Here is a 54,366-nt window from a genome sequence, read left to right as displayed (position 1 = left end):
TTATAAACACCCTGTTGACCCTCATCTTTGTTCATAGCAACAGGTCCAGTCCTCACCATATAAGGTCAGATATATTCAAGTTGTTGAGTTGCTATGGTAAAACAGTTAATACAGTCCAGTCCTTAATGATGTGGTAAGAGTGGTAAAGGATGCCATAGCAGATAATAAGTGGGACTAGACCTCCTTCATAAACAACTATCCCCCATAGACAGCCCACCCAACAGTTATCTGCATCTCTCTGTTATCTCCAGTCTTTGAACATAAGCCTGACACTATCACTCCATCAGCACCCTGCCCTCTTGCTCATAATTATTTCCCATCCTGACGCCTGCTGTTATCCTTTCTGTCTTCAGCTCTATTGGCTAAAAAACATTAAAAGTCTTTCTTTCTTTCTTTCTTTCTTACAGCCCTCGAATTAATAAATAAATAAATTACTAATTAATTACTCCAATTACTTAATTAATTATATTCTGCATTAGAATAATAAATTGAAGTAACGGGAACAAAATGAACAGGAAAAATAGGAGCAACTGAACATGTAAAAAAACCACACACATCACAGTTCTAGCATTTTCTGCTCCCTGAATATGTATTATCCCATTCCAATAATATGACAACACAACAAACTACAGCCTCAAGTATGACCGGAGTTGAAACAATATCTCTTAGACACAGTCTCAGTTACACAATGGGTGTGATAAGCTTAATAAAAGCAGGATTTTATGCATGAATTACTGGATTTGATGAGAATGTATCTGATCAGTGAAGGTATCCAATACCAATGTAAGAAGCAGAGTGACATTTATATAGTGTGGGGAGAGAGTCATGGAGATAGATGCTCACATAAGGGGCTGTGGTGGCCTAATGTTTAGAGGTCACCAGCTTAATGTAACTGGAAGATATAAAGGAAGAAGATAGAAGATATAAAGGAAGAAGTCACCTTTTAGGTTATTATAATTAATAACAGAGGAAAGTACCTACCAAATTACTGTACTTCCATTCTTAAAACAGCTATAATCACTGTTTTTCATTAAAACAATGTTAGCAAGGGTGAACCTACAGAGAATGATTAGTGACTTTGCAGCTCGATTCTCATTATGGACTTTTAGTTCATTGTTTAGCTGTCCAGCTGTTTTTAGATAAAAAGCTCTATAACTCCCACTGTACATTACCTGCTTAGTAGCAAACAGCAAAGACACAGTTGGTTGTAGACTAGCTGGTGAACATAGTGGAGCATTAAGCTTACGAGACAGATATTTCCCTCAGGAGTTGGCAGAGATTCAGATTGCCATTTAACAGTGGGAAAAGGACAATCTAATAATTTCAATACATTTATGATTATAATTTATGTATTAAAACAGCTTAGCTATTCATTTTAATAATAGTAAATACATTGTGTATTGTTAGCAATTTCTCACTTTTAAATGTTGCATACTTGCATACTAAGGCCTAAACATTTTTGAAATAACAGTTGTTACACTGAATAAATATTGACTGTATTATTTTTTAAGACCACCAGACATTTTTAAGTTGTACTTATGCATGGTCTTAGGTAGTTTAAATTGTTGCAGAGTAAGAACAAATTCAGGTAAGAACATATTGATGAATCCCGGATTTGTACTAAAAACATTCATACACATTGCACTGTTTGTGAATGAGGCCCAATACCACTGAACATTTTATTGATACGTTCAGTATCAACATTTTTACAACTTGCCAAATAAATAAATTAACAATATTTTCTCATTATGTTGATCGAAAACACAAGACAATAATCTTCAACATCAGTTGCCGATATTTAGGTCAGCATACAATTGATTATTTAGTCATTTAACTATTACCAGTCCAAATCCCTCCATGACATGTTTAAAGGTAAATCACAACAAAAGTTATCTCAAGGCACTTTTCATATAGAGCAGGTCTAGAACATACTCTCCATACTTAATTAAAAGAGAGCCAATATTTCCCCACCGGCAAGAAAAAACTCCCCAGTTGGGTTGAGAGAAAAAGAGGGAAGGAGAGAGGAGCAAGAAAGAGAGTGTGTGAGAGAGAGAGACACACACATAGAGAAGCACAGTAACAACAACAACAACAACAACAACAACAACAACAAAAATAATAAAAATAGAAAATAACATATAAAATAATAATAATTTGAGTCCCATCTTAGAGTTAGAAGTATTCTGCAAAAAATATTAATGTCATCTGTCGATGGTGATACACCTGTGATGAACAGTTGCCTCCCGAACTGGTTGTTTGTCCCTCTCTCTCTCCTCTCTCAGGTAATCCACTTGGCTCACATAAATCAAGCAGGCAGTTTTTGCCATTGGGGTGGCTGTGGCTCAGGAGGTAGAGCAAGTCATCCACTAATCAGAAGATCAGCAGTTGGATTCCCAGCTCCTCCAGTCCACATGTCAAAGTGTCCTTGGGCTAGATACTGAACCCCAATTTGCTCCCAATGGTAATGCCAGCACCATGCGTGGCAGCTTGCTGTCATTGGTGTGTGAGTGTGTGTGAACAGGTAAATGTGGAATGTATTGCAAAGTGCTTTTAGTGTTCAGAAGACTAGGTGCTATACAAGTACAGTCCATTTACCATTTACCATTAAGCAGCACTTCTGGTGGCCTTCCATGGAGTGTGAGGTTGGGAAATATGTGGCAGCCTGTCCAGTCTGGGTCCGAAACAAGACTCAGTGGATCCATCCTGCTGGTTTTCTGCACCCTCTCTCTGTACCCCATCACCACTGCCAACTTGACCAACCTGTGTCATCAGGAGCCTTGCCTAGAGAAGGGGGTGGGGTGGTAACCACACATAAATACCTTAAAATCTTTGTACATTGTGGTTTGCTGTGAAAAAATGCATTCAGAAGAAACTTCTTTTGAAAAGAACTATATGATTTAAAAACTAATCATTTATACCATCAGTTGTACACATGATAGATACTGTACACTGTCTGCTACATGTAACTAGTTATACTAATCATGATCTTGGCCATTTCAAATAAATTACTTATTTTGTACCAATATTTTCTAATGTAAAGTTACAGTACATCCAGATTAGTTTCAGTGCTTTAAAGGATAGATTCACATTTATTCAAATCTGTCTTCAGTAAGTATTCATGCAGTAACAGTAAGTACATTTAAAGCATAATTGGTGGCTGGAATTGTTCACTGACTAAAGAGACTCATTCCTAGTGCTATTTCAGTTGCAGGGATTGAGGATGCAAAAAAAGCAAATTGTGTACTAAAAAGGCTTCATATTAACTTCAGCAGCATTTTAGTATTCATTTATATACTGAATCTGTCCTCCATCACTTACACTGAAGGAACAGTCACAGTGACCAATACATACGTCAATGCTGCATGTTGATAATGTTCTAAAATCAGATTTGAAAATGTCCTTTAATGACAGGGAGTTTGTCATGCCGTGTCTGGCAAAAGATCTGTTATTGTACCGGTACAGAATACTACAGCATGTACAGAATCTGTACATTATGACTGTTCTCATTATCAGATATGAGTGGCATTATGAATAATCATTAACACACATGCATACTGAGATTTGACAATAATTACATAGATATGTCTTAACCAAATCCATTTTATGTTAGAAGTCAACAAACACAACAGATATTTAGTATGGGCACTTTCCTGACCTCTAGAACTCTATTTAGAGCCATTAAGGAAATCTGCATCTCTTTATCTCTTGTTTTCTCATTAACCCCCTTCCTCTGCTTGTGGTCTCTGGGTGTTTGTTGTTAGTTTCCTGTCACAGAGGAAGTGCCTCACCCTGCTGCCTGGCTCCCTATTGGCCCCTGCGTTGTTGAACAGTGATTTTTGGGGGGTGGCCGAGTGACGAGGAGGGGGGAGAACAGGAGGATAGATAGAGGGAGTGGGACATGGATAGAGAGACAAGAGCAGACGACGGGACTGAAGGAAGAAGGCAGGGAGATGAATGCAGAGAAATACAGTTGAATGAGAACTGGAGAAAGCAGACTTTACACTGCCAGAGAGGAAATAAATAACATTGCAGGAGGTAAGCATGCACACAACATGGACAGAAAACTGAAGTAACACTCTAGGAAACTTTAATGTGCTGGACTTGCATGTGTTTCATATTTTCCTTTATTTACCATTGTGTGTTTTATGTAAATTGCTCACAAATACGTCATTTTGCCAAAAAACATAATTTGAGTTGCAAGAATTTTCTAGAATCTAGAATTTGTTATGGATGTAGTTCATTAATCTGTCTTATTCTGCTTTATTTCAAGGCACTGATAATGTTTTTTTACTAGTATTGACAAAATATGATATTATGTTTCAAGACCCAATAATAGTAAATATTTTTTGCAGTGTAATCTTGGTGTGCTGCCACTCCTCCTTGATGCCTTTCTTGGTCTGGTCACTCCCAATCCTTGTACCAGTGTCTTGATACCACAGAGACGCTGGACAGGTTTGGGGGGGCTGTGCCAAGGACTGCGGTGTTATGTGCTTGATCATCACGTGTGGATTTTGTTTTTATATCTATATTATCCAGTTCAAGTGCTATATAAATAAAGCTGTATTATAGTTTTGGAGTGGAAGTTGTTAAATCTCCACTTGAACGTGTAATTTAGCAAATACTGACATTAACCTCATATACAAATAAAGAAGGAGAAAACTCTGCAGAGTCACTGTCCCTGTTTCATGGTTGATGTAGGCCTATCTCTTATTATCACGTCATAATGGTACTGTGTGAAAACTGCAAAAAATAATTGAACTATTGCAGTTGATGCTGTCTGTATCAGTTTTGGGTTTAGATTGGGAATATTCTGTCAGAAGTATGTAGCCCTTTCAAAATATGAAATGTTGAAAAAATGTTTCAATAGTGATAAAAACAAGTATGTAAGTAACATGAACTGTCAGAAAGAATGTTGTATGTTAAGGTTTTCCTTCTTTGTGTTTTCTACAAACTCAAAATAGTCTATTCATGTTGGACCTCATCGTTCATATGAACACATTTAAAGGATAAGGGATATTCTACGGAAACGTATTGCTGCCACGCCAGAAAAGTAAATATGCTTCATAATCCCGTTATAACGTGAAACTAATCTCGTTATAATGTGAAACTTATGAAAGTCAGAGGTGGACTGCCTGTATACCTACTGCCACACTTTCTCCGTATACCACGGCATAATGAAAAGGTCCGCTGCTGGTGTGTGGAGAGGGGCACATCATGCCCTCTATAATAATAATAATAATATTCCTTTAGCTATTAGAAGTGAGGCTGTATCTATGGTTAAAACATGCTGCGGCCATTTTACCCTTCCAATGAAGGCTAAGGTGATCTGTCTTAGCACACCAGGGTGGACATGTTTTTTATTCAGATCACTCTTAACAGCTATGTTGAAGAAGATGGTTTAAGATAGTTGTTACAGGAGGATACAGATTATTTCAGACCATCTATCACCTGCCAAAAAGTGTACCCCCCCCCCCCCCCCCCTCCAAAATGTACAAATGTTGCACCACCATCATGTGTTTTGTTTTGTATGCATTTCAGAACATCTCTGTAATTTCATTTGTAATTTTGGACAACTTTCCTCTCTCTAAACTGAAGTTACAGGGGGATACAGATTATTTCAGATATATTTCAGTAAGTGTTCTATAGAAAGATGCTCAAATATATATGTAAAAATATACTTCAAAAATAAAATATCCGTAGAGTATAACATAATAAAATACAACTTTACAAAAAGAATTCTCAACCTGCCACAAAGCTTATGTCTGCAGGGATGCTTCTTTAGTGGTGCAGGCAAGGTTAATGAAGGCCTCCTGTACTGGTGGGCTTTGGACACACATGTCATGAAACCACCGCAAACAAATGTCACACTGAATCTGGAAAATATAGAATTCAGGTTTTAAATAATGTGTTTTCAGTATGAACCTGCACACTGTCGTTAATGTTTAGTTCATAATATTTTTTTAATATACAGTATTTTATTGGATATATTAAAATATAACCAAAGTTCTACAATACAATTCTAAATAACAACTTAATTCATTTAATATTTCTAAATTGCAGTGTAATTTATTCAGTACTCATGCTCTTCTTCTCCACAGAAGTGGCATGTGTCTCTCAGGTCCTGTTTAAAAAAAGAAGAGAAAAGAGCACACCTCAATAGTCATACTATTTCATTAACTTTAGAAAATGTATGATACTTATGAACTGTAATTTTCTTTACAGGAAATGTAAGGCAAAATGTTTGGATTACCAACATTTGATGGAATATTATTTACCAGTCTCAAGGAGGAGAGTATTCATGTATATTGTCAGGTCTCCTTTTCAATAGCTGTTCTGAAAACTGAAAAAAACATTTTAAGATGATTACCCAAAACTGTACCTGTTAGTAGCAAAGTGTCTATACTATATATCACCTTACGGAGGCATACATCTGTTGTCAGTGAATAGTTTCAGACATACAAAAACATATTTTTTATGTTTTGGTTAACATTATTAAAACAATAGTTTTATTTTTTGTTAAACTACTGTGACAAAGAGAGCACTTCTCTGGAAAGTAAACATACCTTCAAGGCAAAGACTGTCCCTTTGCTTGGGATGTGGGACAGTGTGGCATGTCCACCTAGACATGTTGCAGCCCTTTCTCCACATGAATGCCCTGGAAGAAGACAATAATAATATTGAAATATCGTAGTGATGTTTATCACACACAAAATTGAATTTAATGTTTGTAGAGCTCAATGTCACCAGGATGTACGATTTTTAATGTATATGAAATTAATTAATCACAAACTGAAATGTGGATAATGTTTAAACAACTATCCTAACCTTGTTATTTCCAGGCATCTATGTATGGCTTTTTGCGACTCCCCCAATGGATCAAGGAAAAAGGACTTTCTGTCTTGCGGGTGTATGACCTTGATATTTATTTCCATGAAAAAGAATAATATATGTTTTGAATCACTTTATTATGAAACATATGCACTACATTTGTGTTCTGATTTTGATATTATGTTTTATTTGTAAGATCAATTTCTACCGCAACTGTCCAGTGGTGATGCTCATTTATAATTCCCACAATGGGTTTAATCTAAAATTGAATAAAATGTTAGTGGGATGTCCAAAAAACAGGAACTGAAAAAGGAAAGTTTATTCAAAATATGAATTCCTACTAAAAAAGTTACTTAAAAAATATTTGAAAAGGGTATTTACAATATTTAAAGCATTACATATTCCTTATATCTTACAAATTGGTAATTCAAGTGAATTCATAATAACAATATCGACCTTGAGTCTTGGTGACTTTTTCTTCCACATGGCAGTAATGGAAAATAAATCAATAAAGGCTGTTCTGCTGATGGTGGTCACGTACCAGGACTGCCAGGTATGCATTTATTGTCTGTGAAAAGATTTTACAGACAGACAGACAGACAGACAGACAGACAGACAGACAGGCAGGCAGGCAGGCAGGCAGGCAGACAGACAGACAGACAGACAGACAGACAGACAGACAGACAGACAGACAGACAGACAGACCATAAACCAACCATGTAGTGCTCTGGGACCTGTGCTGGTTATTGAGCCTTGCGGCCAAACATCAAAAAGTATGGGGAGTATTTGGTGGTCATCTGTTTCTTGGTTCTCAGACCAAACATAACAGCATCCAAATTTAGTGTAATCTTATTTAAAACATAATATTAAAAAAAGGTTATTTGATAATGTAATATCTAACATATTAAAAACATGTACACATTCTACCTAGAACAGAATTACTTACGTCATTGACAGATTCTTTCCCCTGGTCTGGATCTGTTTTGGGGCTTCAAACTGATGCACACATTTCACAATACATCTGGTGACTTCACTGGCTTCCTTAGATTTCAAAGGGTAAGCCTGTGGCCATTTGGTGAAATAATCTATCATCACACAGATGTACTAATGCCCGTCCTTTGTTTGGTTCAGTTTGAGATGAGATCCATCCCGACCAATTCAAATGGGTGTGAAACCTGAGATAGCAAAAGATTTTCATATTAAAATGGTTTTGTTCCAGAAACAGCTTCATTTATGCAACCTTATTTGCAAAAACAAAATTAACAATTTACTAAATATATTGTGATACATGCATTCATGTCTCCTCCAGACTGGACTACTGTAATGCACTCCTCATCGGGATCTCTGGCAAGCGCATCCAGAGACTGCAGTACACCCAGAACAGCGCCGCCAGGATCCTGATGAGGGTGTGCAAATATGATCACATCACCCCTATCCTGAAATCTCTTCACTGGCTCCCTGTCCCACTCAGAATTGAGTACAAGGTCTCCCTCCTCATCCACCAGTGCATTCACGGACATGCCCCCCTATACCTCAAGGAATTCCTCACCCCCCAGACCTCCTCACGCACTCTCAGTTCTGCAACCATAAACACCCTCCAAGCTCCCAGAACCAAGCTCCGCACCATGGGTGATCGAGTCTTTTCCTCTGCAGCTCAGAGGTTGTGGAAGATGCTTTTAAAGTGACTCTTACCTTTCTTGCATTTCACACAGCACTTTGAAAAAACTTGAACAGCAACAATCCCTCCTCCCTCCTATGTCCCACCCCCGCACTCCCTTGAAAATGTGTAAAAATGTAACAAAGGTAAGGGTAGCTTTAAACGAGACCTTTTTACAACATTTTGCTAAATGTCTTTTATAGGTTCTCCTTTTAACCTTTTATTAATATTTTTATTTTCTGCTCTGTAGCACTTTGAGATTGCTGAAATGTTAAGTGCAATACAAATATTATTATTATGTGAATAATAATAATAAATAATAATAATAATACATTTGTATTATTATTATGATTATTTATTATTATTATTCACATCATCTTTTCTACAACTTTTTTCTAAGCACACATTTTCTGTAAATAATGTTCTTTTTGCAAAGTCTAATGTGTGTGTGTGTGTGTGCGTGTGTGTGTGTGTGCGTGTGTGTATGTACACAAAAAATACACTTACCTCTATGGGAATGTATTCAGTCTGACTTTTTATAGATGCCCCACTGGCCTGACACGCTGAGCACTGGGAAACCAGTGACATGTTATGTAAACATGGAAACTTGTGAATAACACATGTATCATAGAATAATTACAGACAGTTTGCATATGGTGCTGACTTACCCATTTATTGATGTCTACTGACATCCCTGGCCAGTAAAATCTCCTAGAGATTGCATCCCTAGTTTTGGTCTGGCCACAGTGTGCCCCAGAAGGGCTGGCATCAGTGGCGGCTGGTCAATGCGGGGCGCTGGGGCTGCTCTCTCATTGGCCTGCGTCACGTTTTCCCAATTTTATTGGCAGCGAATTGTTGTTGTTTTATGTTTTTTAATCTACTGTGATTGGACAGTTCCGGCTGTCATTCACGCCCTCCCGTCAGCTGCTGTCACCCAAACTCCTGCTGACGGTAGTTTCAGGAGATGACGTTAAAGTGGAGCCGCGGAAATTAAAGAAGATGATTTTGTAATTTCTCTACAAAAACATAATTTCACAAGACTTTCACTAGAAGAGAGAAAGAGGATAAAACAGCAGCAGGTGATGGAGGAGCTGAGAGTATCTCCTGCTGCTGTTATGATAAACGGAGCTAGCTAGCTGGATGCAGTGTGAGTTATTCCTTTTATTGCTTAATCTGTTTGCTGTTTCAAAGTGTCAGCACCGAAACGTTTTGGACAACGACAGGGGAACGAGACCTAAAACATCTCTCTGAAAAAAATCAAACAGAAAGCTGCAGCCATCGAGACAATAGCATGAAGCTAAGTTGTTTTTAGCAGACTTAGCATTGCTGAGCTCTTTCTGCAGCTGTTTCACCACATCTGGCCACATGTGGACCTCCGCTATGCCAAGCTCCAGAAGAGGAACATAGATTCAATCAGTGGCTGCATCCAGCAGCTCCAACAGGACATACTAAAGATCAGGTAGTAGCTGCATTGCTGTTATTAATATTGTAAAGTGTTAAAAAAAGACTTTATAAAAGACATAACTATGAAGTGTAAAAAACTAAAATGCATAAATGCAGGATAAGAAATGATGGAAGTAATTTTGACTATTACAGTTGATTTGGGGTACATTTCATTATTATAATAAGTTAAATAAGTTATGCTTAATCACAGCAGTGTATAGTGCTTAATGCGCCATCTATTGTCATGTTTAGGTATTGCAACAACTAACAGATTACAGTAAAATCAGGATTGAAGACACAATAACTAAAATATAGGTGGTGTCTCTTTTTAAGCATATTACCTTATTGGTAACTCTGCTTTAACTGCTGGTATCTTTAGGTGATGTGAGTGAATTTTATCATCATGTCTAATTATAATTTTTTATTCCTCTCTCTGTGGGTCTGAGATACCATACTGGGACAAACCAGGGATCATTATAGTGTTGTGTTATTTTTAGATTGGTTTTCCTTTCTTTTATTTTTTTGCTGCGGTATGAAGTGGTGCTACGGCTTGTTTGAAATGGCATCAAACTGCGCCCCTCCAAACATTTTTGTCACCAGCCGCCACTGGCTGGCATGAAAATCAATGAAGATTTTACTGGCCTCATTAAACCCACAGACCACTTTTATGTTTTATGGTCTTAGTCGTCTCTTTGTATCACTAGTAATATAACTCTCCTCCTAGGTAGAAACAAAGAGAAATATTTGTTTGTTATAATCATCATAATGGTACATGTCTACACATGGAGCAGCTTCTAAACCATACTGTTGAGGTTTCATTTGAAAGAGACCCAACATTCCACATGAGCAGCACTGGGAAGAAAAAACTCCCTTTTAACAGGAAGAAAGCTCAGATAGAAGCAGGCTCACAGTGGGCGGACACACCCGGTCGAGGCAGACTCCTCCTTTCCCGGGCTGTTACTAGCCACGCAAACACGCAAACACGCACACACGCACACAGGCGGAAACCATGACAGCTGTAAGACCGACAGCACAGCACACACAGACGGAGGTAGGCTACCAAGACATGTTTCGCTGAGATTTCCGTCGTCTGTCTTGCATTTATATCACGTAACAGTGTATTGAGATGTTTTAGTGACATTAATATAGTCCATATGACTCCGTGAACGTTTAAAAGTTAAGTAGTACTACATGAGTCACTCTGTGTAGCCTTCATTTTAAATAGAAGTTGCCTAAAGTCATTATTTCGTGTACAGTATTTCATTGAAAAAGAAATCCGTTGTAGTGGTGGGATTACTGTTCAGTGTCAGTAGTAACACTGCCACACTGTAACTTAATCTCTTCATCTAACAGTGTTGACAGTGTGAGTTTCATACACTCAGTATTGACCTGAGCTTAAATAATTAGATACGCATTAATTACTCAGCAGCAACAATCGGTTCTGCCGAATAATGCACAGCAGTGTCTCTTATAACCACAGTTTGGTAGATATCAAATGATTTTATCATCATATAGTCTATTTTATTTTATTTGCTCAACTTTACAAGCAAGCAACACATTCATATTTTCTCATTTAAAACCTAATTTAGCACAACTATCTGAAATCCCATGCTTAAAAACACCAACGAGTTCTCTCTAAGAACAATTGAAAGATCAGTTAAAGCCTTGTAAATTTCAGAGCAACCGCATCATACTAAGCTACTGGCTGTAATAAAACACACACACACAGATCTTTCATCATCATTGATGAACCTGAAACAGAACTGTTACAAAAAGATTTATATCATTTTATACTTTGCCTTAATAATCCTTACAGAGTCTGATAGTTTTCCCTTCAGCTGTGCATGTTACCATGAGGTGCATGCAACATTGGCCAGTGTTCTCTTCTTCTTACCTAGAATTGCACCTGGAGAGAGCTTACAGAACAACTATCAGACCTTTGAATGATTTCCTTGGCGAATTACGCTTAGACCAGGAGACCAGGATATAATTATTAGTCTACTGTGATATATGGTCTACTCTATAGACTGTGGGTCCCCGACCTTCTTTTTCTCTTTTAAAATGTTCTTCACCCCTCACTGGTTCAGAAATGATCTCTCCATGTTCCCCCTCTCAGCCAGGACATAATACAAAAAGAGAGTGGGCATGCATAACAAGTCTATGTTTCTTGGCTGCTTAATTGAACACACAGATAGTCTTTCTGCAATGTTGTATAGGCCTTGGCTTACTTCCTAAACAACATATTATATTTTTTCTTCAAGTCAGACTATTGCCACCCAGTTACTGCTGTTACAGTACATTACAATCAAGCACACCTATTTGTATTGCTTACTGATTTGGGTTCATATTTATGATTTAGATAATACATTAAGATATATATATTTTTAAACTCATATTTTTTTGTTTACATTAAACTGATATATTATGAATAAATGGAACACAGGACATGTGACTTGTTCTATTCTTAATCTCTAAACTGCAGCTAAACTAATGATGGTGCAACATCCCCATTGCACTTCATGCCTTTTGCAGATGGCTCTCACTCAAATAACAGCACAAAAACATTTTTGTAAACTCCATTTTTGTCTTTCTGTATGTTAGTGATGTCAGAGTCTACGGGCCGTTGTTCCTCTGTCTCCTCCAACTCTTCCATCTCTCTGGTGGAGATCAAAGCTGACACTCATCTAGTTCTCCAAGCTTTCCTCCATCGAACCCTTTCCATCCCTCCGAAAAAGAGGCCTGGCAATGTAGGAGGTGCTTACAGGGATCACAACAAGTACAGGTAATGGAACTTACTGCTCTGAGCTTCTGCTGTTGTGTTCTTTTGTGTTTGTTCTTTTTTGTGTCACTTTTTTCAACAACACACTCATTTCCACTTACCTCAGAGTGGGTTCTGGTTCTTTAAAGTATGTCTTGATCCACTTGTTCCATATTTTCATTTCTTTTAACCTATAAATGTGTGTATGCCACACAAACAGCAGATTATGGCTCAATATCCTTACTGATAAACTTAAATCCCAGTTATCAATAAAAGGGGGAAGGAGACAGCTTTGTCAACTTCTGTGCAGAGGACATGTTTAGATATATTTATAGATAGATATGTATTTATTGTCATTGCATATAAAACACAAGGACATTTCGTTTGTAGCACCAAAAAATCAGCATAAAAGGGGCATAAATAAAGGTTAAAGTAATAGATAATGCACAGATAAGTAACACAATAATAAATAAATAATACAAATAAAAGTAATAAGGATAACAATAATGTTCAGGTCATTTGCATTTGTCCATCTAACTCTAGCACTTGTACTGTTCATCAGGTGAGTGTATGTGTGTTTTTATGAGAGTAGTGTGTGTGTGTGTGTGTTTATGTTTGAGGAGAGAATCCACAGCTCTTGGTTCTCAGCCTGTTTATGCGTAAAGCAGGCATAGAATGTAATGATGTGACAGCTGAATACCAAATCATTTGGTCTCAAATGTCATGTAATTCCACTCGATCATAAAGTGAGATCCCAATGTCAGGATTTTTAAGCTTTGACTGGAACTCTTATGTGAATATATACATTTCCATCTATGTCATGTTTTCACACCCTGTGCAGTAGGGCTGGGCAATAAAAAAGTAACAATAATTACAATTACAAATATTTTCCTCAATAGAAATATAACAAATAAATAATAATAAAAAAACAACACTGGCACTCAGTGCATGATCTTGGTCTTCCTGGCTGAAATGCAGCTTTATGCAGATTTATGAGAATAACAAAATGAGAAGGAGGCAAAGTGCTCCACTGTGTTGTTATTAATGTTATGTCTCCAGCAGTGGAAAGCTGCCTCTCTGTTTCACTGTAAGCGCTGGGGAAAGGAAAGCCATTGCTATGGAAGACACTGAGTGAGTGCAGGGTTTTTTTTTAGTTTAAAAAAAAAACTTTAATTTATTTTTTACATAGACAAAGAACATGAGATCATCATGGGTGTTTTTATTATTTATCTCGGTAGCTACCTCCCCCCAGAATGACTGGATTTTCGGACAGGCCCAAAAAACATGAAAGTGATTAGCCATAGAGGTTCCACATTGTCTCCAACAGAAGCCTCGGCTCTGTGTGCCTGTTTGCAGTGCTGTTATCTCACTACATTCTTCCAGCCGAAACCTCTCATCGATCTTGAGTTTGCAGTGGTCGCATGTGTCTCACATATTTCCATCCAGATCTCTTCTGATATTTGTGTTTCTGACTCCCTCTCCCATTTTTGTTTAATGGATATCATAGAATGATTTTTAGAAGCTTGTATACTTCCATATATTCTTGAGACCAACTTTTTAATTGTCTTTTTTTTGGTATGCATCATGAAATATAGAAATCAAATTGTATTCCTTCTCCTCTTTGATTTGTAATTTTTTATTATAATAATTTCTGACTTGGAGGTATCTATGAACGTCCTGCTTTTCCAGTGCAAATGTGTCTGAAAGTGACTCATAACTCTGAAATGTTCTGTTTGAGATGAGGGAACAGAAAGCAGAGCTGGGGACTCGGACTCGAGTTGCACTTAAGTCTCACTAACTGTGACTTCAGACTCGACTTGGACTCGACCTCAAAAGACTTCAGACTTGACTTCGACTCGAGACTCGCGAACAACCTTTATTTCATGTTATTATTATTATTCTCATTATTTATCTGTCATTCATCTTTTTGTATGATCTCTGGCTCTGAGCTAGATGTAAACACCAACGTCATGCCACGCGCATGCGCCATGTGTGAAGCGCGCATCTTCAGTATCAGACATTGACAATGGCGAGTGCGATAAGTTCAGCAGGAGCCTCAGATCATTACGTTTGGATACAAAGCCTTCACACTCCCGTTTTTCCCTGGTTCTCCCATATATCGAACCCATCTCCCGCCGCCCTCCCGTCATTTCTCCCGTAATTGACAAGCCCCAAAATTTGTTTGTTAATAATAATAAGCAGCGCACAATAGCAAAGGTTTTATTTTGAAAGCTCAGACAGGAAACCACCGCAACTCCGTTATTTAGTGCCACTAACTTAGTGGCTCCGCTACTAATTATTAAAAAACACAACGTTGCATTAACTATGGTCATTTTATATATATATATATTTTATAATATCCCCACACATTCCCTGCTGTGTGTTGTGTTAAGCAGAAGATAAAAGGTGTGTTTGTACCACAGTGTTAAACTGCAGTGTTTCTGTGATGTTCATGTTTTGTTCATTTTGTTATATTTTACAACATTGTTAAAATAATTATTTTTTTGTTGAAGAAAATACAGTTATGGAATTGAAATAATTCTTAGTGTATGTTTCTTCACATCACATTGCAGTAGATTCTCTATAGTGAACCTACAATTGATACATTTTCATACTGTCCTATATCAAGGTCTAGGTCAAGGTAATAGCCGAAGGTAGATTTGGTAACAGTTTCAGGAGAGGACATCTCAACATACAAACAGATACATACATACAAACTTCAGTGACAGCAGACAGTTAAAACACCACAAAAACAGACATGGGCAGGTGCTCGCAAGGCTAACTGATCAGGATGAAGGATTGTACAGCTCTAAGGTCAGAATTTGAATTTGATTTAGTGTTTGCGAGAGACTTGAGACTTGACTCGGACTCTTGACCAGAGACTTGAGACTTGACTTGGACTTGACCCTCAAAGACTTGAGACTTGACTTGGACTTGTAAAAAATGACTTGTAAACAGCTCTGACAGAAAGACGTGATACCTCAACTAGCCCACTGTTTAAAGCCCCAGTATAATAAGGGTTTCAATTGTGCAGCATAATAATAATCCTGTAAGCATGGTAACGCTCTTCCTCCCTTCTCTTTTTTCAGCTGCAGTGTCTTGAACTTAACTCTAGGTCTTCTATTGTTACAAACGAACCTGGAGATCCAGGCATTCCACTCATCAAATTGTTTTTGGGGTACCTCTAGAGGCAATGACTGGAAAAGATAAAGAAACCGTGGCAACACATTCATTTTAATTATTTCTATTCTATTACTCATATCTAGTGGGAGGAGGGTCCATTTAGAGATGTCAGATTTGATCTCTTTATTAACGAGGCCGTATTGTTTTCAAAAAGTTTTGACATATCTTTAGTAAGGTTTATTCCTAAATATTTTATTTTGGGTGAGTCCCATTTAAAATTATATTTCCCCTTTGTATCTGGGTGGGGTGTATAATTGAATGTGAGGGTTTGTGTTTTTTGAATATTTAGCTTATATCCAGAATATGAATTATATTTTTTTAGCAGGGACATCAATTTAGGGATGCTTGAGTCTGGGTTTGTAATAAAAAATAGAACATCATCTGCAAACATACAAGACTTATGTTCTTCTCCTCTAATCATAATCCCCTTTATCTCAGAGTCCTCTCTAATTGCTTGAGCCAAAGGTTCAATAAATAATGTGAATAGGGTCGGGCTCAGGGGACAGCCCTGGCGTGTCCCTCTTTCTAAATAAATAGTTTGCGACAGGTGTCCATTGACCCTGATCCTGGCTGTTGGAGAGAAGTATAACGCTCTAATACATCTTTGAAGCCGAATCTTGCAAGTACCCTGTATGGATATTCCCAACCCACCGAGTCAAAAGCCTTTTCGGCGTCTAGTCTGACCAACATTGCACTGATGTTTTCTTATGTAATATGACTCATCACTTGTAGTGTTCTCCTTAAAGGGGCTAAATGCGATTTATTTCACTGCTAGACGTCGCAGCTCTGGCTTTCAAAACAAAGGTTCCAGAACAACACACACAGAGGGCGTGTGACGTAACTCTCTACTCCAACCAAAAATATTCCACTCCAAAGAAACATAGCAAAAATAAAATTCCTTTATTAATATAAAGCTGTATTTCGCATATAGCCCCTTTAAATTGTCCTGTGTCTGTCTATTTAATACAAAGCCTGTTTGATCTAAATCTACCAGCTCCGGGACAATGGATTCCAATCTCTTAGATAGGATTGAAGCAAATAATTTATAGTCTACATTTAAGACTGATATTAGTCTGTATGAGCTGCATTCCTTTTCATCTTTTCCTTCTTTTGGGATGATAGAGATAACTGCTTCCTTCCATGATTGGGGGGCTTCCCCTGTTCTCAGTGTATGATTAAAACAGTTAAGCAGAACAGGTGTTATCTGAAGCTTAAATGTTTTATACCACTCGGACGGATAGCCGTCCGAACCTGGAGCCTTATTAGCTTTCAATCTTGAAATGGCTTTATTCAGTTCTTCTGCTGTTATCTCAGCAATAATGTCTTTATTTTGTTGTTCTCCTGTAGATGGTAGGTCTAATGAACTTAGAAAAGTCTCTATTGTTGTAATATCTGCCATGGTCGGTTGGGTATATAGGTCATTATAATATAGTTCAAAAGCTCGTTGAATATCCTCTGAATCACTGCAAACCTTTTATGTCTTGGGGTTCCTGATCTTATGAATCGTATTCTTTCCCCGTTGTTTTCGTATCCTCCAGGAAAGCAGTTTCATCGCCCGAGGCCCCGTGTCATAATACCTACCTAATCGTTTTTCGATTTCCTCATCATATATACCATTTATATCTTGTTTAATTGTGTTTATTCTAGTTAATATCTGAGGATCTTTTTGTTCAACGTGTCTAATTTCTAATGACTTCATTTCCTCCTGTAGTTCAACAAGTCTTCTCGGTTTTTCCTTATTCCGAAAGGTCGTGAGGGCAATAATTTTACCTCGAACGACTGCCTTTGCTGCGTCCCATAAAGTGTTTGGAGACACCTCTCCATTATCATTATTTTGTAAATATGTTTCAAATTCCTGTTGAATCTGTTTCTGAACTGTTTTGTCATTTAAAATGCTCTTATTAAGTCTCCAGAGTGTATTTTTCCGTTGATTAGTTAGGTGCAGAGTTAGGTACACCCCGGAATGATCAGATTCGTCTCTAATCCCTATTTTACAGTCCCTGACTCTGTGCCAGTCTGATTTATATATAAATAAATAATCAATTTGTGAATATACAGAGTGACATGTGGAATAATAGGTGAACTGTTTAATCTCCTGGATGAGACTCTCTCCACACGTCAATCAGACCCAGGTCTGCAAGCATCCGCTGGACTAAAATGGCATTTGGTCTTTTCTTTTGGCGCTGATTAGATGTATCTAATTTAGGATGAAGTTGGACATTAAGATCACCACCATAAATTAGAATCCCCTGTGTTTCAAAGACTATCAATTGAAATAATTTCTTGAAAAACTTTTTTTTGCTCCCTGGGGGGCTAATTAAAGTTACTTCTTCATTATCTAATTTGCCCTTTACTAAAACAAATCTCCCTTCCTTGTCTTTCACTTCTGAAATAAATTCAAAATGTACTGCATTAGGGATCAGTATAGCCACTCCCCTCCTACGGCCTGATTTATGAGATGAGTAATAAGAGGACAGATGAGTCTCCTGCCAAATAACTACCTGGAGCTTTTCTCGTTTCATTTTAGCTATAATTTTACTCCTTTTAATCAGATTATGCAGCCCATTGACATTTAGCGTGACTATCTTATATTCCCGATGATGCATATATTCTTTTCAACCTGTGTACACCTGTGTAACATTACCTATGGTATCTCAATCAAGAACAATGAACAACAAAACAGAAAAAACAAAACCAAAGACTTCCAAGTCCGAAGTTCAAATAAAACTTCAAGTTCAGAGGAGATGCTCGCGTCCGTCGAGGGCCTCTCGTCGGTGTCAGAGAAGATACTAGTCTACACCGGCAACATTTCCCCATAACCGGTATAAAGTTCCATCTTATCAAGCTCAGTAAATAATAATATTAAGTCTCTTTGTAAATTGGCAGAGAATTAAGACACGAGTATAAGGATAAGAATAAGCACTTTTAGGACAGGGAATTAAGTTCCTTAGTAAACTGAAAATTAAATTGCTAAAGTGTCTTCTTTTGAGGTATAAAAATGCAACATAGGTAAGTTTGAGGAATTACTTAAACTCTCATAGTAAGTAGACAGAAATCAAAAACTCAAAAGCTGGATGGCTCCAGCCGGCAGCCACTCACCCCGCGATAGTGTGGAGATGTTTACCCTCGGGCGCTTTACTCGCCAGCAATCGATGCTCCCGGTGGAGCACGCTGAAAGCTCCATAGTCTCTCTCTTATCCCCCTGTGGTCCACTACCTGTCTGCGGCGATCTGCACCTGCCTTCTCCCACGTTGCCAGTCTCCGCTGCTTCAACGCTGCAGAGTCTGGCTCCTTAATGTTTTCCATAGGGAATCCTCTCTTCTTCAGGTCTTTAGCCGCCTCTGCCACGCTCTCATAGACCTGGGTGCCGCTATCAAAAAACACCTTCAACTTAGCTGGATGTGGCGTTTGGAAGCGGACTCCTTTGGCTTTGAGCTCTCTCAGTATCCCCACATATGCCTTTCTTTTATTCAGAATCTCGGGAGGGGAATCTTGGTCAAAATAAATCCTTTTCCCCTCGTAGCTGTATTCCGAGGTCCATGTCCACGATGGGCAGGCCGACTTCTGATTTTATTAACTTTGTTACAAACTCTGCTAGATTGGACCCCTCTGATTCCTCCGGTAGTCCGTATATACGGAGATTATTCCGACGTGAGCGTGCTTCTAGCTCGGGTGAGAGCCTCCTTCGCTGCCACGTCCCATTCTTCAATGTCGGATATGCGCTGTTCGGCCTTCATGTCGTTACGAAAGGAAAGTCGGAATTCACTCATTTCACTTTTAAGATCCGACCTGAGGTCACGAATCTCGTTATAGATGTCCTGCATGACGGGGCTAGCTACTGCCTCGCCAGCGTCGCCATTGTTCTCATTGCTTTCCTCCTCGCTGTATGTTTCTTCAACTATCTCACCTTTATCTTTACCTTTATATATTTTGTGTGTGTGTGTTCTTCAGTGGGGATAAATATAAAGCAGGGTTTTTAGGCTGCCATTCGCTTCAATGCCACCAGAAGTCTCCCGAGTGCAGGGTTTTTGATGTGTTATTTCTTTACTTCAGAGTTGGTTTAAATAATTTAATACTGCGGTCTGATTGCTGCTTCACTCCTCTAATGTTAGACATACTTCATGTTCATCATGCAAAGTTATTTCTTTTAGTCATTAAATCAAATCATACTGGAACCCCTGTTTTTTTTAAGATGAATTCTAAGATAATTCTAGTGTGTGAACACTGTAGAGTGTCCAAGTGCTGCTCTGCCCTCACAGTTGAGTTCACCCTTTTTCATTCTTTAACATCAAATGCCAGAATTTTCAACAAAGGCAGGCCTTTAAGTTTGATAGGCAAGTATTATCCTTTAAAACCCTTTGAAATGTTGCAGTCAGCCATCTTACAGTTGTGCTGCTGTATTACGCTGCAGCACACATACTGTTTAGATATTTTGTGGAGGAAAAAGGAATAAAAAAGGATTTTACTTAATTTTACTCAGGCATATTTTTGTGTTAAAAAAAGATTTCATCATTGTAATTGTTTTTAATGTTTTACCTCAGATTCCCTCTACTGTTTGGAAACACCTGTCTGATTTTTGAACTTTCACTCAGGAGTAATCAGCAAACAGCCTTTACACTTGATGATTCAGCATTTATCATGATAACTGATATGTGATTTTTAATTGTGATAATATTTTTGTCTGTATTGCCCAGACTTACAGTGCAGTATGCAATGTTCAGAGTACTCTCACAAATAGATGGTGAGGTATCTGGGTGAAATCTTCAAGGCTTATAGATTGCACTACGATGGTAGTCTTGTTTGGGACATGGCTTTTGTCCCCAATTGCACAAGCTGTCCCCAATGAACTGGTCCTATGTCTGAAATGTGTTCCCAAAAGTAGCAATACAATTTAAAATGTACATAAAAATAGTGCCAAATATACAATTCACCATGGCAACAGGTAGATACAAAGGCAGATCTTCCTCTTTCACTGCAGTTGAGCTAGAAATGTCAATGCATACACTTGTGGACTATGAACATGCATATCTTTTTAAGGTAAAATGGGAATGAGTTCAACAGCTTTGTATTTCATGATGCATATTAATGATTATTATTTTTTATTGTGGTTATACATTAAGAAAAGTAATTGTATATCAGAACTGAAGTTCCATCAAGATGGGACAAATGATCAGGGACAAATGTGTTGCACCCTGAATTCTAATTGTGTTGAATCATGGGATACCTATACTATACCAGCCATACTGTACTTTGATGCTTTCTTTTGCTAGCTCCAAGCCACAGCCAAATACAAAGGATGGTTGGGATCCTCAGACTGAAGATGTCACTAACACCACACGTGATCTTGTCAAAGACCGTAAATGCTCATTGGACAGGGACAACAAGCCAAAACTGTTGCACCTCAGAGACCAATCAGAAGTAAGCAACTGTTATTTTTATTAGGCACTAAAAGAATTATCTTTTCAGTGACATAGGAGCTGATGGTACAAATATATCTCAACACTTTATCCTGTCAGTGTATCATGTGTATCATCTAATTACACACACATTCATACTCGGCCATGCCAAGGTGCCTGCTCATCAAGAGGATCTAATGCATTCACACTGATGGCACAGCCTTTTGGAGCGGTTTGGGGTTAAGAATCTTTGCCCACGGACACTGCAGACTGGAGGAGTCGGAAATCAACGGCTGATCTACCGATTATGGACAACCTACTTCTTCTTCTGCTTCTTCTTCTTCTTCTTCTTCTTCTTCTTCTTCTTCTTCTTCTTCTTCTTCTTCTTCTTCTTCTTCTTCTTCTTCTTCTTCTTCTTCTTCTTCTTCTTCTTCTTCTTCTTCTTCTTCTTCTTCTTCTTCTTCTTCTCTCATTCTCATTCTTCTTTTTCTCATTCTTCTTCTCCTTCTCATTCTTCTTATTGTTATTATCATTAGCATTAGCATTAGCATTATTATAACCTGTATTTACCTTGTAATCTCACTGAGATCAAGAAAAAAAAAAGGAAGCATATCCAGATAAACAAAAGCTAATTACAGCATCAGACACATCAAAAATCATGACACTCTTAGTTTTGACCAAAAGAACCTGTTCACAAGGCAGGGCAGGTCATCTACTCATTTGAAGATCAGCAGTTCGATTCCTGGCTCCTCTCAAAATACTGAACCTCAAATGACTCCAGATGGCTGTGCCCGTGGTGTAAGGATGTGTGTGAATGGTTAGTCTCCTACTGATGACCCTGTGTGGTAGCTCCTGTCATCAGTGTATGAATGTCTGTGAATGGGTGAATGTGACATGTAGTGTGAAAGCGCTTTGAGTGGTTGAACAAGCAGAAATGGGCTATAGAAATACAGTCTATTTAAAACTTACCATTTTTACAGGATGATGTCAAATCCCCCTCCTCAACATCAGAAGACGATGACAGTGAGAAGAAGAAGCAGCAGAAGAAACTGAACAAAAAGAAAATTAAAAGAAAGATCTCCAAGTTCTTCAGGTTAAAGTTAGAGAAAGAGAAGGAGAAAGAGGGTGATGGATCTCATCCTCAGAGGCCTTGCTCATTGCCTATCACCACAGAACCAGAGCCTAAACCAACCATCATCTCTCCTAGTAAGTTCCTCCATTACACTATTAAACTACACAAACCAGAGTATTTTAAACCATTTTTCCAGTGTATCTTAAAACAATAGTGGGGCATCCAAAATGAATATGAAACAGGTTTTTCTTGCCATAATCATTCCTCCTGTTAATACTGCCCATTAAGAGATCCCTTCATAATGGTCTTTCAGTGTAATTGATGGGGGACAAAAATACAAAATATATTTAGAAGATTATCTTACAATAATGTGAAGCTCCATCCATTAGCAAGTTAGTCAAAAATGTAGATAACTTCCAAAGTTACAGCATTTTTTATACCAAATTCTTTTTTTTCTTCTTTTTTCTTTTTAACTATCCTTCCACTTTAACTCAGGAGTGGAAGAATAGTCAGACAGGAACACAAAAAGCTAGATAAATAGAAGATAGAACGTTCTATTGTCATTATATTTTACGTATAATGAGATTACAGGTGCCAACAAATGTTATACTAAAAATTCTGTACATTTGGTAGATATCACTGAAGATATGAAAAAAGTACTCCTGAAGCCTAGGAGTCCTCCTAAATGGCACCAAAAGTTCTATCTATCTATTAAAGTTTCCTCTTAAGCTGCTGAGAGGAGCTATTAGTAAGGACACGAGAGAACTCCTGAACCTTGATGCTGAGGATGACATCATGTTGTATGAATAAGCTCTATCACTGGCTACATCCAAGTTCTCTTAACCTGGAAATCATTCTGGTCTGCTCCCTTGAAGGCTGTTCCAAATAGCTTCTTTTGCTCTGAGGAGTGAGAATGGATCTGAGCAAGCAAACATTAGACCATTCTTCATGGAATCTTTCAACAGCCAACCCACCCCTTTTTGGGAAATCAGTTACTGATTGGACGCTGCTGTTGATCAGACTGCTCTGACACTAAATCACTTCTAGTTTAGACTGGAGTGCTCAAAATAATATGTGCATACAAAATACAATTTGTACCCATGCTTTGGTTAATTTGTATGCACAAGATATAATTTGTTCTCACATTTTAAGCATCATGTGCACAAGATAAGTGTATAAGTGAGAGCCAGCACAACAGACCAGCCTTTCTCCCCAGAGCATGAAGTGCAGTGTACCTGCTGCATTTAATTAAGTTTTAATATGTTTTCAGGTAAGAAAGTAAGTATGTAGATTTCCATGTCAGTGTTTTAAATAACACCTGTTTGTGAATCAGCTTAAATGTTTTCAGAGATGTGAGACCAGCTGTTCATCTCAGCTGTTAGCAGCTAGAGTCCTGCATCCAGGAGGAATATGATCTGATGAAATAATCTGTGATGCTCATTGGTGATTTACTGCTGGCTCTAATGTCTGTAGCATTTCCATATATGAGAACGATTTATACCTTGTGTGCACAAGTTAATCAAAACATGGAAACAAATTATATATTGTGTGCATGAATGAACTAAAAATGGGAATGAATTGTATTATGTGTGCACATTATAACATTTTCAGTACTTTTTCAGTACTAAAACGTGGCCTTGATTTCTTTTGCCCATGTCCATAGTGAGAGTGACTAAAACACAAGAAAAGATTAAAGTGAGGGAAACATGGATGGAATTAAGGGAATTGACATGTACCAACTATGTCCACAGTGATTGGTTGACAGGTCTGTGTCAATGCAGTTTAAAGAATCATTTCTTTAATACATCTATAGATGGTAAATGATTCTGAAAGACGACTGTTATACATCTGAAATGACAGCTGGTCTCTACTGGTGTTTGTATGGTCAAGTGTTTAGGTTGCTGGACAGCTAGGTTATGGGCATCTAGTGAGGTGAAAACCAGAATTGTATTTTTTTTTTTTTTTTTTTAATTTCAAAGAGATTCAAAGAGCTTCATGATTTTATGGGGGAATGATGAGTTATTATTGTTTACTATTATTGTTGTTGTGAAATTATTTGTCCTATGACATCACTTTTTTATATTTGATTATTTATGATAATAGGGAAATAGTCCTCAATGTGGGCCACACAAGAGAGGTGAATTGCAGTTATGATTGGTAATCATATTACCTATGATTCTGCAGGGGTATAAGGTATTTTAAGATTAAACAAGTTCACTTTAGTTACATGCATTATTTATTCCTAAACATTACAAACAAGTAATAAACACTATGCAATTTTACAAAGAAGACACATGAGGGAAAGGGAAACTGGTACACAAGGCTATGGCTTGTGAAAGATTCAAATGCATGATGCAGTTATCTATTGTGTAGTTGGTATGAAAGACCTGATATACAGATGGCAAACTGTTATGGCTCACGGAAGCAGTGAGCCATAACAAAGGAGAGCTTCTGGTTTAGGCACTCCTAGTCTTGATCCTTAACTCATGACTCTAGATATTGATGTTTCACTTCCTGTTCTTGTTGTTCTGAATCTCATACCAGAGTAGTAAAAGGCATTCCATATGTATGGCAGAAAGCAAGAAGACAAAGACAAAAACAAGAAAAACCAGTTAGCAACCTGGAGTCTTAGATAAGAGACTGTTTTAAAGTTTCGGTCTGCCCGCCGAGATGGTGGATTCTGGCCAATCCAAGGGGTTGTAGAATTCTCAGGGAGCATAGTCAGTTACTTCCTGTCCACAGACAGGCAAGTACAACTTCTGAATGGGGTAATTATTTTAATAAAAGTCTTTACAATATAGCAATTACATTATTTTGCATAAAGCTTTAGCATTCTGAAAATGAAACAAGCTGAAAAGTACTTAACAAGATGTTAGCCTTATCAAGGATGATGAAGATATGTTAATGGTACATTCCTTAGCTGAAAGTCAGTGGAGTAAAACGTGGTCTGGGACGCATCTAACCACATATATTTTGTAGTGTAAATGCTAATGCATCCTGATGTGTCCCAGGCCAGGACGTTACAGGAAAGTATGTCATCAGTGCAGGACATGGTGTTTGTTTTGGTAAATGGTTGAAAGAATGGAGAGGAGTAATCTAAACAGTTGGAATACCCTATACATGTATATTAAGTGATGTAGGCTGCAACCAAATCAGGACACAAGTGGTCAGCTTGAGACTGCTCCAAACGCATAATAAAGACAGGTGGAAACAGCAATGTATCTTGGCTGTCCACTTGTGATGGTATAACCTGAGACACATTTTATGGTCAGGTGTACACAGGGCTTATATATGAGATGTTCTGCAGCAAGTTCCCCTTGTTGTTGTTGATGTTGTTAACTGGTGGCACAATTTCAAAAAGGACTTCATTTGCAAACAGCAAATCAATCAATCAATCTTTTAATCAGTCATGTTCCTTACCAAAGAGGAAACTCTTAATGAGAACTTTTAGAGCCATTTACTACTGGTAAGATAAGAACCTTTGTGATTACAGTCCATGCTCGATGAAACCACTTGTCCTGTGTTGTCCTTTGAGAAAAAATCCAGAGACCAAAGACCAAAAATGTTTCATAATGGTCTCCTCGCTATCTAACTTGCAGACACGAACACATCTTGTCTGTTGAACAAGTCACCAAACAAATTAATCAGGAAAAAGTGCACTGCTAACTTCTGCCAGCTGTTGTCAAACAGTGATGGCTGAGACGAAATAGAGCATTTCCCCAAAGACCCTTTTTCCTCCTTAAAAATCCAATACAATTTCAGTTGGAATTGAAGCTAAAATGTTACTGATTATATTTGGTTTTCTTGTGTGTATATAAACATACTTATTGACATTAGAAAGTGGTTAAAGTAGAATGTTTAACACAGAATGACATCTGAGATACTTGTGTGTGTTGTGTTTGATACAGACCACCCTCCTGGGTTCTATAATGAGGTAGCAGAGAAGCTGGAAGAGATTGCTCAGAGGTCCACCAGTATAAAGAAAGTGAATCCCATCAGCCAGTCTTCCCCAGGTATACACACACACACACACACACACACACACACACACACACACACACACACACACACACCTATCCTTGTTAGCACATTACAATGACTTCATTAAACTGTGTTTAATGTTTTTTGTAAGATAATGTGGCAGTGTGTAGTATTAGTATTATATTGTCTTAGTGGTACTATACGACGGAGTAATTAGTGGTACTATACGACAGAGTAATTAGTGGTACTATACGACAGAGTAATTAGTGGTACTATACGACGGAGTAATTAGTGGTACTATACGACGGAGTAATTAGTGGTACTATACGACAGAGTAATTAGTGGTACTATACGACAGAGTAATTAGTGGTACTATACGACAGAGTAATTAGTGGTACTATACGACGGAGTAATTAGTGGTACTATACGACGGAGTAATTAGTGGTACTATACGACGGAGTAATTAGTGGTACTATACGACGGAGTAATTAGTGGTACTATACGACAGAGTAATTAGTGGTACTATACGACAGAGTAATTAGTGGTACTATACGACGGAGTAATTAGTGGTACTATACGACGGAGTAATTAGTGGTACTATACGACAGAGTAATTAGTGGTACTATACGACAGAGTAATTAGTGGTACTATACGACAGAGTAATTAGTGGTACTATACGACAGAGTAATTAGTGGTACTATACGACGGAGTAATTAGTGGTACTATACGACGGAGTAATTAGTGGTACTATACGACGGAGTAATTAGTGGTACTATACGACGGAGTAATAGGGCCACATGAGGAATTTTTTTTTCTCGCGACGAGATTAAAAAACTTTAAAGTCAGCACTTCGACATTAAACTCGAAATGTCGAGAATAAACTTTACTGTCCAAATTTCTCCTCACCAGCTTGCCAGGGACTCCAGAAATAGGTGAAAAAGTTAGAATTTACAGTGAAAAGGCTGCACTGCAGTGTCTCCTCCAATGTAATATCTGCATTTGACTTGCTGAGCTACTTTAGCTTTTTGCACAAAGAAATCCTGTAATAGAGCTGAAAAAAAAGAAAAAGATGTTCATAGGTTATTAATCTGTAGGGGCATTATAATATAATCTCACAGCTGCAAGCAAATTATATAGTCATTGAGTAAAGGACAATAAAGTCGACCTGGCATGCCGACTTTAATCTCGACATGTCGACTTAAATGTCAACACGCTGAGATTAAAGTCGGCATGATATTTCGACTTTATTCTCGACATTTCAAGTTTAATGGCGTAGTGCTGACTTTAAAGTCGTCATATCAAGTTTAATCTCGTCGCAGAAAAAAATAAATGTTTTTCCTCATGTGGCCCAAATACTCGTCGTAGTACTAGGACACCATAGAGCAGCTGTTTTTTTTTCTGATAACCCCTCAATGGACCATGCTCACAAACTGATGTCATATGCACAAACCTTCTTTGCCACAGTCACTCTACCTCATTGGTTAATGTTTATCAATACAGTGAAATGTTTACAATATTTGCATTCTACATTCTTGCACTTATTTGTGCATCATTTCTAGTCTTTTTGCACTGTTCTTTCCTGGTTTAGTTTTGTATTTGCATCTTATGTTGACGGACTGTTTTGCACTGTTTAATGCAAAATGTAACTCATCTGACCCAGGGAAATATGTCTGAGGAGACAAAAACTAAGAGCTATATGATGCAGTTTCATTGACTTTAAAGTTGTTGGTTCTTTCTTCCAGTAGCTTGTGATAAAGAGGCAGTGGTGCAGCAGCTTGCTAAGATACTCTCTGTTGAAGGAGATTCCATCAACACTAAGGTAGGTGTGCTTTGTACTGAGACTTTGTTTAATTTAGAGGGAGTTTTGCATCATCAGTTAACTGCAGTCAGCCTGATGTGCTCTGTGACGTTTAATACAAAAAGATATTGATAGGACAAAATATTGGTGAGTCTGACTCAAGTCCACATCTTCTAATTATACATATTTTGACAGATCCAGTCGGACCCTTTTCTGCGCTCCGGCTTGACTCGTCTTTCCTATGCATCATTTGCCAAGCTTTTAGACACTTTCAGCAGTAGTCAGGTATCTGAGGCCCCAGCCCTGCTGCCAACAGCTAGTCCAACACTGCAGCGCATGGCTGTCACCATGGAGGTATCACGGCGGATAGTGACAGCCACAGGAACCCAGCGCATGCAAGGTTATGCAGAGTGCTACATGGAGACCTTTGCCCCCTGGGTAAAGAGCCAAGGAGGATGGGTAAGTGATTTAATGAAAACATTTGCAACTTCCATTATGTCCGAATGATCAAATTTTATATATCTTTGGGCTGTTGGTTGATTAAAATATTCAATCCTTATCAATGTGTCAATAGTTTATCACAAATGTAACACCAATAATACCAAATCAATCACGCTTTTTAAAAATATATTACATTTTTAACAGAGACATTTTTCAAGTGCTAATATTCTTATTAACATGGGAATGGACAAGAGGTGCTTACTTTATGCAAATGTATGCATTTATTGTTGGAAGTCAATTAACACTAAACAATAACAAAGATTTCCAATGGGAAAAAAATTGTCCGAAACCTTCACAGGTACAGCAGCCAGCTGAATTCTCTGATTAAAGGTAGTTTTAAAATCAGACAATGTAATTGTGTCCAACCTCATATGGGAAAAATGAAGGCTAACAAAAACAACGTCTTCTGCTATGGGATAAAAACAGGATGATAAAAAAATAAAACAAACAATAAATACAGGTGTTACTCATTTCATTTGTGTGCTTTACCATGGTGCTGCCACATCAGTAAAGGTGGGGATTGCACTATCTTACTGTACATGCTAGGTGGCAGCAGAGTGCTTGAATCCTGATAACAGGATTTTGCAACAGCTGTGGAACTGGATAAATGTATGTAATATGACTCCTGAATAGAAACTTTTCATTTCAACAGATATGTAACCTAAACAACTGTTCTCTGAACAAATAATAAATTAAAGCAAGATGTGCAATATAGAATAACTGTTTGACATCAACATAGCATAAGCATAAGCGTCTATGTCCTATGTCCACAAGACCATGTGTTGCTCGCTTGTGCTGATGTTACAATCCTCTACTGTCACCATGTGCAGGTTGTTGGTGCACACTGCAGTTACTCTTGGATTCATTATTTTAACCCCCTTCTCTGTCGCTGTGGCATTAATGTGGTAATCACATCAATTGAAACGAGTAACATCTGTAAAGTGAACAGGAAACAGTGGAAAGGAAGTTTAAGAAAGAAAATGTGTTGTTCTCTTTGGTCATTATACAGGTTGTGTATCGTCTATACAGCAGTGGCTCTCAATGGCAATTACAGTGCAGTAAATGTCTAGGAATTTGGTAAAATACAACTCCTGAAAATGACAAAAAGTGCACTAGTGCCCTAATTAAAGCTGCAGGCAGCCATGATTGGCCCTATGCACCTTTATGCCGAGGGTGTGTGCTGCACTCGATATGCTGTTATTGCAGAGTAACAAGATGCAGCAATAGATTAACCAGTGGGCAACTGAAATGGATATACATTTTCAAGAATATTGCATATTACACATAGATGATAACATTTGACCCTTGCAGACATGGGCAGATGATGACATTTACACATGGACCACTGAAGCTACAGTATGCAGCTTTATTTTCCTCTGTTCTGCATGTCATCAACCTTTGATTTCATCTTCAGGAGAATGTGGTAGATTTGGAGGAGTGTGTGGAGTACGACTGAGTCCTCAGAGGGGTCTTTTGATTCCAACTTCAAATGCTGAAAACTGATTGACATCAAAGTGAAGAGACGGTTGGACCATGCTTTGCTTTCCTACAACAGATTGTCCATGAACAAGCTTTCCTGGAGTCATCTGGACTGTGAGAAGAGCAGATTCCATAAGCCTTTGTCTGATTATTGTTAGTCAAATCTTACAATAATCACAAGAGGTAACTTCTGCTGAAAGTACATTCACCACAGGTTATTGTTCTCCATGTTTGTAAAAAGAAGCGATTTGTTGTTATTTGTTATTTTGATGTAGATTGTTTAATCAATAGACCTGTCCATCAATTTGAATTTGATAGCAGGTTGTATTGTGTTTTGAGTTTTGGTAGTGGCCAATGGGCAGCCTGTCAACATAGCATCCAATTCTCTCTCTGTCAGAGCATTCCATTTGTTTTATTTTTTGTTTCCTATGCTTTTGTCAACCTTCCTCCAATTTGGTCTGTCAGTTTGCTCTGCTCTCTAGTCCTCATTTTGCTATCTCCCTTTCCTGGGGCAAGATGAATGTGTTATCCAGAAACCCAGAATTAACAGAGCCAGTTGATAACCAGTTTTGTAATACTGGTCATCCAGGTTCAATAATGTGAGGCTTAGTGAAGCCAAAGAGAGGCAAGATGAAGTTAAAAAGCTTCATGATACATGATACAGGCCACTGGCTGTGGTAGGGTGTAGACAGTCATGTGCTCCCTAAAAAGTCTCCACTGAAAACCTTTTAGCTGTAAAATAATTGAAGTCTAACAATGTGTATTTGGTAGTGTCAAGATTACTGATTGTTTTTTATGTCATGTTTTATGTATGTATTTATACATTTTTATATGTAGCTATCATCAGTTACAGTAAGTCAAAATGATAGGTACAAGGTGTGTTTTGTTTGTGAAGATGAATGTGATGTGATAAGAATTTGGACTCCCTTTGTTAGCATGATGACCAAAACCTTGCTTAATACAATTGAAACTCTGAATGACTAGATTCCACTAGGAGTAAAAGGGTAATATTTGGCTATTTAGTATTTTGTTTTTTTTAATTGGAATTTTATTTTTAATTACAACTTGACATATCAGAGAAAAAACACATCAGTTCATCATTGCAATATCTATTCATTTACAGCACATCAACAATCATCTATAATTCTACATGGGAGTGGGAGGGAACTAAGGTAACAAAACATGACAAACAGAAAGCAACAATAACACTCTAGCTGGGGTCAAGTTAACTTACCAAAGACTTGCCGGACCTCAAGAATTCTATGTTTTAAATTATTTTATTGAACTGACACTTTAATAGAACAGGCTATAATTCTGTTATAGGACTTGTAACATGAACATGGAGTGTCTCAAAACACCTGATTGGCCAAAATTCTGTTTGAAGTAACCTTGAGTAACCTCTGCATGATAAATCATGTAGTAAAACCACTACAGTGTCTGTAGATAGCCAGAACTGAGTCATTTATATAGTTATGACTTAAGTGTCAATAATTTTGTTTTGTATTTAGAAGTTATTTATTACAATTGTATTTTACATACTACTGCCATGACCTCTGCACTGTGAGTTGTTATTAATGAGTTCATCACAAAGAAGAGAACTAACTTACTGTGCTAGATGTGAATAGTGGACAATGAGAAGGGACATACTGTACTGTACACAATATATAAGAACAACAGAGATAAGATATTTTTCACTGACATAAATATAGTCAACGTATGTTTTTTTGGGATCAGTGATGGTTTTTTGGGGGGTTTTGAAAAAAATAAAAGCTTCTTTAGAAATGACCTGTCTGATGTAGTAGTTTGTGACTGACAACTATTCTTTGTAGTTGGTGTGAAGGGCTTCCAACGGCAGACTACATTACAGGAGGTATGCCTCGCACCTACATTTTTATCTCAAGCTATATTGTATCTATCGTGATATCGTGACAAGATATCGTCTTAGACTTTGGATACTGTAATATCTTCATATGGCATGTCTTTTCCTGGTATTAAAGGGTGAATTAAAGTAAAGTGATGCAATTTTATTTTTTTCTGAACTTAAACTGTTCTGGCTGTTCTATTTTTTGCATTTACCCACTTAGGGCCTGATTTACTAAGATAAAGCAATTACTTGTTCCCCTCTTATAAGTAATACATTTTAAAAGAAGGAGCCAAATGATTGGTTAAGAGTAGGGGTCCACCATGAACCCTAAACCAAACTTCTTCGGACAAAATGGCCGGACACGCGAGTCCTAGGGCTTGATTTACTAAAGGTTTGCGTGTGTAAAAACGTGTGCAAACTTGTCATCACCCGTAAAAATGTGCAAGCTGATCTACTAACACAGCGCACTGAGGCTTGCATCTTTCAACTGTGCAAGATAATACATACTGTCCAGTTAGTACATTTACCATAATGAATGTAATATTAGTAGTTTACCATAATAAATGTAATATGAGACGTTTTAACCCCAGTGTGCAAAATACAGGGAGGAGAAAATGTTAATATGTTATTTACCATACGCATTGTGATTTACCAAACCAGAAGGTAATTTTGCTGATAGTAACTGCGTCTATAAATAATACCTTTGAAGGACAGGTATTAACCTGCTGCTCACTGCGCTCAGATGACAGCTGTCACTGTAGAGAGGAGGAGACGGAGGCACAATGACAGAATACACACAGGACGGATTTTTTCCACTTGTGTTAATATTTTTGGAGTGTAATATTTTTGGTTTTACTATCAGCATTGACTTTGTCACAAATACTCTCCCATATGTCGGTTTTTCTGGTAATATTTGTTTTTGTTACACTCTAAGAAATAAAATGTTGGATTTACTTAAAGGGGCTATATGTGAAATACAGCTTTATTAGCTTTCAGGAATTGTATTTTTGCTATGTTAACAACTAATGGTGTATTGACATCTGGAGTAGAGAGTTACGTCACACGCCCTCTGTGTGTGTTGTTCTGGAGCCTTTGTTTTGAAAGCCGGGCCGGCAGCGCGTTCATATTAGTGCATGTGAAACACCTCCTCCTCTCCTCCCCCGGAACCGTTATGCCACTCCCCCTATATAACCGTTAATCCACTCCCCCTATATAACCGTTAATCCACTCCCCTATATAACCGTTAATCCACTCCCCTATATAACCGTTAATCCACTCCCCTATATAACCGTTAATCCACTCCCCCTATATAACCGTTAATCCACTCCCCTATATAACCGTTAATCCACTCCCCCTATATAACCGTTAATCCACTCCCCTATATAACCGTTAATCCACTCCCCCTATATAACCGTTAATCCACTCCCCTATATAACCGTTAATCCACTCCCCTATATAACCGTTAATCCACCCCCCCTATATAACCGTTAATCCACTCCCCTATATAACCGTTAATCCACTCCCCCTATATAACCGTTAATCCACCCCCCTATATAACCGCTGCAGCGAGGGAGGAGCGCTACGGAAACAGTCGAAGGTGCACTTTCCAGCGACAACAAATCCACGTTATTCTTCACCTTCAAGGTCTACCTTTGACCGGGATGCTAGCGATGCACCTGTGGCTAGCCAAGCTGCTAGCATAGCCACGGACAGCGACGAGCAGTCGGATGCAGAGCCTCCTGATGCGGGAAAGCATGCAGCAACGGACAGAGAAACAACCTCGTCAAAAAGGCGCAAATATGATGAAAACTACATTGCTTTGGGATTCACTAGTATTAGTACTGGTGGATTTACTCGGCCACAGTCTGTTATATGTGCAAAGGTACTGTCTCACAACTCAATGAAACCTTCACTGTTGCGCAGACATTTAGAAACGAAACATGCTCATTTGAGAAATAAGCCACAGGAGTTCTTTGAACGAGAACTGAGAAGACTTTCTATCAGTAAGACTTGCATACAGGAGACAGATACAGTTAATAGGAGCGGGCTACAAGCATCTTACATGGTGAGTTACAGAGTGGCTAAGACTGGCAAGCCACACACTATTATATTGTGGAGGACTTAATTGTCCCTGCTGCCACGGATATGGTTGGGACAATGCTGGGGGAAAAGGCCAAAAAAACTATACAGACCATGCCTTCATCAAAGCCAGAGCCAGTGAATTTTACGCACTACAGCTGGATGAGTCGACAGATGTAGCGGGCCTGGCACATGTCCTGGTATATGTGCGGTACATTCATGAAGGGACAATTAAGGAGGACATGCTCTTCTGTAAATCTCTGGAAACAAGGGCAACTGGAGAGGACATTTTCAAAATGCTGTACACCTTTGTGACATCAAACGGACTTATGTGGACACAATGTGTTGGCATCTCTACTGATGGTGCAAAGGCCATGACCGGGAGACACAGCGGAGCACTAATGCGCGTGTAAGCGGTTGCGCCTGATGCCACTTGGGTTCACTGCAGCATCCACCGAGAGGCTCTTTTTGCCAAGGGAATGCCTGCCAGCCTGAAGAATGTTTTGGACACTACAGTGAAAATGGTGAACTTTGTGAAAGCCAGGCCCCTGAACTATCACACATTAACTGCATTATGCAGTGAAATGGGCAGCGATCATGAGACGTTACTACTTCACACATAGGTACGCTGGTTATCAAAAGGGCAAAGTATTGACACTTTTCTTTGAACTCAAAGATGAATTTAAGATGTTCTTCAGTGACCATAACTTTCATTTGTCTGAGCATTTGCACGATGAAGCGTTTTTTACACGCCTGGGTTATCTGGCGGATATTTTCCGTGGCACGGCGTCATGCGATGTCGCCGCAAAAGTTCAATTTTTTCAACTCGCGCGTTGATGCGATGGATGCGATTTTCGCGGCATCGCTACGCGATTTTCGCAGCATCGCGTTATCCTGTTGCGAATTTGCGTCTAATCGTGTGTTTGCATTGACTTAGCATTTAATCTCGACGCGCTGCATCGCGCTTGGTCTGAACGCACCCTGCATGCCCTGTGCCTAGCTGATGCCATTCATCACACACGTGAACTAAATAACAGTAATTAACCGTCTCCCCTTGAGCACACGGCGCGTGACTGGTAATGGTTGAAACTACCTGCTTAGCTTCCTGGCTACTGCGCATGTCTGACCCGGGATTTCCACCGGGTCCGTCAGCGGTGCGGAACAGCTGCGCCATGGCTAGGCTCCGTCCTCTGCGCATCGTGAACTCACACCGGTAGCGTTACGGCAGCGGAGCATGCTTTGGGAGAGAAATCTGCCTTTTACAATGAAGTTGCACTGTTAATACAGTAATTACGGCAGCCCAATCAAATCCGAACAAGTGACTTTAGTCTACCGGAATTACTGTAGTAGCAGCACAACTAAACAGCCCGATTTTGTTAACTTGCTCAAATTTAGTTGATTTGGTAATTTTCTTTGATTGTTGTGCTTATAAAATGTGTCAGTATGCTACGTAGCTAGATGGTGTCTTTATCTGTCTGGTTTATTCGTGTTTGTTGCTTAAATACTATAAATTTTGGGCTTGTCGCAAGTTAGAAAAGGCTCCGTCAAAAATAGAAATGCTGCGGATTGATAGCGCTGCGGCGCGGAGAGCTGGGACGTTGCTGGGACATTGCTGAGATGCTCCTGGTGGAAATATTCTCATTGATTATAGTGGCAACTATCAGCTCCGGTGACCGCGGCACAGCCATAACGTGCCGCTGACGGACCCAGTGGAAATTGGGCTTGAGACTTGCTTATGCCCGCCCGATTTAAGTGAGATGGTTATGTTAGTATGAATCAGCTGTGTTTTGTAGACTTGAAATCTCATACTATTGCGTTATTCCAATGAAACCTTCTTATTTTTTCTGTAAAAACCTAATAAATATGGTGATTTTACCTTAACAAAGTTACATAACATGAACAACATGGCTATTTCATTTATTAGAGTGTTTAACTCAATATATTTGTTAACCTCTTCCACTAGAACCTGATCACATTTGATTTTGCACTTGCGGGCGTTCTGCTCGTCCAAACTCTCCATTAAGACACAAAACTAGGGATGCACCGAAAATTCGGCCACCGAAAATGGCCAAAAAGCGCATTTTCGGTTTTCGACCGAAATACTTTTATCACCGAAACAACACGGCCGAAACAGCTAACTAAAGAGATCAGCTCCTCTGATGCATCTGTAGCAGACGTTATTCCTTTAATTGCAGCACTAAAGTGTAGTTCACTCTTAGAGTCTATGAGCACATGTTTCACTGAGATCTGTTTGGATCCTCTGCACTTCATCGCAACTGTACTTGATCCACGTTGTAAAGATCATTACCTGGATCAGGTGGGATTAAAGCAGCGCGCACCAGAAATGATCCGGGCCGTGATGGATGCAGAGAACCCGCTTAGAGACGGAGAAGCGCACAGCACAGGAGAAGGTGTGTGTGTTTGTGTGACTATAAATGCAGCGCGTGTGAGAGTAAAGCGTGCTTATAGCTCTGTGTTGCTGCTTATTAGACCTACACCGATCGCTTTATTGTTGTAATGTCAGTGCTAAATAAATATTTTCATACTTTTGTAATTGATTTATTCTCTGAATTGCAATGCCTTGATTTTAGTGAGGTTAGTACACAGTCATAGCCATAAATGCAATGATACTAATAATTGGCATAATAATTTCTTTCAGTGTTTCGGTTTTCGGCCTTGGTTTCCTCATTTTTGGTTTCGGACAAGAATTTTCATTTCGGTGCATCCCTACACAAAACCCTCATTTAAATACTGCTGTCTCCACCCTGTTGCACCTGTTTTCATTACTTTCCAACTACTCCTCTATTTTTGCTTTACCTTTTTGATCGATCAGCTTAGTTATTTTTCCACGGTGTAACTCAAAACTAAGTCACACACTAAATTTTTGTAGTTTTTCGCAGTCCGAAAGCTTTTGTGCCTTCAAGCTGAAGCTCAACTCTCTTCTTTTTGATGCCTTTTAGCTAAAGTCAACCAAAGAACTTTAATAAGTTAAATCAGTTGTGCTTATCATCACTAAAATCACAGAACCATCTCAGGTGCTCACCGCCTGAATCCGAGAGACAGCCTCCAGAGACCTGATCCGGAACGAGCAGCCGCCCAGGCCAGCTGACCCCAGACGGAATTCGGGATCCTCGGAGCCCAACGAGATCGCATCCCGCTGAACCCGCCAAAATCCCGAACCATGGACAGCGGAGGGTTAGTCTTCTGAAAAGTTTTATTGATTGTTTATCATTGTTAGTTAATAAACCTCATATAATCATTCTTGGTCGTTGTGTGTGTATTGATTTGAAGTGAATATCAGGACGCCAGAGAATTCATAACTTCAGAAATTTGACTGATTCAGAAATGTATTGATTTATTAAACTTTAATAATAAACCAATTAGTGAGTCAATATTTCCTCCTAAACACGGAGGTGTTGTCCCTGATAACGAGAGTTTATAAATTTAAACATCCAAAATTGCTACATGTTGAATTGGCTCTAATTATCATTACAGATGTTCAGTTATGCACACTTTTTGGTAACACAAATTAATGTAACTTTCAAAAATTTGTGTTAAAATATTTTTTATTCTGTGATAGATTTCTGAAAAAAAGAAAACAGATGACATGTCCATAACTCACTCAGAGTATTCAATCAAAGTTACATTCGTACATTTTTGGTCATATTTTCTAGAAAGGTGAAACCGTTTGCAAAATGTATTTGAGATTTTTTGTTCTTTTAGATGAGTGAATTTCTTGTAGTGTAAACATAAATACTTTTGGTAGGTAAATTTGAAGAAGATTGGTGAAGGCGACCAAATATAATCTGTTGGTTCACATCAACTATGGAATATATTCACCTCAATAGGTGTACTTGTATTGACATAATAGCAGTTTGCACACTTAATGAAATAGATTTTAGGTTCCAAACATCACACATCAACAGTAGTGGTGTAAAAATAAAAACATTTGTTTGTGATATATAAAGCAGGAAGTCAATAGTTCAAATGTCATTGTAAATTGTCAATATAATTGGACAGTTTGTGTTTAACATAATATGGGTAAATATGGCAGAAAACAACAAAAATGTGTGTTGTGCTTTTTTAAAATACATTTAGCATGATATGATTTTTTGACGCAATATATTTGTATATAGAAAAAGAGTAATTCATTTTTCAAACAAAAAATGTATGCTTAGTGCACACAATGAGATACGTTTTGTTAAAAGGAAATAAATATGTTTAAACAACATAAAATATATAGTCCTAATGTACAATTACAAATGTGTTTTAAACTTATTTTAAAGATTTGAGTTATTTATACCAATATACTGGCCAGAACATTGATAACTTGATAGCACTGATAACTTAAATATTAAATTGACAATAAGACTTTAGTATATAATGGTTAATAGTACACAAAATAATGTAGTTTAGTCACATACTTTTGTGTTGAAAAAAACATTATATACATATTTACCAACTCAATAACTTTGTTATCTACACTAGATGTGGTCACTTAATATGATACAGAATTCTATGTTATTAAAAACAAATGATTTTATCATTTGGAAAATGTATTAAATGGACAATGATCTCCAGTCAGATAAAACATTTGACACATTTATTTTGTGTCAGATGTACTCATCATTTTCCTGTTACTGTACTCTTCTTTCTCTTCCTTTCATTATCTTGCTCTCTCTTGCTCGGTGTGTCATATGTTCAGCTATTCCTCTGCCTCCTTTATGGATAGTGATACATGTAATAAATATAGTTTATTTGCAGTGTTGGAGGCACGGCAAAGTTCCATACCACAGAAACCTAATAGTTAGCTAATGTAGTTAGCCGGCCTCCTGTAGCTGATGTGGTTCTCACCCAAAAACACAACAGCAATAAACAGAGTAGAGTTACACATACATGTCTAATAAAAATGAATACCACTTCTGCAATAGTAGACTACAGCAAAATAGGATAAATGTGGACTATCATATTGATTTATTTTGTCCTACTGAAACCTGGTTGTGTCATGTCTAAATGAATCCCCAGTCATATTAATACTCACATTCCTTGAGACACCAGTCGAGAAAGTGGAGTTGCAGCCATTTTCAACTCAAACCCAATAATCAACCCCAGACCTAAACTTATTTTTAACTCATTTGAAAGCCTTGTTCCTAGTGTTTCACACACCACCTGGAGAAGGCCAGTTCTGTTTGTTATACTGTACTGTCCTGCTCTGATTCTTATCTGACTTCTCAGAGTTTTTATTAAACTTAGTCCTCAGTGCTGATAAAGTAATTATAGTAGGCAAATTTGATATTGACTTAGACATCATTAATGATAGCCTTAGCACTGTTTATGTCATCATTAGACTCTATTGGCTTCTCTCAGAGTGAAAATAAACCCAGTCACTGTCTTAACCAAACCCTTGACCTTGTTTTGGCATATAGTATCACAATTGGACATTTAATAGTTTTTCCACAAAATCCTATTTTTTCAGAGACCTTTACTTAATAACTGTTGAATTCTTTTTACTGGACTACATGCCATTTGACAAAAATGTCTTCACTAGATGTCTATCTGAGAGTGCTGTTTTAAGGAATCTCCATCAGCACTGAATTCAACAGCATGTCTCAATACAACAGAGGACTCTTATTCTGATTTTAGTCCCTCCCAAACTGTTCATAGTGATAGTGCTGCAGGCTCACTGTTAATGACTCTCGACTCCATTGCTCCTTTAAAAAAAGAAGATAATTAAATAAAAGAGGTTAGCTCTCTCCAACCCACACGTTAAAGCAATTGTGGAAACTTGGAAGGATATAGTGTTCCACAAAACTGGAAGAATTTCACTTAGTCAAGCAAGATAGTCTTAAAACATATAAGAAGACCCTCTGTGATGCCAGAGCTGCCTAGATGCCTTAGAATAAAAACAGCCTTACGTTCCTTTTTTACTTCATCTAAACCATCATCCTGTCTCTCAGATCCTTTTCCGACTAGGCTGCTTAAGGAAGTCTTTCCCTCAGTTAGCACTTCTATATGATCAATCTGTCTTTAGTAACAGCATATGTACCACAGTCCTTTAAAATAGCTCCAATTAAACCACTTCTTAAAAAGCCTAATCTTACTTCAGGTGTTTTGTTCAACCTATGTCTAACATCCCCTTTCTCTCTAAGATCCTTGAGAAAGCAGTTGTCGATCAGTTGTATGACTTTCTACATAGTAATAGTTTATTTGAGGATTTTAAGTCTGGATTTGGAGCTCATCATAGTACAGAGACAGCACTGGTACTGGTACATCATGTTAATGATGAATCCTCCATGCACACAAAAGTTATTCTGGTGCATGATGCTCCTCAAGGTTTACCTATTCACCTCATGCTTCCTTTAGGTAATATTATTTGGAAACACATAACACACATAACACATAGTATATTATATATTAGTACATGTATATGGTTGTTTTTGCCATGTGGTGAGTGTATGCAATCTGGTTGCTGAGTGACTAAAGGAAGCTCCAATAGTGCACAAATGTGTGCATGTGTGGTTTGGTTATAGAAAGTAAAGATCTAAAAAAGCTGTCTTGTTGGTGTTGATGCAGTTGTGCATATTTTGTATGTGGCTGTGTTGGCTCTATTGGCCCCCACATGAAGAATTTGAGTGAGTGTGTGTGGGTCAAACTATGGCAAGAGATTTTTGGAGAATATTAAGGGGAATTGGGTAACTTAATGCATCAAGACATTTGAAAGACACCCATTTAAAGTCTGAACCCAAAGTAAGCACTAGAGCACCAGAATCTGGTTTTGCAGTCTCAGAGCAGTTCATGTTGAGCCTTCACATGTAGGGCCAGTTAACAGCTGGTCTGCAGTCAGTCCAGGTATTTCTCAGCACACAGAATTTGACAGTACATCAGCATGGAGAACACCAGGGCCAAGATCTGAGAAGAGAAGAGGAGACATACACATCAAACAAATGTACAACCTGCTTGGAAATTAAAATGTAATAACAACCAGAATAACTTGATTTTATTTGTTTATTTATTATTTGATGTCTTAAACATCATTTCTCGACATGTTTTTCCTGAATTCTGAGCCCTTAAGTTGAATGAAATGAACTCTTTTAACCCTTTAAAGCCTGAATCATCGAATAATTGCCAGAAAATTATAATTCTTTGAAACTGGAGTTTATTGGACTTTCTGACAAATAATAAAAAAAACAAATGAAATAATAAAGAGTTTTGTTTGGTATCATATTTAATACACTGGGAATTGTTTGCAATTTATTTTTTACAGCATGGTTTTTTAACCCTTACATACTGTTCATGTTCTGACTTATAATTAGACTCTACATCAAATCACATTCATAAATTCCCCATCAGTCATTAATACATGTTTGTGAATGTCTTACAGCTTCATTACGGATTAATCAATCAGTTTATGTGAAGAATGAATTTGATTTTTGGCGTTTTTAATAAAAGCAGTTCAAATTGAGACATTTGTATAAACAAAAATGTGTATCAGCTGCACAAAAATTTTAAAAATGATGCATTGTATTTCCTTTTTTTTCTGTATTCAGGGTCACATTACACAAAGTCCAGCTAAAAGAATATGGTGATTTTACAGCTTTTAAAGGTAAAAAATGCCTCAAATTTGACCCTGAACAGTTTGTAAGGGTTAAACACACAAAACCATATTGAATACAAACATTTTTTAAAGGTCCTGTTTAAAGCTCATATCACCACCTTCAAACTTTTGTATGCATAATAATACATAATGCATGAAATAATGCAATGAAATGAAAACTGACAGATTTACAGATAAATCACCTTTAATACCTGCTGTATATAATTAATAAACACATTTTCAATATTAATTTACCATAAAATAAACTACAAAAGATTTAGTATTTCAACACTACATTGGTTTGTCTGTGTACTTCATGGACCTGATCTTATACATCAGGTTACTTACAAATATGATCACACTGATGATGAAGAGTTCTCTAAAACTCAACAAATATGATTCACTTGGCATTATAGGGTTAAAGCATCAAAGTGCTTTGTCTGAGAAAGCTGACAGAAAAAAATGTGTCATCAAGCAAAACATTAACAACATAACACACTATGATGTGTGTTAGTGAAGCATCAGCAGATTTGATTGTACATAAGGTAAACTCCAGACACATCAAAACTACTGTGATCACAACAGGCCAAAAGGGAATGTGTACAGCTCAGCTCCTGGGTCACTGACATATAACATTGATGTTTTTGAATCACAGTAAAATGGTTAAAGATATCAAAATGTATGTTAAATAGTAGTAAGATACTATCTTTCCTATATAATCAATAAGTGTTGACACAATATCAAATGTAGAATCAAAACTGTAAGAAAGCCATATAGTAACTTGAGAATAGTAATTCTAATATATAATAATATTATATAATAATCGTGCAGTTAACTACATGAAGCCTGGCTTTCAGGCAGAGAGAGGGAAAATGAGATAATTGCACAATTTAGTCATTTATACCTTTGAATATATGAACAAATGAACAGGACAGGAACAACCTGATTTTCATGGTATGTCAAAGATAAGTCATGGTAAAGAAATGACAGAGAACTAGATTGACTGTGTTTAAGCTGCACAGCAGGAGACAGAGCTGAGTGTTACATGTCACATGTTGGATCCGTGATGCCGGCATGCTATGTAAAAGCACATGCAGAGGCAGCTTAATGCTGGCTTTTTGTGGTTCAGTGTGAAAAAACTGAGGCAGCTATAATGCACGTTGTCTGTGTAAAAAAGTAAATAATATTCCAGTTTGAAATTTGAGTGCATCTCCTGCTGCTAACAGTCTGGATGTGTACGTATTAATGAAGTTTTAAAACTGTGAATAAGTGACTCACTCCTTTCTAAATTGAGTATTATGGCACAAACCACTCTAGTCAGACCAACAGATTACCCATAATGTAATGAATTTGAAGGTAGTGCAAATGTTTCAAGCTTAATAACAATGTATTTTTGTCAATGTCTGCTGCATAACAGATAATTACCTGCACAACACCGATACACACACCAAACACCAGAACTGAGGGGATGTTATCTAGCAGCCACTGCCTGGCCTTCTGGTAACATGGCTGCAGAAGACAAACAAAGACAGAGTGTGCTCAGGAGGAACAGAATAAGTACACCAGGGAAGGTAGAAGAAGTTGTAAGGATGAAGTTTAAAAACATGTTATGTGAAGAATTATCTTAGCCACCAATAAGGCATGGTGGGTTTACCCACTGTGGGACCCCACAATCTCATCAAGCTGTAAGCAGCAACCACAGGCATTTGCATGACACTGTCACATAATTCCATAACCAACAAATAAACAGATACACTGAGGTATACCATCTCAGAAGCAAAATAGAATTCATGTTCCTTGTTTGAGTTAATCCATTGCATTATTATTATTATTGGCAAAATTAGTCTGAACCACTGAGTCACAATCACATAGGGCCTGATTTACTAAAGGTTTGCATGTGTAAAAACGATGTGCGAGCTGATCTACTAACCCAGTGCACTGAAACTTGTGTCTTTCAAATGTGTAAGATAATACACGCTGTCTATTTAGTACATTTGCCATAATGTATCTACAATATGAGGCGAGAAAATGCAAATATGTTATTTAGCACACGCATTGTGATTTACCAAACCTGAAGGTAATCTTTGTGATGGTAACAGCATCTATAAATAATACCTTTGAAGGACAGGTATTAACCAGCTGTTACTATGGAGACGAGGAGACGGAGGCACAATGACAGAATACACAGACAACGGGTTTTTTCCACCTGTGTTAATATGTTTGGAGAGGAATATTTTTGGTTTTACTAACAGCATTGACTTTGTCACTAATACTCTCCCATACAGAGTTTTTCCTGTTTTGTTTTTTTTGTAACTCAATATGTTTAACCTCTTTCACTAGAACCTCTAATTCCATGGGATCAAATTTCATTTTGCACTTACAGGTTTTCTGCTCTGCCAAACTCTCCATTTACAAAACCCTCATTTAAATACTGCTGTCTGCGCTTATTGTCAATTGCTTAGTTATTCTTAGTAGATCACCTGCAAAACACACGCAAACCAAACATGCAATCTGTTGCACTGCACACGCAATTTAGTACTCTTTATTTGGGTTATGAGTAAATCAGGCCCACAGTGTGCATTTACTGCCTCAAACATGGGAATTCATTATTTGTATAGGTATCCAGACACACTCATGCATCTGGTACAAATTGGGAGGATCAATCAAAAATCAAAATAACTTAGTTGAAATTTTGTCTCTCTATGTTCCAAAATCCCATAAACTAACCTCACTCCAGCCATCAACACATTGGTCTGTTTCAACAGAGCAGCAAGATGAGGGAAGTGTTCCATTCAGCACATCATACCAGTCGGTTTTGTTTGTTACTCCGCAGCATTTGAACTATGAGAAGAGAGATTAAGATAAAACAAGTACAGTAATATCACTCACATTCATAACTCATGTATACATAGTTGACAGTACTGAGAAGCAGACTCAGGGACACGAGGTACACAGTGATATCAATCACTAACACGAAGCAGCCAAACAAACCAGTGGATGGATGTTAGATGTTATAACTGTTAGAGCTGTGATGAAGGAAAACTAATAAAGAGCTTACAGTATAAATAAAAACAACTACATGAATGATATGTGCAGATGTTTGTAGACATTAAAATGTGACAAAAAGTGAGTTTCCTGTCATGTACAGTATATTGTATATACCCTGTATATGTAACTCAACAGTGATGAAGTAACCTTACAATAAACAAGACCTGAGGATAGCTCTTCATTTGAAGCATACTGACCGTGTTTATACTGTTTGTGTCAACTTGTGTCTAAAGTGAAATCATTTGTATATCCTTTATTAACACACAATCTTTCCTTTATTCATGACTTATAAGAAGCCCTGATTTGTGCTTACCATTTTCTGGACATTGTCCCAGGATTGTTTCAGTGCAGGTTCAGATTTGTAAATATTATTAATTCCTTCCTTTAATTCTTCTTGTGCTTTGGAATCCAGCTGACCAAAGGAAAGAAAGACACACAGTTGTTCACTCATATAAGCCATCCATCTATTGTCTTATCACTTATCATCAGTTAAAGTCAGATATTCATCTGATCAATTTAATAACAACTTAGCCTGGAAAATGTCTGAAAACTGAAAAACAGCGATAAATAATTTCCCAAAGCCCAATGTTTTAAAAATGGTTTTGTTTAAAATGCCTAATCAAGCATTTTGGCACACACAAGCATCATCACACATAATTTGCTGCCACACCCCAGTATAATTAGTCCTTCTGTATAACTACTGTATATAGATATGTACTACTCATATATTACTGTATATGATGAGAAAGGTCTGAAAGTCTAAAATTCTTGAATGAGAAAGTTAAGTTAATGTCAGATTAATATATGCACTGTTGTGGACTTTGTCATTTTGAACATTGTGGATGATAAGCTCACCTCATCATGGAAGATGTGTATAACCAAAACTAGAGTCACTTCTGTCAGTACCAGGAGCAAAAGGATCACAAAGAACTGCAGAGTAGAGAAGAGCAGTTGGAGACTGACATCATAGTGTATACATGAGCAAGCTATGTAGATGGTACACTCTGGGCTGTAATTGCATCAGAATATCTGCAAAGTGGACATGAACTGTGAGCTTAATTTTAGTCTGAGTATTTTTGTTTATCTCTCTTTCCCATTATTTCCCTTTATCTCACTACTGTTGGCTTTGCAATAAATGCATAAAATGCCCAGAAAACATGACTTAAAAAAGGAATATCTGCAATCTGTTATGTGGATCTCTCACCATGAACAATAGGCAGCGCTGCTCCTTAAGGGCTCCAAGACAACCCAGGAAGCCAGTTACCATGGTAATTCCACCAGCAACTAGCAGAAGATTGGCAGCTGAGAGGGATGGGAACGACAGGGGAAGAGAGGAAATCTCTGCCTGTGTGAAGGACAGCCACACTCCAACACCAAACAAACCGCATCCTCCTAGCTTTTAGGAAATGTAGCATTCATCACAGTGCAATGTCCTGAAAGTTATGTTTCTGGCAGCGAATCGCAAATCAGTAATGTGACAGTGACATTAAATTGACATGGCTGTAGATCTCAATGTTAAATCACTTAAGAGGCATGCTCTAAGCATATTCTAACGTAACTCTCCACAACTCTTTTATATGAGAAATGCTAAATTAGTAGAGGCTATAAAGGAATCTCAAATGAATTTCTTTGAAATGTAACTGAATAAACACATACAAAAACACTGACTTGGGACAGACTTGTGCAAATACTGACCCAGAAGATGAGGTTAAAGACAAACATCAAATATTTGACACAGCACAAACACCTCCGAGACACTGACATCCTGCAAAAGAAAGAGGGAAACAGAGAGGCAGTAGAAGTATGTTTTATGCTTCATGTACCAGTAACTATATATTATTGGCTGGAAGATGCAAAATATCCAGTGTGTTTTTTGTTTTTGTCTTATTTGAGTTACTATGGTAACTGAATGTAAAATATCACAATGACTTTGTGTTTTGTGTTTCCTTGTTGAGAGAGAAGGCTGCTGTGTGAGGAGGGAGATGGAAAATGTTTGCTGGACTGTGTCACAGTAGGTTGTATATGTCTGCAGACATATACAATAAAATACAATACTAGAAGTTTGACAAATTCTCTCAGTTGGAACAAGATATAATACATTCTGTTCTTTTGCTTATACAGCGTGAACAATAACGTGAACATACACAATTAATTTATCCATAGTCAACTTGAGGATGTCTTTTTGATTGCTGTGGATTTTGTTCCAAATTTCTTACATAAAAATAAAATAACATAGAAAAATATTAGAAATAATAATATATACTAGAAATAGTCATTTTATACTCAGTATTGACAAGAGGAATAATTACAGCGACTAAATCGTTTAATGTCAATGTTCACTTAACTATGGTTTCACAAGAGATGTCAACATTTTTAAACTCATCATTTATCTGGCTGTTTTTTATGTTTTCAATCATGATTTCATAGTTTTGATGATTAAACTCAACACATGCAGACATACATTTTCTCTTTTTACGCTTTGTGTTTTCATGTTTGTGTGTACGCGAGCATGTTCTGATTTGTCTCCAAATGAGTTTTCCCGAACATTGCGGGCTAACCCCACACAGGAAGTCAGTCTGCTGACAGGAAGGAAGCTCCCTCCCCTCCCCAGCAGACCTAATTATACTGCTGAAGGCATTTCCCATGACCACAGCAAACCTGTGACTCAGAAGAGAGCTCAGGGCAATAAACTAACAGTCTGAGGGAATCAAAGCATAGGTGCCCTGGTATCATCAATTAATGACTTTGGAAATTATAATTATTTCCATTATGGTTTCCAAAGCTTGTGTAAACTGTAAAAAACTCTCATAATATGTTTTAATGTATGTGAGTTCTACTCATCAGTGGCCCATACATTTTTGGGAACACAGTAACTTGTAGCTAAAAGCATGACCAATCTTTGATTCCTGCTTACTTTCATCTGTGTTAGTCAGAGATGAGACTGAAAGTGTGGTGATATAGTAAGCATCAGGATACAATTCCAGCTGTTATTTGTGTGGTTTAAGACTTCAAGTATGTATGGTAAACACCTTCATATGAAGGCAGATTTAACTACTTCTGATACTATGTGTATCTATGATAACATTTTACTTTATGGATATTGTACTCACTGTTTACAAGTAAAAATGTATAAAAGCTTTGCTTGTGTCCTTTTGTGATATTATTGCCTCTGGCCCACGTCAACCATGTCTCCTAGACACTGATTCATACTAAACTGTTTCCCCAGTTATGCTGAGTGGATAACTGTCAAACGTTCAAATAGCTATGAAGTCACAGGGTAGACATTATTTTGTCTCATACCAAGAGCACAATCTTACTTGGGAAAAAAAGAGCAAAGTAAGTTGTCTCTGAACAGGCAACCCACACATCCAGTATCAACATTTGTGCAACTTGCCAAATATGTTGATTAAAAACATTTTCTCATTATTTTGAGAAAAACAGCAGCAGCATTATATTTCTGTTATATTTTTTTAAACAAAATGTCTGTGTTGCAATTTAGTTGTATATGAACATCATTTCTAGGGGACAGGGTTGCCCCCATATACATTATGTGCTGTTTTTGTCAGCCACTATGGAGCGACGGTAGAGTGGCCTAACATGAACGAACAATTGGACCTCCTTTACAAGATTTCTTACGTTAGTATCACTGTATTCAACATTATTGAAGTTATCATAACATTTTGGTTCATGTATTTTGCATGTATTTCTAATAAAAAAATGCACCATCACATATGCACCAAAACATTTTTTCTCGGCTCCTGGCCTATCATTGTACAAAACATTAAGTTTAGAGAAATCTTTTTTTTGTTTGTTTTTACATGTAAATGAAATATCAACATATTCAATTATTATTTTGTTTAAATATGTATACACTTAAACATGCTGAGTTTTATAATTGATAAAACTCAATCATGATGCTATATAATTGAAGTGGGACTTTGATGTCCAGATTTAGTATTGCTGCAGTTACAACTGAAATTAAAACAGATTTTACCTGACAGTTGAGTTTCAGTTCTTTCAAATCTTGTCTTTGTTGCACTCCTATTCGTAGTTCCCAACTCCCTCGCCTCCTGGTTTTAATCTTTTCTTTTTTTCCTTTTTAGATCTCCTTTGGATTTGTCCCTGAATCAGCCAGGCTTTTCAGCAAGATTTCCTTTCTTCTCTTCTGCTGTATTGATCCTCACATATACACCGCATTCACCCCCTTTCCCCAATGAGCTTGTCTTCTTTCCTAATTCTGAACTTTATATTGACTTCATGTAGTTTTCCAGCTGGGAAAATTGTACTCTCCTCTCTCCTCAACTCTTTCCAGATGTGTGTGTTTTTGCAATCTCTCTGAGCTCCACCCACTTTTTCCAGTTACTTGTCCCTCCTCCAGCCCTCAACCTCTAAACCTTGGTCTGTCCCACTTATTCCACTTTTTTCTCTTTGTTCCAGAAATTTTAGGTTACTCTCAGTGATGTTCTCTTTGGCTACATATACACATATGCACACAGTTGCACACTTATTTTATTGATCAAATGATAGATAAAAAGATGACCTGTGGTAGAGCAGATGTGCCCCTAAATCCAGAGAGAAAGACAAATAAAACATTATTTCTGATTATGCATTGACTACCTCACACAGACACACACTTAATTTGGATGGCTCACATGTGCCACCTGGTGGTTGTTGGTGTGCATGGCAGCTACTTTTGGAAAAATTATCCCCATTCACTGCCATCATGGCATTATCACAGTGTCGCCAGGTTAATCACATTAATTAAAATGAGTGACAACTGTATTTCATTACATCAGGAGAGACAAGTGAATGAAGTAAAAAATTATGTTTTAGATGTTATTGATGAGTAAGTGCTGTTAAAAGTCGTTGGTTAGAGACTCTTAGGGAGATTTTAAATCAAAGAACATCACGCCTGAGCTGCAGCAAGGTCCCCCTATGGGGTCCAGACATTTTGGCAGTGGTGGCTGATGACTTCTGCTGAGACTGATAGGGCTGATGAGATTGATGAAGTGATGCACTGATGTATCTGCGAAGACTGGACAGTGATGGGGAGCAAAACGGCACCATGAAAGCATTACGGCAGAGAGGGAGTAAACATATTTTTTAAAAACAGTTGCAATAGGATAGGCTGACAATGAAGGTGTGTCACCACGCTATTGGTTAGATGTGACCTGCTGATGTGAACAGCTGATATCGTAATTGATGCCCAGGGGAATCAGTGAGCATCCATTAGAGTTGAGATAGTTTCAGAAATAAAACTACAGACCTGAAATGCACAAGGCAGTGTTCCTGTCCGAACTTTAGCAGAGCTCCATTCAGTTTTTGTTGTTGTCTTAATATATTTCATACATCTTATTTCTTTGTCCATAACACAGTCCATATTTCCTTTATAGGGGCATTATTTCATTTTAAGTTTTATTTCCAATTTCAAAACAATCACAATCCTATTCTGTGAATAGATTTTTAAATTTAAATTTTATTTTAATATAAATTATTTTTATTCTTCTGTGTTGTATTTTTTTGGGAGCAGACACCAAGATACATTTTTAACAAAAACAATTCTCAATGAATGGGCTATTTGATGCTGACATAAAGTCACACAACCAAGAATCATTAGGATACAAAATAATCTTATAGTAGCCTGGGCATTCTGTCAGAAGCCTACTGGATATGCTCATATACTGAGGCATTTTTTCAGCCTGGTTTCTTCCCTTAATTACAACTAAATCAAATCATTAAAGTAATAATAATTAAACTCATCATAACCCCATATACACAGATACTAATGTTTCATATTTAATAAAATGTTGTTGAAAAGTGACCATGGTAGAGGCAAAGTGGGATAATAAAGTTCATAATAATGAATAATAAAAGTACATTTCATAAAGTTCAAGTGCATGAACTGAATGATTATTCAGTCATAGATTGTTTTACTGTGAAAGCACTTTGAAAGTGTTATTATTATTTTGGTTCCTGAAAAAGAGACAGAAATATACTGTATGTATAAAATAAATGGTTATTGTCTCAAAGAATAAGCTATTGTTTTAAAGGAAAGTAAAGTAACAGAAAGCATATATTTGTTAGGTTGACAGAAAATAAGTAAGATTCTGTTATTTGTTCTGAACTGAGGGTTCAGGGGTTATGGATAAGAGCAGCATCTAAAAGGGGGAGATGTCTTGAGTGTTTATGTTTGCAACAGGTGTTAAAGCACTACGGCAAGCATTACGTCTGATAAGCCGTCAAAGAGTCAGAGTATTTTAGATACATGTGTGTACTGGATGTCTGCTGCAGTTCGGCTGAATAAACAAGAGTTGTTGCAAAGATTGAACACTCGTCGATGATTATACATCATTACAGCGAGTTTACAGAGATTGCAAGGAAACTCGCCGCAGGCCGCTTTTCACCGCTTTTCAGTGTGTTCACGGCGTGAGGGAAAAGCAAAGGCACACTTCATAGCAGTAGGTGGCAGTACTGTGTCACTTCTTAGGTAATAACGCAATGGAAAGTAGCAACAGCAGACTCAGAGATGCAGTTTATTTTATCATTGGCTTCTGCGATTCCGCTGTTTTGTTTTTGTGTGTGTGGGGATTAATGTTTTCACAGATTGTTCCTGCAATTCAATATCTTAAAGCGATGGTTCGGCGTAATTTCGACCTAGCATCATATGCACCATGACCTCTATCTAAACCATAGACTGAAATTCTCCATTGACTTGTATAGAGACGGAAGTCCTTTTGACACCAAAACGGTTGCCCCCTGGTGGCCTTTTGATAGAATGCAGTTTTAAGTTACTTCCGCGTTGGCATCATTTCAGAGGACCGGAACTCCCCGCCTGATCTAAACACAGCCTCAGCCCTTTTTTTTCATTTGGTCTCAAATTAGTGGAGTAAGAGCTATCAGCTGAATGGCTTAGTATAGGCGCCAATGGAACCAACAGTGTATCTCGTAAATTACCCCACTAATAATGCCTGGATTGTTATCAAACTTCTACATTAGAACAAATAGGGTCTTTACTCATCCATGCATTGGAAAGTTTACAAGTACACCAGGAGTTTATTAAGATAACACTTACCTGATGGCTTTTACTTTGCTGCTACTGCTAAAGCTGTAAACATCGCCAAAATCTCACGCGATCACTGAAATACTGTGTGGTCACGCGAGATCCCGCACAGAGCACATCGAACGTGAAGATGAGTGGCTTGGGTAATGACAGTGCTCTGTGCTCTCCAAAAATTTGTGACCAAATGAAGAAAAAGGGCTGAGGCGGTGTTTGGATAGACGTAATGGTGCATATGCTAGGTCGAAATTACGTTGAACCATCGCTTTAATGCTAATGTTTGGAAGCTGACTTCTAATGTAAGAATTGGTGTAATCTAATAGAGACATAGGTAACACTGTTGCATAAACCACATCTTACTGATAACTGAGGAAATTTGCCATAATGAGCACTAATAGTATTTGGTACCCTGTAATAACAACTTGTGGCAGCTAAGGCCACTGCTGCTGTTACTTAGCCAAAGTAATCTAACACATTCCCCAACTACAAATTCATTTACTAAGGTTCTAAAGGGTTTTGTTACAAAAATATGATAAATAACATAATTGTCAAAATAACTGACAATGTTCACTTTTTTTTGTCTTCGTTAGGCTCAGCCTCTCCCACCTTCCAACTCACACCCCTTCACATACCTCTTTCTGTGAAATTATTATATAACACTGTGGGGTCAAATTGGTCAATCAGACTCGTATCAGTTGTTCAAAAATTCTTCAGTCTTGAAAAATCACCAAGAGGCTTCTCAGTTGAGTGCAGTACAGTTTTATTGCCGGCAGCTGGTGCTTATCTCATGGCCTGGCCTTGATGCTAGTCCGTCAAGCTCTCTGCTACACAAGATATCATCCCTCCCTGGCCTATACTGGCCCTCTCTTTTCTCCTCCATAGCGATCCTGGCTGATACTGGCCTTTTTCTTTTACACACAAACTGTCTGCCAACACCACTATTGTCAAACCTTTGCCTTGGTTTTTTCCTTTAAAAAAAAAAAGTCCCTTCTTGAAATTACACCATGTTTCAATCTTTGTGATATATATACACGGTCGCCCATAAAGTTGGAATAAAATATTCTTGACCTCTTTCCATGAAATGATTGTGATAATGTGATTTATTCTTGATAGATAAAGTGTATATATTTTCAAAATTGTATTGATCAGTCTCATTGCACCTGGTCAAAGGTGATTACTGATGTGTATAAATAGAAAATAAAAAGAGGAATGTGTCTGAAAACAAAATAATGCCAATTTTATGGGCGTGTCTATATATATATTAAACAATGTTTCAACTCTAAAATATACCATGTTTTGCTTTTCCTCTCACTGCATTTAAAAAAAAGAATAATGTAAAAATGAGTATATTTGGTTACATCTTTCACACCATCTATGGGTTACAGTGTAGTGAATTCATCAGTAAGAGCATAATAAATCACATTAACTCAGCAGATGTTCATTCTTAACCATACATCTCAATCTTCAGTATAGCCTTTACCAAATGCAATTATCATGATTGAACAGTAATGCAACATTATAATGAAACATTTACACTACAACAAAAGCAGTATTTTTGTTACCATCTTCTACAGTAAGCTGCAGTCATTGGCTAATCTCTCAAAGGTCAATGCAAAGTGTATTTAAAGTTTAAACTTACTTGAACTCTGATGTAGTAGACAGTATGGGATAATGTCCATTGAAAACAATGTACAACTCTATGGATACTACTAATACTTGCAACAATATGATGTAGCAGCTCTATAACAGTGTCTCACTGTTCCTGTGTGAATATAGCAGGGAGAATTAAATGCACTACAAGTAGTGAAAGAAGACTATTTGTCACTGTATGTGTCTTATGAATGTACTGCTCACTGTTTACACCATTCTATTCAATCTGTTTGTCTTTCCTCCCCTCTGGCATCAGATCCATGCTCTCCTCTTCGTCTTCCTCTTCCTCCTCCTCCAGCGTGCAGCCCCTCATTTGGCTCCAGAATGGAGCTAGTCTCCCCTCTAATGTTATGGCCACTGGCTGAATGATCTGGTCTCTAGGTACAAGACAGGGAGGAAGAGTAATATCTAATTAGTTTCTCCTCGGTTTTCCAGAGTATTTGTTACACATTATGGGCAATAATATATTCACACACTCACTGTGATAGTCTGTTTATCATGCTGAGTAGTTGGCGGGCCTCCCTCTCCTTTTCTTCTTCAGTCATGCCCTCCATTGGATCAGGCTGCTCTGCCTCCACCCGGCCAGTCACCAGGTTAATCCTAGCTTTAGCCTCCCGGTATTCCTCTGTGTCTGAGTCTGAGTCACTGGAGTACTGGGAGGCATGCTGGCTGTCGCATGAATTCCTTCTGCCATTCAGCAGTCCCCGAGCTGCCAGTAGTCCAGCAGCATTGCCGTAACCCGTATATTTGACAAAGCGGCTAACTGTGAAGGAACACAAGATGTAAACTTTACAGTTAATACATTGTTATGAATTGATTTTACTCAGAAATTTCATTTATAAATGCCAGTATGACCATGGTCCCCTCAGAGAGGCCTTAAATGTCAGTCACCTATATCCTTTCATGGCTATGACAGGACAATAGAGCAATGATAGCAGTGTTCTCTACTTTTTAGTTTTTTGAGATTTCATATTACAA

At 37.8% G+C, this 54,366-nt stretch overlaps 3 protein-coding genes across 4 annotated transcripts in view; 1 reads left to right on the top strand and 2 right to left on the bottom strand.

Moving 5' to 3' along the window:
• Positions 1 to 10,934: 10,934 nt before the first annotated feature.
• bcl2l12 (BCL2 like 12) lies at positions 10,935 to 30,302 on the top strand. 2 transcript variants are annotated; one of them, XM_062439051.1, is made up of 8 exons: positions 10,935 to 10,979; positions 12,530 to 12,710; positions 21,140 to 21,287; positions 22,246 to 22,471; positions 26,246 to 26,350; positions 28,064 to 28,137; positions 28,312 to 28,575; positions 30,032 to 30,302. In XM_062439051.1, exons 2-8 carry the CDS (start codon positions 12,532 to 12,534, stop codon positions 30,071 to 30,073), a joined length of 1,038 nt encoding a protein of 345 aa, XP_062295035.1. In that variant the 5' UTR covers positions 10,935 to 10,979; positions 12,530 to 12,531; the 3' UTR covers positions 30,074 to 30,302. The 2 variants fall into 2 exon arrangements, with proteins under 2 accessions (XP_062295035.1, XP_062295034.1); XM_062439050.1 differs by having other exon boundaries at positions 28,061 to 28,137.
• Positions 30,303 to 37,593: 7,291 nt separating this feature from the next.
• On the bottom strand, positions 37,594 to 48,971 carry tspan4b (tetraspanin 4b). The gene is made up of 8 exons (XM_062439547.1): positions 48,676 to 48,971; positions 46,377 to 46,446; positions 45,886 to 46,077; positions 45,537 to 45,611; positions 44,995 to 45,093; positions 44,361 to 44,474; positions 43,059 to 43,142; positions 37,594 to 40,948 (listed from the first exon to the last, which is right to left on the bottom strand). Exons 2-8 carry the CDS (start codon positions 46,443 to 46,445, stop codon positions 40,880 to 40,882), a joined length of 702 nt encoding a protein of 233 aa, XP_062295531.1. The 5' UTR covers position 46,446; positions 48,676 to 48,971; the 3' UTR covers positions 37,594 to 40,879.
• A 4,634-nt stretch (positions 48,972 to 53,605) lies between these two features.
• The window catches only part of si:ch211-195b15.7 (synembryn-A), a 10,543-nt gene continuing 9,782 nt past the window's right edge, over positions 53,606 to 54,366 (bottom strand). The window contains 2 exon segments of the mRNA XM_062439480.1: positions 53,606 to 53,765; positions 53,869 to 54,330. Coding sequence (XP_062295464.1) covers positions 53,606 to 53,765; positions 53,869 to 54,330 — 622 coding nt within the window.

Source organism: Scomber scombrus, chromosome 18, assembly GCF_963691925.1.
Source record: "Scomber scombrus chromosome 18, fScoSco1.1, whole genome shotgun sequence".
In the NCBI taxonomy this organism is placed as follows: Eukaryota; Metazoa; Chordata; class Actinopteri; order Scombriformes; family Scombridae; genus Scomber; species Scomber scombrus.
The sequence above is the reverse complement of the archived record's forward strand: the minus strand, read 5'-3'. Positions and strand labels throughout refer to the sequence as shown.

Coding starts and splice junctions, on each gene's coding strand:
- bcl2l12 (XM_062439050.1), top strand. CDS start 12,532: ATGTCAGAGTCTACGGGCCGTTGTTCCTCTGTCTCCTCCAACTCTTCC. Junction 12,711..21,139: donor AGGGATCACAACAAGTACAG/GTAATGGAACTT, acceptor TTCTTTTGCTAG/CTCCAAGCCACAGCCAAATA. Junction 22,472..26,245: donor ACCAACCATCATCTCTCCTA/GTAAGTTCCTCC, acceptor TGTTTGATACAG/ACCACCCTCCTGGGTTCTAT.
- tspan4b (XM_062439547.1), bottom strand. CDS start 46,445: ATGTCAGTGTCTCGGAGGTGTTTGTGCTGTGTCAAATATTTGATGTTT. Junction 44,475..44,994: donor GGGACAATGTCCAGAAAATG/GTAAGCACAAAT, acceptor CTCTTCTCATAG/TTCAAATGCTGCGGAGTAAC. Junction 43,143..44,360: donor GTGTTGATGGCTGGAGTGAG/GTTAGTTTATGG, acceptor TGTCTTCTGCAG/CCATGTTACCAGAAGGCCAG.